This window comes from Saccopteryx bilineata, unplaced genomic scaffold, assembly GCF_036850765.1.
Source record: "Saccopteryx bilineata isolate mSacBil1 unplaced genomic scaffold, mSacBil1_pri_phased_curated manual_scaffold_97, whole genome shotgun sequence".
Taxonomy (NCBI): domain Eukaryota; kingdom Metazoa; phylum Chordata; class Mammalia; order Chiroptera; family Emballonuridae; genus Saccopteryx; species Saccopteryx bilineata.
In genome coordinates this window covers 5761-71164 of record NW_027095515.1, presented here as the reverse complement: position 1 = coordinate 71164, position 65404 = coordinate 5761, and the positions used below count along the sequence as shown (strand labels likewise).

The following is a 65404-nucleotide window of genomic DNA, read 5'->3' as shown; positions in this document are numbered from 1 at the left end:
TTGGAGAAACACAAGAAAATATGAGGAAACTTTCTGAGATATTAGAAAAAAGTGCTCTACATTTTGATTGTGATGGTGGTTATATGGGTACATATATCTATTAAATTTTACCAGGATGCAAACTTAAGAGCTATAGTTTTCAATTATATTAATTGAACCACAATAAGAAAGGACATTTTAGCCCTAAATGTATATTATAAAGGATAGTCTTAAAAACTTTGTTTTATGTATTGATCTAAAGAGGTCAAAGAAAAGCAAATTAAATTCAAATAACGTAAAATGAATAATGATAAAACAGCTAGAAACAGAAGTGACATAGAAAACAACCAATCATTGAGAATATGAACAAAATCAATAGTTTTATATTAACAACCTCCTACCAAAATTGATCAAAAATAATGAGAGAAAGCAAGTCATCTGTATCAGGTATAAACAGAAATATTAGTATAGATTCTTCAGACATTAAAAAATAATCACAAGACTTATTAAAAAACATTTTAAGTCTAAATATATAAATCCATTCCTATGAATGAATATTAATGGGTTATTAATATTAACCTGGTTAAAAGTAACACGGGAAGAAAAAAACTTTAATAATTTATATATAACATAAAATGATAGATTAGAACTTCAAACTTAAAACCTTTCAACAAAGAAATATTCAGATCTAGATAGTTTTATTGGTGAATGTTTTTCAAATATGTAAGAAAAATATAATATCTAATGTGCACAAACTATACTAATTAATGAGAAATGATAATCCATTTAACAACTTTTTCTGTGAGAATTGTGTAACCTTGATATAAAAACATGAAGAGAATATTATAAATAAGAAAAATAATAGTCCAGTCTCTCTTATGTAGAAATAACTTAAAATCCTAGAAATAAAAGCAAATAATTATTTGGTGAAGCATTCAAGCAATTGTGTAAAGCCAAGTATGTTTCATGTGGCCAACTTTGCAGTTTTCCAGGAATGCGGAGTTGGTTCAATATATCAAAAATCAATTAATGTATTTACAATATTAAATAAACTTCTACAAATCAATAAGAAAAAACCAAACAAATTAAAATAGTCAAAGAAATAAACTCAATCAGATACTTCACAAAGAGAATATTTAAGTAACATATAAGTAACATATATGTATGAGAAGTGACTCTACTTTCTGTATTAACAGAAAAATGCAAATTAAAATGAGGGAAAAAGTTTCAGTATACATGATGAGAACTATTAAAATTTACAAAAAGATAGCCAATTGCAAATCTTTGTAAAGACGTAAAAAATTGGCAATTTGCCCATATCAACAGTGGGCAGGCAAATTGTACAGCTGCTTTGGAAAACTAATTGACCGTATCTACTAAAGCTAAATTCACTCCTAAGTGTTCAACCAATACACCTATGTAAACATATGCAGTAAGACACATTTACACAAATGTTCATTACAACACTGCATACATTAGTCCCAAATATTCATCAATAATGGAAAAAAGAAAAAAAAGTGGTTTATTTATGCAATAAAATATTATTTCTTTTTTAATTTTTTTTATTGTATTTATTTTTAATGGGGTGACATCAGTAAATCAAGATACATATATTCAAAGATAACATGTCCAGGTTATCTTATCCTTCAATTATGTTGCACACCCATCACCCAAAGTCAGATTGTCCTGTCACCCTCTATCTAGTTCTCTTTGTACCCCTCCCCCTCCCCCTCTCCTCTCCCTCACCCCCCTCCTCCCGTAACTACCACACTCTTATCAATGTCTCTTGGTCTCACTTTTATGTCCCATCTACATATGGAATAATGCAGTTCCTGGTTTTTTCTGATTTACTTATTTCACTCCGTATAATGTTGTCAAGGTCCCACCATTTTGCTATAAATGATCCGATGTCATCATTTCTTATGGCTGAGTAGTATTCCATAGTGTATATGTGCCACATTTTCTTTATCCAGTCATCTATTGATGGGCTTTTTGGTTGTTTCCATGTCCTGGCCACTGTGAACAATGCTGCAATGAACATGGGGCTGCATGTGTCTTTACGAGTCAATGTTTCTGAGTTTTGGGGGTATATACCCAGTAGAGGGAATGCTGGGTCATAAGGTAGTTCTATTTTTAGTTTTTTGAGGAACCACCATACTTTCTTCATAATGGTTGTACTACTTTACATTCCCACCAACAGTGGATGAGGGTTCCTTTTTCTCCGCAACCTCTCCAACATTTGCTATTACCTGTCTTGTTAATAATAGCTAGTCTAACAGGTGTGAGGTGGTATCTCATTGCAGTTTTGATTTGCATTTCTCTATTAACTAAAGAAGATGAGCATCTTTTCATATATCTGTTGGCCATTTGTATTTTTTCCTGGGAGAAGTGTCTGTTCATGTCCTCTTCCCATTTTTTTATTGGATTGTTTGTTTGTTTGTTGTTGAGTTTTATGAGTTCTTTGTATATTTTGGATATTAGGCCCTTATCTGAGCAGGTGTTTAAAAATATCATTTCCCAATTAGTTGGCTGTCTGTTTATCTTGTTATCAGTTTCTCTTGCTGAGCAAAAACTTCTTAGTCTGATGTAGTCCCATTCATTAATTTTTGCCTTCACTTCTCTTGCCTTTGGAGTCAAATTCATAAAATGCTCTTTAAAGCCCAGGTCCATGAGTTTGGTACCTATGTCTTCTTCTATGTACTTTATTGTTTCAGGTCTTATGTTTAGATCTTTGATCCATTTTGAGTTAATTTTAGTTCAGGGGGACAAACTGTAGTCCAGCTTCATTCTTTTGCATGTGGCTTTCCAGTTTTCCCAGCACCATTTGTTGAAGAGGCTTTCTTTTCTCCATTGTGTGTTGTTGGCCCCTTTATCAAAAATTATTTGACTATATATATATGGTTTTATTTCTGGGCTTTCTATTCTGTTCCATTGGTCTGAGTGTCTATTTTTCTGCCAATACCATGTTGTTTTGATTGTCATGGCCCTATAATAGAGTTTGAAGTCCGGTATTGTAATGCCCCCAGCTTCATTCCTTTTCTTCAGGATTGCTATGGCTATTCAGGGCTTTTTATAGTTCCATATAAATCTGACTATTTTTTGCTCCATTTCTTTAAAAAATGTCATTGGACAGCTCCTAACAGACTGAACTGTGGTTGGGTTGCATTTTTCAGGGATTTGGCATGGTGAGGGGGCCAACTTGGACTTGGGGAACATGTTAAGGACACTACTCATTTATGGATTCTTGCTGTATTGGCCAAGAGTTTGCTTAAAGGCTTTTAATCACTGTAAAAAAAATAGAGGACTAGATGAAGAAGATGGGGCACATATACACCATGGTATATTATTCAGCTAGGAGAAATGGTGACATTGGATCACTTATAGCGGAATGGTGGAGTCTTGGTAGCATTGTGCGGAGTGAAATAAGCGAATCAGAAAAAAACAGGAACTGCAGGATTCCATACAATAGTGGGACATAAAAGCGAGACTGAGAGGCATGAACAGGAGTGTGGTGGCTAAGGGGGGTGGGGGGAGGGAAGGAGGGAGAGGGGGAGGGGAGGGGGAGGGGTACAGAGAGAACTGGATGGAGGGTGGCAGAGGACAATCTCTCTTTGGGTGATGGGTATGCAACATAACTAAATGACAAGATAACCTGGAAATGTTTTCTTTGAATGTATGTACCCTGATTTATTGATGTCACCACATTAAAATAAAAATTTATTTATATATATAAAAAAAAATGTCATTGGAATTTTGATGGGAATTGCATTAAATTTGTATATAGCTTTGGGTAATATGGCCATCTTGATTATATTTATTCTACCTAACCAAGAACAAGGAATATTCTTCCATTTTATTCTTTTTCGATTTCCCTTAACAATGGTTTATAGTTTTCATTGTATAAGTCCTTTACATTCTTTGTTATGTTTACTCCTAGGTATTTTATTTTTTTTTGTTGCAATCGTGAAGGGGATTATTCTTTTAGTTCATTCTCAAATGTTTCATTGTTGGCATATAGAAAAGTTATTGACTTCTGTATGTTAATTTTGTATCCTGTGACCTTACTGTATTGGCTTATTTTTTCTAGAAGTTTTTTTGTGGATTCTTTGGGGTTTTCAATGCATAGGATCATATCATCTGCAAAAAGAGATACCTTTACTTCTTCTTTTCCGATATGGATGCCTTTTATTTCTTTGTCTTGTCTGATTGTTGTGGCAAGAACCTCTAGTACCACATTAAATAAGAGTGGAGACAGTGGACAACCCTGTCTTGTTCCTGATTTAAGGGGGAAAGCCTTCAGTTTAGTGCCATTTAGTATGATGTTAGCTGATGGTTTATCATATATGGCCTTTATCATGTTGAGATATTTTCTTCTATACCCATTTTGTTGAGAGTCTTAAACATAAAATTGTGTTGTATTTTATCGAAAGCCTTTTCTGCGTCTATTGATAAGATCATGTGGTTTTTGTTCTTTGTTTTGTTGATATGGTGTATTACGATAACCGTTTTACGTATGTTGAACCATCCTTGAGATTCTGGGATGAATCCCACTTGATCATGATGTATTATTTTTTTTATATGTTGTTGTATTCGATTTGCTAGTATTTTGTTTAGTATTTTAGCATCTGTATTCATTAGAGATATTGGTCTGTAGTTTTCTTTTTTTGTGCCATCCTTGCCTGGTTTTGGTATAAGGGTTATGTTTGCCTCATAAAATGTGTTTGGAAGTATTGCTTCTTCTTCAATTTTTTGGAAGACTTTCTGTAGAATAGGAACCAAGTCTTCTTTGAAGGTTTGATAAAATTCACTGGTATAGCCGTCTGGGCTTGGACTTTTATTTTGGGGGAGGTTTTTAATGTTTTTTTCTATTTCTTCTCTACTAATAGGTCTGTTTAGGCTTTCTGCTTCTTCTTGACTCAGTCTAGGAAGGTTGTATTGTTCTAGGAATTTATCCATTTCTTCTAGGTTGTTGAATTTAGTGGCATAAAGTTTTTCATAGTATTCTACAATAATTCTTTGTATATCTACGATGTCCGTGGTGATTTCTCCTCTTTCATTTTGGATTTTGTTTATATGAGTTCTTTCTCTTTTTTCCTTGGTAAGTCTTGCCAAGGGTTTGTCAATTTTGTTGATTTTTTCAAAGAACCAGCTCCTTGTTCTATTAATTTTTTCTATAGTTTTTCTGTTCTCTATTTTATTTATTTCTGCTCTGATTTTTATTATCTCCTTTCTTCGGCTGGTTTTGGGTTCTCTTTGTTCTTCATTTTCTAGTTCCTTAAAGTGTGAAGTTAAGTGGTTCACTGGGGCTCTCTCTTGTTTGTTCATATAGGCCTGAAGCGATATGAACTTCCCTCTTATCACTGCTTTTGCTGCATCCCATAGATTCTGATATGTCGTATTGTCATTTTCATTAGTCTCTATATATCTTTTGATCTCTGCACTTATTTCTTCTTTGACCCATTCATTCTTTAAAAGTATGTTGTTTAGTTTCCATATTTTGTGGGATTTTTTTCCTCTTTTTTGCTGTTGAATTCTAGTTTCAAGGCTTTATGATCAGAAAATATGCTTGAAACAACTTCAATTTTTCTAAATTTGCTGATGTTGTTTTTGTGGCCCAACATATGGTCAATTCTTGAGAATGATCCATGTACACTAGAGAAAAATGTATACTCAGTCAGTTTGGGATGAAATGTCCTGTATATGTCTATCATATCCAGGTGCTCTAGAGTTTTGTTTAAGGCCACTATATCTTTGTTGATTCTCTGTTTGGATGACTAATCTAGAGCCAACAGCGGTGTATTGAGGTCTCCAAGTATGATTGTATTTTTGTCAGTTTTTGTTTTAAGGTCAACAAGTAGCTGTCATATATTTTGGTGCTCCTTGGTTTGGTGCATATATATTAAGGATTGTTATGTCTTCTTGATTCAGTTTGTCTCCTTAGCCATTATGAAATGGCCATTTTTGTCTCTGAGTACTTTTGCTGTCTTGTAGTCAGCATCATCAGATATGAGTATTGCTACGCCTGCTTTTTTGTGGATGTTATTTGCTTGGAGCAATGTTTTCCAGCCTTTCACTTTGAATTTGTTTTTATCCTTGTTACTTAGATGAGTTTCTTGTAGGCAGCATACAGTTGGATTTTTTTTTTGATCCATTCGGCTACTCTGTGTTTTTTTATTGGTGAGTTTAATCCATTTACATTTAGTGTAATTATTGACACTTGTGAGTTCCTCATTGCCATTTTATAGAATGCTTTCTGTTAGTTTTGTGCCTTGTTTGATTCTTCTCTTTCGTTTTTCTATCTTTTGTTTTTATTTGGTTGTGTTCCATACATCTTTCCTCTCTTGCTATCTTTTTTAAATCATGTGCTTCTGTGGTGGTTTTTTCAATGGTGGTTACCATTAAGTAATGAAAAGGGTTCCTACCCTGTTCATTTTAGTCCACTATTTTGTGAGTACTTTTGCACTCCATCATCCTTTGCTACTGTTAATCTCCATCCTCTCCCCCCCTTTCTTATTGTTGTCACAGTTTAAAGTTGGTTTTGTTATGTTCTTCTTGGAGCTTTTACTTGTGGCTTTGTTGTTGTTGTTTTTTTATTCTTTGTATCTTTTGGAGAACCCCCTTTAGTATTTCCTGGAGTGGGGGTTTTCTGGTGATAAATGCTCTCATCTTTTCTGTACCTGTGAATGTTTTTATTTCTCCTTCATATTTGAAGGATAGCTTTGATGGGTATAGTATTTGTGGCTGAAAGTTCCTCTCTTTCAAGACTTTAAATATTGGGGTCCACTCTCTTCTAGCTTGTAGAGTTTCTGTTGAGAAATCTGATGATAATCTAATGGGCCTTTCTTTATATGTTGTATTCTTCTTTTCCCTGGCTACCTTGAGAATTTTTTCTTTGCAGTTGGTTTGTGCCAATTTTATTATGATGTGCCTTGAAGTAGGTTTGTTGGGGTTAAGAAAACTTGGAGTTCTGTTTGCTTCTAGAATTTGAGGTTTTAGTTCTTTCCACAGACTTGGGAAGTTCTCATCTATTATTTGTTTGAGTATGTTCTCCATCCCATTTTCTCTCTCTTCTCCCTCTGATATACCTATTATTCTTATGTTATTCTTTTTGATGGAGTCAGATAATTCCTGTAGGGCTATCTCATTTTTTTTTTTTAATTTTTGAATCTCTTTCTTCTTCTCTTTGTTGAGCCTCAAGTTGCTTGTCTTCTATTTCACTAATCCTCACTTCTATCTGGCCTGTTCTATTAGCTAAGCTTGTTACCTCATTTTTCAGCTCATGAATTGAGTTTTTCATCTCTGTTTGATTTTTTTTTATAGTTTCAATTTCCTTGGAGATATACTCTTTGTGTTCATTGAGTTGTTTTCTGAGCTCCCTAAATTGCCTTTCTGTGTTTTCTTGTATATCTCTAAGTATTTTTAGGATTTCTATTTTAAATTCTCTGTCATTTAACTCCATGGTCTCCAATATCTTAAATTTTTTCTCCATAGATTTTTCCTCATCACTCTGTGTTACCTCTCTTTTTTTTTTTATCCATGATATTCTATTTTATCTTCTTTAATCGCATCTGAGGGTCGGTTTCTTGATAGTATTAATGAGATTTTATAAGGAATAAAAAGATAAAAAAATAAAAATAAAAATAAAAAATTGCATTTTTTTTAAAAAATTAATCATTAAATAAAGAAAAATAAAATAAGATAAAAATTTGAGAAAAAAGGGAATAATTCCTTCCCCTCCTTTTTTCCTCTCCTCTCCTCTCCCCTCTTTCTTGAGAAAATCTTGTGATGAACTGTGAATTATATTGTACTAAGTAGAACAAACAATACCTGTAGTGGAGGGCCTGAAATGAGGAGAAGTAATAAAGGGGTAAAGGAAAAAGAAAAAAAAGAAAAAAAATAAAAGAAAAAAATATTTATATATAAAAAAGGGGGGGAGCAGTATAGACCCACAAAAAGCAAATTAGGAAAAAATTTGGGTCAAGAATAAAATGATTTGCTTTTAGGTGTTGGCTTACTCAGAGTTATGATTAGAGGAATAAGAGAGAAACAGGAAAAAGGGGTGGAAAATTAAAAAATTACTATTGTATTTAGTAGAACAAGAACTAGATAAAATGGAGAGCCAGGGATGGGAGCACTGCTAATGTATTAAAAAGGTGAAGTAAAAACCTTCCAAAATGCCACAAAGTTAAGTTTTAATTCCAGATAAGATAATTTGTTTGTTATTGAGGTTTGAATGAGAGAAGACGTAAAGGAGAGAGGAAGAGATTAATATAGAGGGAGAAAAGAGAGAGAGAGAGAGAAAAGATGGAACCACTTAAAGAAGAAAAAAGAAAAAGGAGAAAGGTCACGAGGGCTGGGGGGCTGGTGACGGTGTTTCCTGTTTAAATCTGATCCTTCCTCGTCTCCATTCTTTTTCCGGAGAGGCTGAGGGTCAGTGCGGACGTGAAGAGCCCCACTCCCGAGCCGCCAGCGATCATTTCAGGAGTTTTAAGGAAGGACCTTACCTGAGCCCTCCCCCTCAGACTTGGAGAGCTGCTCTGTGTGGAGCAGCGTTGTTTTAATAAGCTGCTCCAGGTGATTCCAAGACTTGACTGTTTGGCATATTGTTACCTGAGAGAACAAGCCAGACCAGGACCAGAGCAAAATGTCTGCTTCTCAGGGACCATTGACCTTCAGGGATGTGGCCATAGGTTTCTCTCAGGAGGAGTGGGAATGCCTGGACCCAGGTCAGCGGAAACTGTACATGGACGTGATGTTGGAGAACTACAGGAACCTGGTCTCCCTGGGGCTTTCTGTCCCTAAGCCAGTCCTGGTCATGTACTTGGAGCAAGTGAAGAAGCGCTGGGATGTGACGGGAAGAAAGACACTATCCTTCCACCCAGTTATGTTTTCTGAAGAGACCCAGGGTTTGTTACCAAAGCCATACATAGAGGATTCATTGCACATGAAGTTACCGAGTACATATAATGGCAAGAGAAGTGATCGATTTAATGAATCTTGGAACAACTTTTACCAGTGGTCAAATCTCAAAAGCTATTCAAGAACCAACGTTTCAGAGAACCATCACAAAAGTACGAAAGTTACTGACCAAACCTCAGATCTCAATACAGATAATAATAGTGATATTACAGAAAACACAAACCAATATAGTGAATGTAACAAATCTTTGAGCCAATATTTTAATACTAATCAATCTGAGAATATTGATACTGGAGAAGAGGCTTACAAATGCTATCAGTGCGGGGAATTCTTTAGTCAATTATCCAGTTTAAAGAAACATAAGAAAACCCATATTGCAGACAAGTATTACAAATGCAAAGAATGTGGCATCAGTTTTAATTTCCATTCACAGCTTATTGATCATTTGAGAAGTCATACCAGAGAGAAGCCTCACAAATGTGAAATATGTGGTCAAGCTTTTCGTTCTTCTTCAGTTCTTTCTGAACACATGAGAATTCATACTGGAGAGAAGCCTCACAAATGTGAAGTATGTGGCAAAGCCTTTAGTAGGTAGTCAGTATTTACTGAACATATGACTATTCATACTGGAGAGAAACCTCACAAATGTGAAATATGTGGCAAAACCTTTGGTAAACTGTCACACCTCTCTAATTCACAGTAGAGAGAAGCCTCACAAATGTAAGGTATGTGACAAAGCTTTTCATTATCCTTCAGGCCTTGCTAAACATGAACAAATTCATACCGGAGAGAAGCCACACAAATGTGAAATATGTGGCAAAGCCTTTACTAAGTTGTCAACACTTAATCAACATAAGAGAATTCATACCGAAGACAAGCCTTACAAGTGTAAAATATGTGGAAAAGCCTTCAAAGATTGATCAGAAGTTACTAAACGAAGTAATTCATATCGGAGAAAAACCCTAAAATTTGAAATCTGACAAAGCATTGAACCAGCAGGTAAAATGTACTAAACATGATAAAAGGCATATGTTAAAGAATCCATACATGAATGTGAATTATGTGACAAAGCTTTAAGTTACCTTTCAGACCTTACTCAACATTTGAGAATTCATAGCAGAGAGAAACCTGACAAATGTGAAATATATGGCAAAAACTTTTTAGGCGGTTAGTAATTACTTGACATGAAAATTCATACTGGAGAGAAGCTTTGCAAATGTGAAATCTGTGCCAATGCATTTAATCAGCATTCCTATGTTACTGAACATGAGAGAATTTATACCAGAGGTAAGCCTTAGAAACGTATACAGTCTTGCAAAATTTTTACTCTGCATTCATAACTTAATACATGAGAATTCATACCAAAGAGAAATGTTGAATGAAGAATATAGGAAAGGTATTAGCTTGAACTGCAACCTCCATATCAGAGAATGTAACTGGTTAAAATGTTCATGTTTGTAGTATATGGTGGAAGAACTTATTTCAAAATATACATGTCAGAAGCCAACACAATTCCTGCTGCACAAGAGAGCATAAAGATGTAAATAATATATATACATGTGAAAAACTATTGAATTGAAGTCCTAGCATATACCCTGGCTGGGGGTTCAGTAGTTGGAGCATCAGCCAGGAGTGCAAACATCCCAGGTATGATTCCTTCTCAGGGCACATGTGAGAAGTGGCCATCTGCTTCTCTTCCCCTCTCTTTTCTATGTCTCTACCCCACTCAAAGCAAGAGTCGTTCCATTGGATCCAGCGTTGGACTCGGGTACTGAGAATTGCTTAGTTAGTCCAAGTGTCATCTCCAGGATCTGCGGATAGTTCATTTTGTCTGAGTGTCAGCCCCCAAGCACTAAAGATAGTTTGGTGGATTTGAGCATCAGGCCTATACAGGTTACCAGGTGGATGCTGGGAACTATACATACAGAAGTCTGTCTAGACTCAGATTTAAAAAAATAAAAAAACATCGGAAATGTACTCAAAAGTTTTCACATAATACTTTAAATTAAAATATAGGTAGTTAAGCCATGATTACAACCTCAGTTAACTTTGCTTTGTGCTTTCGTAAATCATAAGTTGCTTGGTTGAGTTATGTATAATTATTTAGAATCTTCTGTTGGCAGTATTTGCGATATGACAAATATATTAAAGTGATTTGCTATCAAAAAAAAAAAAAAAGAAAAAGGAGGAGAGAGAAAGAGAGAGTTAGGGGTTTTGGATTGCAACCCTCATAGAGAGAAAGGAGGAGGAAAGAAAAGATAATGGGAGATGTAACACTTATGGGTAGTGTAGTTCAAAGAGAGGCGAGAGTTAGACTGAGAGAGAATTAAATGACCAAATTGGAGTAGAAAAAAAAATCAAGAATGAAGAAAAGAGACACAGAGGAACAAATATAATAAAATGGGATAGGTTATAAAGTCTGCAGATTATTCTTGATTTTGAGAGGTTGTCGTCTTGCTTTTTCTTTTCTGTCTTTCTGGTCGGTGACTTTGTACCCTGGGTTCTGCCCCTGTGGCACGCTCTGGAAGAGGTTTGCAGTTGATCATTCTCTATGGCGATGTCATGTATTGGGCTTCAGTCTCGTTGGCAGTCGAGGCTCATTAGTGTTTATAGGCTCCAACAGTGAGAGGATCTCTCACTGTGAGAATGTTCCTGGAGCCTCTCTCCTAGTCTTTCCTTCCACAATTAGAAGCCTGATAGTCCAGCTATGGGGTTGCTGTTGCCTCTGCCTGGATAGTAAGAGTCTCAAAGAGCTGGCAACTCCCCACTCTATTCCCACTCAGCACAGGGCTCTGAGTAAGGCTCAGTCAGTCAGAGCTGCTAGCATAATCAGGCGTGGCTTCCTCCCATTCAAAGACCTCTGGCTCTGCCCCTCTGTGGGATAACTTGGGTGCCCACTCCTGAGGCGTTCAGAGGAATATCTTGCCCACTCTCCGTGCGCACCCACCAGGATGTCAGACCAGCCAGGTCACACTTCGAGTGAAATCCCTACCCACACGGAAAAGATCGAGCTTTGGAATTGGCTTTTGCTCTATCCCCGTGCGGCTTTCCCAGGGGGCTAGGGCTGCCTGAGATTCCACTCCTGGCCTGCTCACAGACCTCTGACTCTGCTCCTCTGTGGGAAAACATGGGCGCCCACCCCTGAGGAGTTCGGAGGAACTCCTGCCCACTCTCTGTGCTTGCGCACTGACCAGATTATGAGGCTCAGGCGGGACGCCTCTCACTCCGAGAAAGCCCTCTGCCCACATGGAAAAGTTACTGGGTTGGAATTGGCTTTCGCTCTGTCCCTGTGTGGCTTTCCCAGGGCGCTGGGGCTTCCGCTCCTGGCCCGCTCACAGGCCTCTGACTCTGCTCCTCTGTGGGAAAACACGGGCGCCCACCCCTGAGGAGTTCGGAGGAATCTCCTGCCCACTCTCCGTGCATGCGCGCTGACCAGATTATGAGGCTCAGGCGGGACGCCTCTCGCTCCGAGAAAGCCCTCCTCCTGCACAGAAAAGTTCCGCCGTTGGAGTTGGCTCCAGCTCCCTCCCCGTGCCCGGTCCCCTCAGGGCGCTGGGGCTCCTAGGAGATGCCGCTTTTTGCCCACACAGAGGCCTCTGACTCTGCTTCTCTGTGGGTTAGCACAGGCTGCGCCCACCCCTGAAGTGTTCATAGGAATCTCTTGCCCACTAATCACGTGTGCGCCAACCAGGAGATGGGGAAAATGGCTGCCCCACTTGTCCTTCTTTGTCTGGGTTTGGCGCGCGTGTTAGCTTGAATTGCCCAGGTTTTTCCGCGGCTTGGATCTCCGTGCCACAGTCTGGTTTGGCTGTTTATACCGTGGCCTGGATCTATTCATTCCCTATGCCCGCCTTAGTTTCTATATTCTCAGTTCTCAGTGAAAGCCATTCTGTTTGGATTAGAGAGGAAGGCGGAGCATTTCTTACTCCTTATTTCCCCCGGGGTTTGACCATATATCTAGCCAATCTTTTGCTCGATCCTACCTTCGGGTGTGTTGTGAAGCATCTGAAGACTCCAAGGATAGGTTTTTCTGTTTCTGGTTGAAGAACTTGTTGAGTTTATGGGGAGATTTTCGGTGTCGCTTCCTACCGCGCCATCACGCTGACGTCATCCCCTCCGAAAACTAGGATATTATTTCTTAATAGAAAAAACTACTTCTATGTGGAATAATGTGATAATTCTTATGAATTTATATTTAGGAAGAGAAGCCAGACACAAAATCGTATATTCTGTATGCTTCCGTTTTATTAAGTATATAGACAGATGAAATAAATCTATCATGACTGAAAATCAAATGAGTGGTTAAGTTTGGGAAGATTAGTAGTAAGGAGGAGGTGCAAGGAGAACTTTAGAGTCCCTGGTATATTTTAATCTTGGTTGAGCTTACGTAGGTGTGAACATTTGTAAAAATTAATCTAAATAATTATAATTGTGTGCCTTTTTCTATATGTATGGTATATTTCAATAAAAAATTATTATACAAATAAAAGCAGCAGTACAAAAGTAACCATGAGTTATAAGTTCCCAGTCATATTTGGTATATTCTAGCAAGAATGTATTTTATAGACCCCGATGCTATCCTAGAGAAAGAGTGTATTTGCTCTAGTACATAATTGTTAGATTTTCAAGATATGTGGACATAACACACAGTCATTTCAGCAATTACAGGCTTCCTTTATATATCTTCAACATGGATGCTTTTAAATTTAGAATAGAAAATAAGCAAAGCATCTTCCATTTTCCTCTAGCCCATCAGGAAAGATAGATCTTTCAGTGTAAGGAAACAATATTTAATTTTCTTCTTCAAATTCTTTGTTTTTATTGGATTGCTGTTTATATGCCCAATTTACCAAGTAAATTTACTATGACAGTTTTTTTGTTTGTTTTTTTGCATGCGGCCCCCTGAGGCCATTTATCCGGTCCCCCCACCACCACACTTCCGGAAGGGGCACCTCTTTCATTGGTGGTCAGTGAGAGGAGCACTGTATGTGGTGGCCCTCCAACGGTCTGAGGGACAGTGAACTGGCCCCCTGTGTAAAAAGTTTGGAGACCGCTGCTTAGGGTGAATGAAATCTGATTAGGTAAAGAAGTGGAATAGGGAATCCCAGAAGCCTATAAAGAATGGGGTATCAGTTTTACAAGTTCTTTATAAATTTTGGTTATTAACCTCTTATTAGACATATTGTCAAATATGTTCTCCCATTATATGGTTTGTCTTTTTATTTTGTTCATATTGTCTTTAGCTGTGCAAAAGCTTTTTAGTTTGAAATAGTCCTATTTGTTTATCTTGTTCTTTATTTCCCTTGCGTGTGGAGATAAATCAGCAAAAATATTTCTGCAAGAGATGTCGGGGAGCTTATGTTTTCTTCTAAGATGCTTATGGTTTCACTACTTACATTTAAGCCTTTTTTCCATTTTGAGTTTATTTTTGTGAATGGCATAAGTTGGTGGTCTAGTTTCATTTTTTTTGCAGGGAGCTGTCCAATTTTCCCAACACCATTTGTTGAAGAGACTGTCTTTACTCCATTGTATGCTCTTACCTCCTTTGTCAAATATCAATTGTCCATAAAGGTGTGGGTTTATTTCTGGGTTCTCTGTTCTTTTCTATTGATCTGTATGCCTGTTCTTATGCCAGTACCAAGCTATTTTGAGTACAATGGCCCTGTAGTATAACTTGATATCAGAAAATGTGATATCACCCATTTTATTCTTCTTTTTCAAGATTGCTGAGGCTATACATGTTCTTTTTTGGTTCCATATGAGTTTTTGGAATATTTGTTCTATATCTTTGAAGTATGCCATTGATATTTTAATAGGAATTGCATTGAATTTATTGATTGCTTTGGCTAATATAGACATTTTAATGATGTTTATCCTTCCTATCCATGAACACGGTATATGCCTCCACTTGTTTGTATCTTTCTTGATTTCTTTTATCAATGTTTTATAATTTTGCGAGTACAAGTCTTTAACCTCTTTGGTTAAATTTACTCCTAGAACTTGTAAAACTCAACACTAGGACGATAAACAATCTAATTTTAAAAATGGGCAAAATAAATGAATAGACACTTCTCCAAAGAGGACATACAGATGGCCAATAGGCAGATGAAAAAATGTTCAACATCACTAATCATTAGAGAAATGCAAATTAAAACCACAATGAGATATTACCTCACACCAGTCAGAATGGCGCTCATCAACAAAACAACACAGAATAAGTGCTGGCGAGGATGTGGAGAAAAGGGAACCCTCCTGCACTGCTGGTGGGAATGCTGACTGGTGCAGCCACTGTGGAAAACAGTATGGAGATTCCTCAAAAAATTAAAAATGGAACTTCCCTTGACCCTGCCATCCCACTTTTAGGAATATATCCCAAGTACCTCACATCAATGATTCAAAAGAAGAAATGTACCCCCATGTTTATGGCAGCATTGTTTACAATAGCAAAAATTTGGAAACAGCTCAAGTGTCCGTCAGTGGACAAGTAGATTAAAAAGCTGTGGCACATATACATGATGGAATACTATAGGGCCATGAAAAAGAAGGAAATCTTACCTTTGGAACAACATGGATGAACCTGGAAACTATTATGTTAAGTAAAATAAGCCAGGCAGAGAAAGAAAAATATCATATGACCTCACTCATTTGAGGAATCCAATGAACAATATGAACTGAGGAATGGAATAGAGACAGAGGCGGGATCAAAGGATACACAGGAAAAGTGGACAGAGGGAAAGGGGATAATAGGATGGGATCAGAGAAGCGAAAGAGATTGGTGAAATTATATTCACATAACACAACATTATAGAGAGCAGAAAAGAATAACCTGGAGAGAAGGGGGCAGGTCATTGCAGGGAGGGGGACAAGAGGGATGTTGAGGGGAACAAGGGGGGATACATTTGGGGAGACACTAGAATCTATGTAAACACAATAAATTTAAAAAAAGAATGGGGTGTCAGGAATTTCAATGTTGCTCAGGCACAGCTGGGGCAAAAAATGCAGTCGGGTGGGGCAGGACTTGGGAGAAGTGACAGGGCAAGAAAGGTCAATGGGGGTCAGTTTGAGGTCACAAATATCAGGTTAAATTACTTAGACTTAATATTGTTTTGGCCAGTGGGATGGGGTATAGTAATAGAATATATTTGAGGACCAACCAGACATGAGAAGATACCTGAGTTTTAATTAATTCTTCATTATTTCTTGTTAAAGCATCTCACAAAGTGCTTGTCTATCTCCCAAGAAGTGGCCAATCCAGTGTTTTGGAATTTTAAATCATGGTGACCAACCACATCCACATGACTGAAAATTCACTTCTAAAGATATTGAACATTAAGAAATTTGGGAAGACTACAAATTAATATTTTAAGAGAGATTTCAGTAGTTGATGATAAAATCTTTCCGTGACCTAAAACTTTTGGTGAAATATTGCTCCCCCGAATTATTTCTACAAGGAAATTTTTTTTATAAATAAATTTTTATTTTAATGGGGTGACATCAATAAATCAGGGTACATATATTCAAAGAAAACATTTCCAGATTATCTTGTCATTTAGTTCTGTTGCATACCCATCACCCAAAGAGAGATCGTCCTCCGTCACCCTCTATCCAGTTTTCTTTGTACCCCCCTCCCCCTCTCCCTCTCCCTCCTTCCCTCCCCCCACCCCCGTAACCACCACACTCCTGTCCATGCCTCTTAGTCTCGCTTTTATGTCCCACCAATGTGTGGAATCCTGCAGTTCTTGTTTTTTTCTGATTCACTTATTTCACTCCGCATAAGGTTATCAAGATTCCACCATTCTGCTGTAAGTGATCCGATGTCATCATTTCTTCTAGCTGAATAGTATACCATGGTGTATATGTGTACCATCTTCTTTATCCAGTCTTCTATTTTTTTTTTTACAGTGATTAAAAGCCTTTAAGCAAACTCTTGGCCAATACAGCAAGAATCCATAAAAGAGTAGTGTCCTTAACATGTTCACCAAGTCCAAGTTGGCCCTATCACCATGCCAAATCCTTGAAAAATGCAACCCAACCACAGTTCAGTCTGTTAGGAGCTATCACAGGGAGCAGGAGTCCAGGAAAAGTCTACATCCAGGAAAAGTCCACATGGCACTGGAATTGTTGTCACCATTCTATACTTTGCAGCTCATGTCCAAGTCTTAATGATCGCTGCTTCTAGCTGGTAATGGTTCAGGTAGACTGGAAAAGCCATTTGCAGCATGCGTGGATATGGAGCTTCTGTTCTCCTCTGCCTGAAGAGATGAGACCAGGTTGCTTTTCCCTGGAGCTCTGCGACTGTGACATGGTAAAGAGAACCTTGGGATACACTAAGCTGGGTGGCAAAGGTAGATTCATAACAGAAGTTAGCAAAAGGGGGAAAGAGAGCTCTAAATTAGGAGTAGGTCCCAGCCTGAAATATGAGTGGGGCATTGAGATAGGAGGGATAAGGGAAACACTATATATTAAGCAAAGCAGCAGAAAATAGGACTATCAACACCCACAACAGAGATCTTTGAGGGAAGAATAAAAAACCTGACTATTCAGGCAAAACATAGTTAAGTGGCCCTTGTGCAAATGAGATCAGTTTACCTGCTTCTTGGAAGAAATACCCTAGGCTCATCCACAGTGTCGTAGATGGGGCCGATGGCCCTGGGCACCTTCAGCCTTCAGTGGCAAACCCCAGCTTTCTGGGCAAGGTTAGGTCATAGGTGGCTGGAGTAGGGCTGGAAGAGACTGAACCCTCTCTTAGAGGAGCAAGGGGGAAGCCTACCTTCCAGTGTCCCTGTTTCCTCACAGCAGAGGCATGTAAGCCTGGCAGGCTTTAGCTCAATGACCTTCCTTTCCACTATTGAAGCAGGACCCAGATGGCATCCTATGAGACCCCTTTGGGGTGTTGGAGCTTTTAAGGGTGTATCCTAAAAGCTGGTAGTTCCCCTGATCTCTATTGGGCTTTTTCTGCCTCTAGGTATCTTAAAAGCCATGCTCAGAAGATCTCTCTGAGGGGTTTGAGGATTCCCATCCGCCTATATAAATCTTTTCTACAAGGAAATTTTTATAGAATAATATTTACATGTATAATCTGATTTTATTTTATGAACTTGGGTTATAATTTTAGAACCAATGAATACCAATTGTTCAAGGGGAATTTCTAAAATTTTAAGAAGTAAATCTACTGTCTCCTTTTGTTTCAACACTTTCGTTCCCTACAGTTTACAGTTATGTTGAAGAGAGGAGTTGCCCAACATTATTGTTCTTTTATTTTCAGCAACCTATTTGTAAGTACTTAGCTACATACTACAGATATGTTTGTTGCTAGAAATACAATAAAGAGTAAGTCATGACTCCTGATCTGGTGAGCCTGCAGTCAAGTCTGATGGGACTGAATTCAAGCCAGCAACCTCAGGGTTCCCAAACCTGGGACCTCAGCACCCCAGGTTGATACATTACCCACGGAGCCAGCACTGGTCAGACACCATTGTGTATTCTTAAAGTGCTTGCTTGTTAAAAATTAGTTGACCATGGGTGCCTCGTTAATTTCTGGGCTCTTTCTTCTATTCATTGGTAAAGATATCTGTTTTTATGCCAGTACCATGCTGTTTTGATCACTGTTACTTTGTAATACCATTTAAAATCAGAAAGTGTGTTACCTCCAAATTTTCTTTTTCTCAATATTATTTCAGTTTTTCAAGATCTTTTATGGTTCCACGTGAATTTTAGAAATTTCTATTTCTGCAAAAAGTGCCAGCAGCCTTTTGATAAGGATTGCATTGATTCTACAAGTTGCTTTGAGTAGTATGAACATTTTAACATATTAATTCTTCCAATTCATTACCATGGGTCAATATTCTATTTATTCGTGTCTTCTACAATTTCTTTCATAAATGTCATAGTTTTCAATTTACAAATCTGTCTCCTCTATGGTTAAATTTATTCCTAAGTCTATTATTCTGTTTGATGTCATTGTAAATGGAATTGTTTTCTTCATTTTCTTGCAATAAAGTTGCAGGATATAATATTTACATACAAAGGTGAGTAGTGTTTCTTTATACCAAAAACAATCTATCTGAAAAGGTATCTTTCTCTTATTCATTCTTAGATTTCTTAAAAGAGAGAGATATGTTTTTTCTCAGTTTATCTTATACTTGTACTTCTTTATCAAACTTCCACTTTGAGAACATCAGGGACCTCCATACCTCAATTCCAAAAGACATATTTAAGCTCTCACTTTATTTAATAATCCATGAAATTCCAAAAATTGAATATAATTGATTTTTCAAAACCTGTTTCTTTTGACTTGAATAACTAGTCACAACCTTGTTTTTTCTTGTATTATTCTTGACTTTCTCCAGATACTTTAACTAAATACCCTTTATATAAATTTTGACTATTAGAATTCTTCAGGCTCAAACTTTAGGCTCAGTCTCTTGTCAGTCTGCTTCCTTTCACTTGGATTCCAAGTGTCAAATGGTATGCTATTACTCCTCAGTTTTATCACTAGCCAAGATTTTATTTTCTTTTTTGGTATTTTTTCTGAAGTGAGAAGTGGGGAGGCAGAGAGACAAGACTCCCGCATGTGCTGGACTGGGATCCACCCAGCATGCCCACCAGGGGGTGATGCTTGGCTCCTCTGGAGCATTGCTGCGATGCAGCTGGAGCCATTCTAGTGCCTGAGGTAGAGGCCATGGAGCCATCCTCAGTGTCTGGGCCAACTTTGCTGCAATGTAGCCTTGGCTGCGTGAGGGGAAAAGAGAGATAAAGAGGAAGGAGAGGGGGAAGGGTGGAGAAGCAGATGGGCACTTCTCCTGTGTGCCCTGACCAGGAATCATACCTGGGACTTCCACATGTTGGGCCAACCTCTACCGCTGAGCCAACCAGTGAGGGCCACTAGCCAAGACTTTTTATCTAAGTCAAAAATTTATATATCCAGTACTTTTTTGACATTTACACTTAGAGATCTAACAAGAATCTCAAACTCATGAAGTCATCTTGAGCCTTAGCTTTGGTCAATCTCCTGCATCTCTTTCTTAGTGAGTGTAATCTCTGAATCTACCTTCCTTTCACTAACAATATCCATAATTTGAAACTTTTTCCTCCTCATATTTTTCATAATCACTAAATAAATGACTTTAGTGTTATTCACGAGTAGCCTAAAAAAGTTTGTAAGATACTGGGAGCTGGAACAGGAAATAAAATATAGTCAAATCTGGCTTTGAAATAAGAAAAAAATGATTTATATGTCTGATTTTTTTTTTTGCCAGTGCCATGCTGTTTTGATTCCTATGGCCTTGTAGTATATATAGTTTGATATCAGGTAGCATGATTCCTTCAATTTTGCTCTTTTTTCTTAAGATTGCTGTTGTTATTTGAGGTCTTTAATGGTTCCATATAAACATTTGGAATATTTCTTCTAGTTCTGTAAAATATGCCGTTGGTACTTGATTGAAATTGTATTGAATTTATAGATTACTTGGGGTTATGAATTTTTTTAACTTCAGTTTTTAAATAAGCCTTGGAGGTGCTTATATTTCTTCAGATTTTTCTTGTTTGTTTTGGTAAGGAAGTGGTTCATTCACTAGATTGTGTATTCTACAGTGCTTGTCTCTGAGGATCAACTCTGGGGAAGTGTTCTTTGGTTCACTTACTGGCATTTTAGATTCCCTCATCTATACAAAAAAGCGATATTTGACTCTCATGTGGAATTATAGATCAGAAACATGATGAATTCAAAGGTAGGTACAAGGGAAATGGTTTCCAGGCAACCACAGCTTATCCTTATTTTAAGAAGTGATTGTTCAATGACAATTTGAATCCTCTGACAGTTTAGTAGCTTATTGATGGAGTTCTAAGCTTTGTGCTTCTAAAAGCTCTCTCCAAAGAACTATGTTCTTTGATCTAAATGGTTATATAGGTGAATCCTATTTAATGACGTTCCCAGGGACATGACATTGCTGTTATATGCAAATCTTAAAATGGAAACCAATTGTAAGTTTACTGAATATGTGCACCATGGGAATGGGAATAAGTAACATTTCAAAGATGTGGTGTTTACACACTATTTTATATATTTATTTTCAGCAAGAAGAAATTGAATTACATTTAAAGCTATATAACCTTACTTCCCACAACTTCCACTTCTGAACCTCCCTTTGCAGTAAAATTTCTCAAAAGCTATTTCTGTTAATTATTATAATAGAAATAATAATAGCTAACATTTACTGAAAACCTACTATATACAAAGTATTTTGCTAATGGGTTCACATATATTACTTTATTTAATTTTAATGGAACATGAATAAAGTAGAACATCAATTAACAACTATACTATCGATAGCTATATGTTCCAGGTGAGAAAATTTAGGCTTAGTAAGGTTAAATAATGTGCCCAAAGTTCCAAAGTTAATACATCAGTGATAGAACCATGACTTGGAGTCAGGTGCAGTCACTTCACAGTTTACAATTCTTACCAAACATATTTTACCTAAAATATTTATCCATTCAAGGGGACACTTTCTCCTCTTTTTTTTCCTTTTTTCAGTCTTGTCTGGTTTATATTCACGCAACTCCACTAGATCTGTTTTCTTTTTGTTATCCATAAACCCCATGTTGCCAAATCTGATGTCTTCCTTCTCAAATTCTGGAATTTGTCAAGAATTTAAAATATAAAATTTTCTTTTACAATCAGTATTTTTGCTGGGTCTGTGATCAGCATACTATTTTGTTGTTCTTCTATCTCCTACCCATTGTTCCTCCTTTACTCAAATTTTAGATATTGGAGTGTCCCAGGAAATACTTGTCTTTAATTGACATCTCTCTTTTGGTTACTTTATTCACAGAGCTTATATAACATCTGTATTCTGATCAATTCTAGATCTATACATTTAGCCTTTACTTATTTATTTTCTGAAATCCAGATGTGTATATCCAAGTGCTTACCTGAACTTTTCATCTAATAATATCTCAAATTCAATCTGATTAAGCAAAATTTTTGAATCCTGCCCTTCCTTCCCAAATGTGCAGATTTCTCCACCAATTATTGGTAACTCTTTCCTTCACTGAGCTCAGGCCAAAACCTAGAAATCTTCATTGATTGCAATCTTTCATTTATATTCATATCCAAAGTGTCAGGAAGTCTTGCTGGATTTACATTTAGAATTTATTTAGCATCTGACAACATATTACCACCTACACTGCTATCATACTGACCCAAATTAACAGTCTGTAGCCTGAATTTCTGCAGTAGTGTTCAAATTGGCTTTGTGTTTCCAAAATCTTACCACCATCACTCAAATGATCAATTTTAAACATAGCAGCCAAGCCCTGGATGATTGGCTCAGTGGTGGAATGTTGGCTCAGTGTGTGGATGTCCGGGGTTCAATTCCCAGCCAGGGCTCATAGAAAAAGTAACCATCTGCTTCTCCACCCCTCCCCTTCTCCTTTCTCTCTCTCTCTTCCCCTCCCACAACCAAGGCTCCATTGGAGCAAAGTTGGCCCGGGCACTGAGGATGGCTCCATGGCCTCCTCCTCAGGTGCTAGAATAGGTCCGGTTGCAACATAGCAATGCCCCAGATGGACAGAGCATCGCCCCCTGGTGGGCTTGCCAGGTGGATCCCTGTTTGGTGCATGCGAGAGTCTGTCTTTCTGCCATGCTGCGTCTCACTTCAGGAAAAAAAATATATATACAAACATAGTAACCAAAGTTGTAAATCTCAGACCAAATAAAGTTGTCTCCCCATTTAAATTCTTGCAATGCTTTCTTGTCTTGCTCAGTGTATAAGACCAAGTCCTACACTAACTCTGCATGATTTGTAGCCCTTATACTTCTTTTACCTTATCTTTTATTCTTTTCCACTTTGATCTCCTCCAGCCACATGAATCTACTTCCTTGCTATGTCTTGATTATGTCAAGCATGCTTATGCCTCAGCACTGGCTTTGTACTGGCTGTTCCCTCTTCCTGAAACTCTCCTCTTCAGATGTTTACATGGTTCGATTTCTCAATTCCTTCTGTATCCACTGAAATTGTGTCTTCTCCAAAGAGACTTACCTTGCCCATCTTAATTAAAAGTGAAACTTGTACACTAACTACATCTCTCCAAGTTGCCCCGTGCTGCCCTACTTTTCATAACATTTTTTAACTTCTAACATAACAAAGGATTTATTATTTGTATTGTTTATTCTCTAATGTCCTCTTTAGGAAAGCCAGTTCCACAATGACAGGGATTTATTTTTTTTTCACTGATCTATCCCAAAATATCTAAAACTGTGTCTAACATATGGTGGTGTCATATATCAATATATGTATATATAAATGACTGAATGAACTCACAAACTGGAATAAAAAAAAGTCAAGACCAAGAAAAAAATATCAACTCTACAGGCATAAAGAGCATATTTAACAGTTCTAAAGCAATGGCACCAAAGGTTTTAAATACTTGAATGGCTACACTTATCTTTTCTCTGGGTACTATTGAGATGTAGCTGAGAAAACCTGAGAGGCTTGATTTGAATGAGCATCTACTAAACAATGCTGGTGTAGAGTTTGGCCTAGCAGTAGGTGCATCCAGTGTGTGACTGTGTGATGGGTGTTCATAAGTGAAATACTTAAGGGGAAACATACACACACATGCATGTGCCCCCACACTCAATGCACATGTCTCTATCCACACTCACAGTTCAAATAAAGTCTCAAATAAGAAGCCGTAAGTGAATAATGAGTTGTTTCCAGGAAAAAGCACGACTGGAGCCAGACTCAAGTTGGCCAGGTACAAACTTGTTCACTTATTAGAAAAGAATTTGGGCAGAATTTTTATTTTCCTGAGCCTCAGTTTTCTACACTTTATTATAAAACTGATTTTCCAGTATGAAAGTATGAAAATAACAGTGATACCACGATAACTTATTGTGAAGAATTTGCTGTAGTTTTAGGATATTAGGCCAGTTAAAAGTTGGGAAAATATCTCATGCTCCTCATTTGTATCCCCCATTGTCTAAGGCAGGGGTCCCGAAACTACGGCCCGCAGGCTGCATGCCATTTATCCGGCACTGATGTTGGCAAAGGAAACCAGAATTCGGGGATCAAGTATTGCATATGAGAAAAGCTAGAGAGAAATAACCTCAAGAAACTATTTTATCATTTTGTTTGCTTTAACTGATTGCTGGGTTGTGTTATAAGGGTCATATAGTCTGACTTGAAGAAATAGGGACAATTTAGACAGAAAAGACATTGCTAATCTGTTATGAGGCCAAGGATTATGCCCAGTCATTCATTCATCCTTTCATTTATTCAATTAATAAAGCAAAACAGAAGAATCTAAGCTCCAAGATATCAAGGACTCTTGTTTTCTGCTATTTCCCTGGCTTCTGAAGTAGTGCTGTCACAGAGTGGACACAAAATAATTTCCCCAGAGAATTGATATTTGGAGATGTTTTCTAAGTGAAAGTGAGATTTCTCGACAAAGTCACACTCCACTCAGCAACTGCCACCTCTTAGATGAGGGTCTTGCCTGGGAGGACAGGCACATCATCTTCATCAAGGAGTGCCTAGTGCTCTGGTTTCATACTGCTAAGTGAAACTCGGGATAAGAAAAGGCCAGAACTTTTTGGCCACTGCTTAGCTGGAAGAAAAGGGCCTGCAGACCCTTGGTGTGCTGTTGATAGTGTTGTTGGACATTACAACTTAGAACAAAGGCTTCCAAAGAATAGTACAGAAATTTACAGGATCGGCCTTGAAATGAGACAGGCTTTCCACCAATTGATCATGGCACTCTGTGGCTTGCTCTGAGACACAGGGGACCGTAAGTACAGGGGAGGAGAGTGAGTCTGTGGTTTGAGCACTTTCATTCAGAGCTAGTAAATATGTGGCCCTCCCAGGACCATTGTCTCCTGTTGGTTTCTCTCACTGTCATTTGTCATCTCTGGCAGCTGTGGAAATGGAGGGCATGCGGGCGCAGTGCTGGTGAGTAGAGGGACACTGCACCAAGAAGGCTTGCTCATGAATTTCAGTTTTATAAAACCTAGGAAGAAAGATCTTCAAGACCAGATTGCCTTGCCCTTGATTTAATTCAGGTAAAATGAAAACATCTAGAATATTCGGAGTTTTTCTACTCACATGACTTAAAACTGTCCATTTTTTTTATCCCACTGGGCTTTTACTGTGCTGTGTGGCACATTCACTCTGATATCCAATCACAGTTTCTCTTGCTTTATTTAACAGAATAATTTTTGCAGGAAGTCAGATAAATTTCTTACCATCTTCCTGGGGATGGTGGTGGAAAACACACACTTATAGTTAGCAGTAAAGAAAAAATAAATAAAGTTAGCAGTAAAGTTGTCTCTTACCTCTTTGGCCTTCACTGCTCTTTATTTTATTCAATAAGCATAAAAATTAACACTACCACTTTCCAAGTGTTTTTTGAATACAAAGTTCCAAGATAAATCCATTTTAATAGTTTAGTGAGTCTAGCCTTTCAGGGGAAAAATACACAAAATCCAATAATACAACAACATAATGGAGCCATTAACTGGGGTCTATGGAAGGTCAGAGGAGCTACTGACACAGAGCACCAAGCAGCGAGAAGGCGAAGAAATAGCACACTTTGATACAACTAAATGAACGAGAGTGTTTTGACTTTAGGATGATTTGATGTGGCCAGTTTAATCTCAAAGAGAAATTAGCAAAATAAAACTGTCTATGAAAAAGTTTATTCTTATTAAATATTAATAAAAAACCAATACATTATTTTCAATTCAAACTATCTTATTTTAAAACTTTTTATTTCAGAAGATATTTACTTTTTATTTTAAAATATATAAATGCCTATTATAGAAAATTTGAAAAATATAGAGCATATAAAATAAAAATCAATAGTAAACTCACAACCATTTCTAAAATTTTAGAATCTATGTATATTAATTTTTACTTTTTTAGCTGCTTATATGGTTGAAAATTTAAATTTAGTTGGTTTATAAAATAGCATTAAGGTATAAAAATTCTTTTAGTTGCCTTTTCACATTAAGACTGTATTATAAATATTTTTCTAATTCCCAACGTATTCTTCAGGAAAAAGATGTTCAAGGCAACATAGGATTTCACCATAAGAATAAGCTAAGTGAATTACCAAATTTCTTCCATTGGTCATTTTGTGACATTTTTCAATTCTAATATAATCTATAAACCTTTTGATGTCAGAAATGGCCTTTTGTCATGAATGATTGATCAGTAAAGTGATTTACAAATGGATTAATTTAACCTACTATAAAAAAGAAAACTATGTGTAAAAAGGAAGAAAGGACTTTGTATATTTTTCTGGACTTCAGCAGAAAAAGACTCTCTCACCACCTATAAAGACAGTGGAGGCGATTGCCAAGAGAGGAGATGACAGCTTTGATTACAGTGAAGATTTAAACAGCAATCCTTCATCAGAAACTTTAAAGCAAGAAAAGTCAGGCTGAATATTCACCCCAAACTGAAAAAATGTTGATATACTTAACTGTATACAGAACAAATACTGTATTACAAGTAGTAATAGAGACCTCTAATATAATAATAAAATTGTCAAAGAATATGAATAGTTATTTCTCAAAGTCAAATACCTAATAAAAATGTTAAAAAATTGTTTACTTATGATCAAAGACAGCATATTAAACAAAAATCATATATCATTATTTTACATGTCTAATTAGCAAACAGTTAAAACCCAGCAATTTTTTTTTTGTTTTTGTTTTGTTTTGTTTTAAGTAAGAGGAAGGGAGAGAGACTCCTTTATGTGCCCTGACTGTGATCCACCCAGCAACTCCTGTCTGGGACTGATGCTCAGTGTTTGAATCATCCAAGCTATCCTCAGTGCCCAGGGCCATGCTGCAACCAACTGAGCCACTGGCTGCAGGAGAGGAAGAGGGAGAGAAGTGGAAGAGGGAGCAGAAGAGAAGCGAATGGTTGTTTCTCTTGCGTGCCCTGACTGGGAATTGAACCTAGAGCATCCATGCTCCTGGCTGACACGCACTGCTTTCTCAGTGAGATTGCAGACTGGTTGAGACTTTCTTGAAAGCAGTTTGCCAATATGTACTACATGCCTTTAAAATGTTTATGTTAATTAACACAATCTAAGGACATTCCCAAAAACTGAGACAAAGATTTATAATAAAAAATATTCATATCAGGCATTCTTTTACCATATCACATATTTTTATTATCATAGAATAATGACTATAAAGAGTGTTAAATATATCATGGAGTCTATATATAAGAAAATATTAGTCTTCTATTGAAAGCGATACTTTAAAGAACATTTTCTGACATAGGCTATCAAGAATATTGTATTGATTCTCCTCTTTTTAAGGCTTGGTAGGTCCTGAATTGTCCTGCATCTTCAGTATCAGGATGCATTCCTGTTCTGAGTTGATCCCTGACCAACAGCATGTCTTGTCTAGTTCATGGTGGCCTGTCACTGAACATTGTAACTTGTCCTCATAGCCTCTGTTGGCAGAATCCTGACTAATGGATCAAACCTTTGAGACTGGAGCGGTCTCTCCCACATGGTCTGCTATCTTTATTTTCTGCACCAGACCTGGCCTTGATAATTATATGTGGTTTCTCAACAACCTTCCTGAGTTTTTTAAGATTCTGGGATTTTTTTTTTTTTTTGCTTTGTGTTGCTTCAGCATATGTAACATGTCAGCACACCTGCTTTCCAGAGGGTTTTTGTTTTTGTTTTTTGGTAGTTACCACTGCCTTGAAAGAGAGCAAAGAGCAGCAGAGAAGCTGGTGATGGAAATAGGTGTGTAGAGAACAACAAGGTTGTAGACCTAAAGGAGAAATACAATAGTAAAAGCTCAAGGGAGAAGCAACAAAATCATTGCAATGCAGAAATTTCTGCCCAGACCCTCCAAGCCCAAGAGGGCCTTTGCTCTTGAATATCTGGGAAATTACGCAGACCATAAGCAGATTCTAAGATCTTTTTAAAAAGTTTTTCTTCTTTCTAGACAGATGAAGCCAAAGCCACTAATGGCTTCAGCTAGAAGTTTAGGTCCCTGGAATCCCTGAAGAAAAATGTTGGTTTTCCTGCCATGCACACTAGTAAAAATTATGTTGTTGATATTGATTTTTTCTGATCAAAGTAATAATTTAAAAAATATTTACTAAGTTTCTACTGTATACAGAGAACAATCTTAGGTTCAAGGGTATTAGAATATAAAATAAAGAACTTGCACGTTTGAGAACCTGTTGTTTTACTGGAAAGATAGCACAAGTACATTGTAAGCACTTGGGTGCTTTAGATCAGGTATTTGCATCCCTTGTACCTGGGAGAGAACAGGCTGCTCAGTGACTGTTGATGCTGGCAACACAGGAACATGAACCAGTTAAATTCTGAAGCCAGAAAAAAAATCCAATTAAGCCACGAAACTACTAATAATTTGTGTGACTGGGAAGTATGTGTCACATATCTGAATTTTAATTTTCACACATCTAATTGAAATATTTTGGCAGGCATTTGAGGGTACTGGAAGACTCCCTTAACTGTGAAGAAGAAAGAGAAATGTAAAGTCCTATGTGTCAAACCACACTAAAAATTTTAGACATGGGTTGGCATTTGGGGTGATAACCCTGGTAATAGTTATATGTATGTATATGTGTGTGTGTGTGTGTGTGTGTGTGTGTGTGTATCCATATAGATAGAACAAGGCACTTTTCATGTGTGATATATTCAATTTTCTTTGTAGTCCTGGAGGTAGATATTAGTTTTCCAAATTGAGTTTGAGTCCCTTAATGGCTAAACCCATTTCATAATTATCTGTACCTTTATCACCTGGCTAATGATTAGTGTTCAGTAAGTGTATGTTGAAAGTCAAGGGAAAACAAGCCACAGGCTGGAATTATAACCGTAATCTGTATGACTTCAAAGCCAGAATACCTAGACTCTTTTGTTTGGCTTTGGGGAAGTAATTTCTTAAAGACACAAGCTTCTCACATGGGGGCAAAGACCATTGGCTTCCTAACTGGGTGTGAATTGAAACTCTAGAGCCCCACTACCAGGCAGAGGAGCAAGTGGGGGTGAGGGACAAGTGCAGGAAGGATATCAACCATCTGAACTTTTATTTATTTTATTTAAAAATTTTTAAATTTTTTATTGTAGTAAAGATATATAATATTTTATTTACTTATTTTTAAAATTTATTTTAAATTATAGTTGACATACAATATTAAATTAGTTTTAGGTGTACAACATAAAGATTTGTCATCATCTGCCACCAAAATATTTATATAATATTATTGATTCTATTCTCTATGTTGTGTATGACATCATTATGACTTATTTTATAACTAGAAATTCCTACTTCTTAATCCCTTCCCATTTTTGTTCAGACTCACGAAAAATGTTTTCCAAGTGCTTCATCACTAAATAAATGCTGGCATTTCCAGCTGCTGTAATAGTTTACTCATCATCTGCTGCCTAGTCACCAAACCATAGTCACATATTTTAGGGGTTCATTATAACAGTATTCCACTTCCTTTTTCCCCCTCAGTCATTTTAATTTTTCATTTTTAATTGAATGTATTGGGGTGACATTGGTTTGTAAAATCATACAGATTTCAAGTGTACAACTCAACAAAACATCATCTGCACACTGCATCATGCGCCCTCTGCCCAGGGCACAGTCTCTCTCTGTTCCCATTTTCCCCTTTAACCCGCTCTACCTACCATCCTCCCTTCTTCACCTGTGGCCATCACCACACTATGGTCTGTGTCTAGGTGTTAGGTATATGTGTGGTTTTTGGCTTAATCTCTTTACCTTCTTTCATCCAGTTTCCCAATCCCCCACTCCTCTGACAGCTATCAGTCTGTTCTATGTGTCCAGGCCTCTCTTTCTAGTTTGTTCTTCCATTTATATTATTCATTAGATTCCACAGAAGTGAGATCATATGTTGCTGGTCTTGTTCTGACTAGCTGATTTCACTTAGCATAATAATTTCCAGATCTAACCATGCTGTTGCAAAAGGTAAGATTTCTTTCCTTTTTATGGCTGCATAGTATTCCAGTGTGTAAATGTTCCACAGCTTTTTTTCCCAGAATACTAATTTGAAAAAATGTATGCACATATAAGTTTATTACAGCATTATTTACAACAGCAAAGATCTGGAAACAGCCCAAGTACCTACCAGGAATGAGTAAATAAAAGTCTGAATTTTTCAATCTCCCTTGATGATGTAGCTGATGGACCACTGCAGGCAAACTTTACCATGCTCTCAGCTGCAATTGTTCTGATTTGATGATCAAAGGAAGACCTTCTGTTATGATTGACACATAACCAGGATGGGAAATAGTATGTATATTCAGGGTTATATAGAAACACATTTAACCTCCAGACTTGTGTTGTCCAATACATACAGAATGTGTGCTATACAAATGATTATAAAACTTCCAGTAACCATTTTAAAAAGTAAAACAAAAGCAAGTGAAATTAACTTATTAATTTTAATAATATATTTTATTTAAATCAGTATATCCAAAATACTATAATTTTAATGTGTAGTCAATATAAATATATTAATGAGATTTTTTTCATATTAAGTCTTTGACATCTAATGTGTATTTTACACTTAAGCACATTTCACTTTGAACTATTCTTATTTCAAGTGCTCACTTATGGTAAGTAGCTATTGTATTGAACCACACAGATCTAGACTCCATTCTTTGCTCTTAAAATGTAAAATCTGAACTTCACACTTGCTTGGAAACTTAATATGGTTTGGGCAATGTAATGGATCTCTGTGGGAGAGCTATGTTTTTGTGCTTCTTTGTATATACTATACACTGAACATTGAAGTTCAAAAGCTCTTTTATACAGACACTGTCTCATTTAATCAATGCAATGCTAATATGTAGGTTTTTATAGAATTCAACATATGGATGAGAAAGCCAAGGCACATTAGTGTCCTGGCGCTGCTGTAACAAAGTGGCATGGACTGGGCATCTTTTTTCTTTTCTTGTGTGTGTGAGCGAGAGGGGGACAAATAGGAACAGGAAGACAGGAAGGGAAAGAGATGAAAAGCATCAGTTTTTCATTGTGGCACCTTAGTTGTTCATTGACTGCTTTCTCATATGTGCCTTGACCGGGGGAGAGGGGATCTACAGAAGAGTGAGTGACCCCTTGCTCAAGCCAGCAACCATGGGCTTCAAGCCAATGACCATAGGGTCATGTCTATGGTCCTACACTCAAGCTGGTGACTGCATTCAATCTGGTGGGCCCACACTCTAGCCAAATGAGCAAACACTCAAGCTGGTGACCTTGGGGTTTTGAAACTGGGTCTTCTGCATGCCAGGCAAATGCTTTATCCACTGCACCACTACCTGGTCAGGCAGACTGGGTGTCTTAAATAGAAATTTATGGTCTTAAAATTCTAGGGTTTGGAAGTCTGAGATTGAGGTACTTGCTGGCCATGCTCCCTGGCTTGTCACAGTATTAACATGAGTCTTCACATGGTACTCTTGCTGTCTGGGTGTCTGTGTCCAAATCTTCCCTTTTAATAAGGAGGGTAGTCGTGTTGCATTAGGGGACCGTCCTATTCCAGTATGATCTAATCTTAACAAATTATACTTGTAATGACCTTATTTATAGGGGTTAGAAGTTCAACATATGAATTTTGGGGTGCCACATTTAACCAACTGATAGTATGGGCTTGAAGAAGTAATCATCAGATACACTGCTTTAGACTAACAGGTTTTGAACTACTAACTGCACATGGTGTATGTATGGGGTCTGTGTGTGTGTCTGAATCTGTGTATATATACATATATCCTCAGCTTCATGGGGTCCCACTCATCACCCCAGCCTGCAAGCACTCCTTAGCACATAGTAGGTTTTTAATAGATGTTTATTGAAAGATCAAATTTAAAATTTCTGGCAAACTAGATACTGTGTTTGTGATGTTATTTTTGTCATATTACAAAGGTGTGTACCTTTTATAGCTTGTCCTTGTTTTGGCTAGTATCTCTAGTTTTCATGGTTTATAACATTATAAATTCTATCTGGATGGAAACTTGGCTAAGTTTCTTGGTCTTGGTTTTTAGTGATGCTATGTATATTGAATGAGAAAAATTATGAGTCCTAGCCTTTACAATGCTCTTTTATGCCTATATAATTTACAAATAGTTGGTTGCCACAAAAAGCTTCTTTTCACTCAATTATCAGTTTTTCCAGAACCAAATATAGATGTCTTTTTTTTTCTCCTGAAGTTGGAAATGGGGAGGCAGTCAGACAGACTCCCGCATGCGCCCGACCGGGATCCACCCAGCATGCCCACCAGGGGGCGATGCTCTGCCCATCTGGGGCATTGCTCTGTTGCAACCAAAGCCATTCTAGCACCTGAGGCAGAGGCCATGGAGCTGTCCTCAGCGCCCAGGCCAACCTTGCTCCAATGGAACCTTGGCTGTGGGAGGGGAAGAGAGAGACAGAGAGGAAGGAGAGGGGGAGGAGTGGAGAAACAGATGGGCGCTTCTCCTGTATGCCCTGGCTGGGAATCAAACCTGGGACTCCTGCATGCCAGGAGTCCACTCTACCACTGAGCCAACCAGCCAGGGCCAAAAATATAGATGTCTTAAGGGTATACCGACCAAGTAAGCAGCAGGGGCTCTGAAATGTCTTGAGCAGCCAATTGTCTTACAATGAAACGTGTTGTTTCAGGTACTCGTAAGAAGAGTCCTCATTCTGCCACAGGCTGAGCTAAAGGTGATCCATATTTAGATCCAATACTGCTTTCTCATAAAGGAGTGCCCGGCCTCTTGCTTGGCACCACCTGTTCACAAACACATCCCAAATCTCATCCAGGTGGTGGGATTTTATTTCAGACTCTATGGTGTGGAACATGGATTATTGGCCTTCGAGATGTTAATGTGTGTTTTGTGAGTTAGACATACAATATTCCTGAAATTATCAACTTATTGAACTACTATTTATTCAGTACGTACTGTATGCTCAGTGCTGGGAGCACACATAAATGAGACTATGAGTTCTCCCTTGATGACCTCAAAATCTATATACAAACAATTCATACTATAATCAGTAAAGGTCAATAGAGTTAGGGCAGGGTGCATTGAGGGCAGAGAGAAGGAAGCCTTTACTGTGAACATTGAAATGAGGCAGATGGGACAGTTAATCTAGCCCTACATGAATTTCTTTCAGAGTGAGCTAACTGATTTGTGGGAAATACTAGCAAATTTGTAAAGATGAAATAGAGAATGCTACAGAAAAATAATAAGGCTTCTTCGATCTGATGGTATACATTGAGAGAGGGCTCTTTAAAACACATCTGATGGCTTCATAGTAACTGAGCCAGGTCCTTTCAAGGACAAAGGACTCCCGCTTTGACAAATCTGGAAGTCCTTCCTCCTCTCCCTTTCCTTCACACAAAAATGACCAAAAGTGCATATTTTACACTGAACTTTAAAGTCCTTCTATATAATTTTCTCATATAATTTTTATTTCAACACTTTGATGTAAGTTTTATCATACCCATCCTACAGACTAGAAAACTGAGGCTTGGGGAGATGATATGACTTTCCCATGACCACATGGGTATTACATTGGCCAGCACTCTGGCTTTTGAAAATGATAGAAATCAAAACTGGAAATTAACTATTAGAATGGCAATTTATTGGCCAACTACCTGGAAGGTGCAGGAGTAGGCATCCTGTCAGGGATGATTAGAAATAGGGGGCTAAAGTCGTGAGGACTTCCTCTGCACTGAAATGCGTCCCTTTCTGCAGGCTGGCTTCCTCTTCTCAAGCAGCTTTCTCCATGTGGCAGTGTACCTTTCTCCTGGCACTTCTGAGGACACAGTCCAGTGGCTTTGATGGGCACCGGGGTCTTTCCAATCATTTTCAGATTCTATGTCCTACAGGTCGGCTCTGATTGGGTAATTTTGGATCAGGTAACCTCTTACTACAGCAGAAGTGGGATCGCTGCCAACACAATCACATGTTTTGAAGCATTTCTTAGAAGAGAGGCAGTGTTTTTTAATTTAATTTTATTTATTAAGTGAGAGGCAGAGAGGCAGGGAGGCAGGGAGGCAGAGACAGACTCCTGCATGCGCCTGGACCAGGATCCACCCAGCATGCACCTTAGGGGGAGATGCTCTGCCCATCTGGGGCTGCTGCTCTGTTGCTCACAATTGAGACATTTCAGTGCCTGAGGAGAGGCCATGGAGCCATCCTCAGCACCCATGGTCAAATTTCTCGAACCATTGGAGCCGGCTGTGGCAGGGGAGGGGAGGAGAGGTGGAGAAGAGGGGTGGAGAACCAGATGGTCACTTCTCCTACATGCCCTGACAGGGAATTGAACCCAGGACTTCCACATGCTGGGCTAACACTCTATTGCTGAGCCAACCGGCCAGGGCTGAGATGGTATTATTTTATACAGTTAGAATAATTAAAGTCTACCACAGTGGTAGAGCTGGAACTCAAATTCATACTTTATGATCCCAAATCCAACATTGGTTGCTTCATTCTTATTGGACATTGAGAACACCATAGTAGTTTTTAAGTTGTATAGCTAAGTACTTTTTGTCATTTGTACTTGGATGTTTCCCAGATACCTCAAAAACTCAAACTGATGTCAGAACAGACTTGTACAGTACAGTCACAGCCCTCCAGCTCCCACTTGGGCTTCCTCCAGTTTTCCATCTCAATGACAAGTGGCCCAGGGTCACATGATAGCTTTTATGAGCCGTAGGTATTTTTGCTTCCATAAAAATGTTAAATACTACATTTTCCTGCATTGGTCTAGAGATGGATTTGCTAATATGTTTAAGTACTTTGAACTAAAGACTCATTTTGATTTTATGGTTAAAAGAAGAATTAGAACACTTTTGTGGTCCCTAGACACTATGTCCACCTGAGCCTACAAGATAAATTGGGAGTGAATTGGCTTGAGTCTTTCTAATGGTGCAAGCCGGACATTTGGGATTTATCCTTAACGTTTTCTCCCTATATCAGCGCATCTCAATTACTGCATTCCATCAGAATTACTACTTAATTCTCTCCCTAAATTGCACATCATCTGCATTTCCTTTCTGCTACCTCACTTTCACCTCTAGGTTTTAAATAGTCTCACCATCTTGACTGGTCTCCTTGCAGCCATTGTTATATTTCTCTAATCTATGATCATTAGAGCAACCACAATGATATTTTTTAAAAAATATCTGTTTTACAAACTTTCCAGAATTTCCTCTTCTTCTCAGGATAATGAAAAACACTCTCACCATGACCTGTCGGTGCCTGGAAGGACTGGCCCCTGTCCGCCTCTCCAGGTGTCTCCACCTCACCAGGTGTGTCATGCAGGACTCTGCTTACTCTTTCCATCATGACCAAACTGGGCTTCTCTCGGTTCCTTGAATGCAGCTTTATCCTTTGTCACTCAAAGTCTTAAAACATAATCTATCTTCTGGAATGTCCTTCACTCTCTCTGACCAGTCATATCAATTATTTGTCATTCCTCATCCCTACCTAGTGTCAGGAAATCTTTCCCTGAGTCTGACTCTCGCAGCTAGGATCAAGTAATATGATTTCTTGGTAAATGATATTTCTTCTTTGTAGAGAAATATCTGCAGTTGTCATTAAATAGCTAATTATGTGAATGATAATTTAGTGTTTATTTTGCCCACCTGAAGGTAAGCTCCATGTCTAAGTTATTATATTTATCATTGTTTCTTCACTGTGCCTATATTATAAAGACTCAACATCTGCAGTTGAGTGAATGAAAAAAATGTATGTTGATATGACCTGAAACATTATAAAATTTTAAAAAATATTTGAATAAATTATCTTTTAAATTCACAATATTTTTTGAGTTCCAATGCCAGGCACTCTAGTAAGCTCTGAAGACTGAAGATATCACCACCCTCTTAAACTGTTTTGCCTAACTGGTGAGAAACTTAGAGTTAGGTCAGTAACAAACTAAGTACTCCCCAGTTGTGGTTAGTGTTCTAAAAGAGTGAGAGGGAGGCTGATAATAGGCCATCCCCAGGTTAAAAATGAAATAGGTTCTGTAGGATTGAAAATGTTTAAGTATTTATATGCACAGAAAGGTAAAAATAAATACTATATTAAGACAAACACCTAAGCTGCATTTAATGGGTAAATGTACCTGTTCCAACTTACATACCAAGTCAACTTAAGAACAAGCCTACAGAACTGATCTCATTCATTCATAACCTGGGGACTGCCTGTACCTTTAACAGCTTCCTCATCTATAACAGAGAAGTAGTTCAGATGCTGGAACAACATAGTTCCTAAGTTTGTGACAATGTTTTTATCTCTGCTTTGAATTTGCTGTGAGATGTGCAGAGTTTAAAGGAGTTGAAGATTCTAATGGCTCATTCCATGGCCCCCTTTATGCCCTTTGACCTGGACATTTAGTTGCACTGAACAAAAGTCCAGCTAGGAGCATGAAGGTTTTGTGCATTTGTACTTGATTTTTTCCTTGTAGACAAATTAGACATTACCCAGATGCTGATTCAGAACTGATCAGAATAGTAGATATTTAAGTAGAATGAGACTCTGGGAAATATAAATTGATTCCCTAACAATAAACACAAATATTGATGGGCACATTATATGACCATACCAGTATAGAAAGGTGACAACTGCCATGCTCTTAATCACTGATCTTGTAGATCAGAAAGGGTGCATGCATGTTTTTTGAAACTTGCATTCAGTTTCAGGAGCATGGAACAGTCTGAAAATTTTTACAGCTAAATAAATTACTGCACAGGAAAATTTTTTAAAATTGGCTTCTTATTTAATAGAAACCTCACTGTCATTTTCATATACCAATTTCTGGAATAAGAAGTTGAAATAATAGTTTCATTTTACAGTTGATGCAATGAAGGGAGATTCAGTGAAATGATATAATTTACTAAAGTTACAAAATTTCTAATGACGCTACTCAGTCTAGAAATTGACTAGAGATTTGGTGATCATCTTGTTTTATTGTGCTACTTGGCTCGTCCATTATCAGTTATTTCAGAATCAACTCCTATTCATTTGCACCTGTACTAAGCACATTGTGGTTTGTTTGGAGCAAATCATTTGTCATAGGTTATATGGCCCACCTACCAGCAGCATACCACCTTCTTCTTACTATCAATTCCTCTATGTCCAGAAGTCTAACGAATAATTAGAGCCTGAGAAAGACAGAAACAGAGAAATTAATTAACGAAAAGTAGCCTCTCCCAAACACAGAGGCAGTCTTACTGTGCACCATCAGATGCAGAGCTACAGGTCATCAGTGAATCAGTGAGCACCCGTAAGGCTGCTACAACTAGGTAAGGTGTTCCAGTAAAAAGAGTGTTCTTTGAGAACAAAATTAGAAATGCAACTACTACTTAGTTTGTCAATGACCCTGGGCAAATTAATCTACTACAACGGAGTACCGGGTATGTCCCATATTAATTTGAGATCATAAAACCCACTAGCAGAGCTGCTGTGTGAGTGTCCCTTTGTCTCTACCTAAAAGCTGATCGAAAGGGAGATGGGAACTGCAGCATTTCCTCTTCACTCATCTCCCTCCTGATTACTCCTTTTGCAAGAGGGTAGCCCTTTCTAAAATGATGTTTCACTTGTGAGATGTTTATTGGGCCAGGGAGGAATCAATGTACATTAAACTCTCCTGGTGCATGCTTCAGCATATTCTCCATGGCACAGAGTGTCAGAATCATGCTGCCTGTAGCAGAGTGGCACCATCCCAGGATGTAGATGCAGAATTCAGAGAGACTGGTGTCTGCTTAGATTGGAACCTAAGCCACAGGCTCCCACCCTGATTCAGTAAAGCATCCTGCATTGCAGCGTGGGTTGCTAGCCCAGGTTTAATAACATGTCACTTGTCTATCCTTTATCCATCTGCAAAATAAAAATCATAGTAGTACCTATCTTGAAGATTGACAGGAGATAAATTGAGTTATACCAGGAAAGGGTCTAAGAAGGAAGCCTGACATAGGGTTGGGGCAATAATCATATGTGGATTGAATGAGCTACATTATAAAATAGGATTATGATTATCCCGACTGTGGAGATTAGAACACTAGGAATCAGAGAGGTTAAGGGACAAGTAAAAGATACTAGAACCATGTCCAAAAGATATGGGATTCAAGTCCAATGAACTATTAATTACATTAGCAAATAGTATGCATTTCTTAATGGAAATTATATAGAAAAAAAGTTCCTTAAACTCTTTCTTCCCCAATGAGGATTTATTGCACAATTGAGAAGAGAGGGGGAAAGAAAGGGGCAGCCTAACACTGAGTAAACACAGCACAGCATCTGCAGGTTCCTTTCTAAACTAGAAAAGATTACATGAAGATTGCATCAGTTGTCAAACAATATAAAGAATGGGTGGGGCTTAGGGTGAGAACTGGGCCTGAGAGACTGGTAACAGTAAGCTCTGACCTAGATTGTTACTGGTGATTTTCCCCAAATTTCAGTCATATGAGTAAAACAGGTGCGCTCTATATGAAAGTGAGGAAGAGGAAGTGAGTTTGGGAGTTTAAGAACTACGAAAGATGCCACTAAAGTCATTGTGGGGAGAAATTAATTATTGTTTGGAGTGCTGCAGAAAAGCCATGCCATGATTCATGGTGCAGGTGCCAGCGAAAGTACAGGATATAAAAAGGGCGAGGGAGGGAGACCCAGACAGACAGAAAGGGGTTGTGCATAATAAGTAATAAACTTCACACGAAATTATGTTTTTATTTCACCAAAATGCACTAAGTAAAAGGCACTTACCAAAGAGGATCTAGACCCCACATTTTGGTTTTGTATTCTGAGATATATTGTAACTTCAACAATTTGTTGTGAACTCAGAAATTCACTAGACACTGCAAACCTCAATTCTGCATTTGCCCCCGACTCCCTTACTGAGAGATGCACCCACTTTCCCCACTTCTTGGCTGGTACTGTGATCAGTGAGCCCAGCCAAAGCAGAATGGTTCTTGATACTTTTCTAAAGCCAATTCCTGCACAACTTGGCTAATCCTGCTCTGCAGCTTAAAAGTAGAATGTCAGCCAAACCAGGGAAGAATTTTGAATTTCTGCAGCCTTACTTGAGTTACATAGATTATATGCTTCTTGGCATCACCAATGAGCCAGCACTTTTCAACTTGCAGATAAGCCTATCTCCTTCATGCTTGAAGTGCAGGGATAGTGGAAAAGAGATGCATATGTGACCTGTGCCATGGCATTGTCATCAGGACTCATAGGAGCCAAGCTTGTATAGGCTTTCCTTTAAATGATCTGTAAGGAAACTGATGCACATTGTGTTAAACAGGCTCCCTCATCGCGCCAGATGGAAAGGTAATTCAAAGCGAGTTTCAAGTTCTACCCTGTGGATTTTACAGCAGTCTCCTGGTGTAAGTCATTACCCTTCTACTGCCTTTGCCTTTGCATGGTATATGCTGCAGGCTTTAAGAAGCACACAATAATGCTTCTGAGATAAACAGTTTAAATACATTTTAAAAACAAGTGTTTTTTGAAGGGGTGCTCTTCCTATGCACACTGTCAGAGGATATGACTGGGGCTATGAATAAGAACTTAATCTGAGAGACTGAGAATGGTGATCTTTGATATAAGTCTCTTAAAACAAATGGGCATTGCTGAAGTTAGCAATATTCAAAGCAGTAGTAGTGGAGAGACCAGGGCTGAGGATACTTACAAGAGGATAGCTTCAGGAACACAAGGGGAAAGATAATTAGATTGTCCTTGGTAAATCTGGGGAAGGTTTAGGATAGTATAATAAAACCTTAACATCCCATAAAATTGCGAGTATTTTTATCCTTTAACACATGGTTTTTATTGCATCTTTAAAATATCACAAATAAGTCACCTGGCATTTTGCTGTTTCTGTAGCTAAACCTGAACAACTTCGAACTTATTGAACAGTTCATGCTGATCTGTTCCTTTTTTAGAAACACAGATACCATCCAAAATTTTTCTAATAGCCTTGTTTTTTAACCATTGTGGCTTGCTGAATCAAAGTAGCTGAATTTGATACAAGTTCAATGTTGTTTCCTTCAAGAACTGACTCATCTTTCTGGGATTCAGATACTGAAGAAGCAACACCTGACCTTATCTGAACACTATGGATGTATTTTTCACCCAAGAAATTTTGTATTTCAACAAGACAGCCATTCTTCTGAATAAGGACATTGATGGAAAAGTGAGCGTACACAGACCTCATTTTGTGTTGGAAGCCCAGTAAGACATCCTTGATCATGTTCTGTACGTGACTGCAGACAGTGTGAATCATGGCCAATTCCTTTCGATTTCCTCACTATTTGTCAACCTGGAGCCTCTTCTTTTTCTTTCTAAAGAGATTAAGGTCTACATTGCTGTGATTAAAGTCCCTCCTCAGGGTCCCTCAGGGGACCTTTACAATATCTATGTGTTCCTTCAGAATGATGTTGACATTTTCTGAAATTTTGACTGTCTTCATTCTCACAGTAGATGCAACAAAGACAAATTGTAATCATTTTTAAGATCACCTAAAATCATGAGATAGGACTATTTCATCTTTGACTTCCATAACAGCTAAGATGAGCTCTGAGAATTCTGTGCATTAAACATTTATTATAAAACAATAGTTTAAAAGTTTAAAAGAACAATTGTTATTACAGTAGTAGACAAGCAATTCTCTGATTTCTCATTTCCTTTTACTTTTGCTGTAGGATAACACCTCACCTAGGACTGTATGATATTTTAACTTATTGATGACACTACCTGTGTAATGACGTTGGTCAATCCATTTGTCACTTCTGTTCACCTTTTCTCCTATTGAATAATGGATGACTCAAGAATTAATCTTCAACAGTCTATAAAATTGATGGTTCTCTTTATTTCTATAACCAGACAGATATGTTGGTTTAGTGGGTCAGGGTAAAACTTCAATCAATAAGAAGGTTTAGGAAGGGCATAAATTGGTTAGTGAAATTTTCCAGATAAATTAAAGTTAACAATAAAAGCATTTTTTCTATGTTTTCTTGTTAAAAACCCTTTTTAGAAAGGGAGTAAAGTCCTCAATTCCCAGGTATTTAGCTATGCAGACAAAGAAATCTAACCTTCTTCTATGAAATACACCCTTTGCATTGCCAAAGATTGATATTTTTCAAATATCTGGTGACTTGCAATAGGTAATTTACTTAGGTTTATTATTATTATCTTTTAACATTTTTATGTAACTAGATAGGTCAAGGGGGAGAAGGCTTTTCTATGAATTCAAAGTCCATGTTGTAAAAAAAAATATGACAGATTACCGAAAATTTTCCAGCCTGGATTATGGTTGTGATGGGGATTAAAGAAGGATTCTACAGAAAGAAGCTTGAAGACGAGTCTTATTAAGCCTCTAGCAACTTGAGCTTGTTTATACACGGAGGGCATAGTGAACAGAAAGGGTGCTAAGAGAGGAGACATGCTATCTTGTTCTGTATAATGTACGGGTTGCTATGAGAGGGATGTAGTAAAGCTCCCAAGGAGGATGTGAAACAAGGGGAGGGGCTCTCCTTACACAAAAGAAGAGACAGCTCATTTTATGTGGTTTCTGGATTAAAGAATGGCTACAAGTACAAACAAGCATGCATTAGAGGAATAGGAAGTTGAGGATGTTCAGCCTAATGGACTCACTGTGCCCATATTGTCCAAAGCTGCTCATTTTTAAAAGGGCCAGAAAATAACTGTTTTAGAAAATATGTGTTATAGAATGTATTCTTATATAGGCTTATGATGTTTCAGAGAGTATTTGAAACAGTTTACAATAGTATCTCATTTAATTGTTACACTCACTCTAAGAAGTAGGGCCTATGCTTGACCGCACTGCACAGATGAATGATGAATAAACTGAGACAGACAGGAGTGAAGTGACCAGCTCAAAGTCACACAGTAGAACCAGGATTCAAACCCCAATAAAAGTATTTCTTCAGGAAGTATTCTTACTTACTATGTTGAGTCTCAGTGAAGTAAAAATGGTGCTCCAATGTATTAACTGTGGTTTTACCAGGACAAGGTTCAATGTTCAGGCCTTTATGTGAGTTGTATCCTAAAACTCCTTCCTACAAAGCTATCCACACAGCAGCTCCTTTTAGTTTGAGGCACAAGGAAAAGAAAGGAAACACAATAGCTACCTGAAATTCCCAGTTATGTGTGAGAACACTTATTGTCTGTGCATGCTGGATGATCCCTTAATCTGTTACCATGTGCTAGGAATAAATTCATCTCTATTTCTCCAAAGCCACAAAGCTGCATATTAGGTTAATTTGTGTGGTTTGCATCCCTACCTCCTTCCATTTCTTTCTCCCAACCCTATGATCTTAAAGGGCATTCTGTTTGAGGGGTGCATCAATGGGTCCTGGAGATGGAAACCGGCCAAGGTCGATTTCCTTTGTTGAAAGGAACAGAATAACTTGCCAGCTCTCTCCCTTCCTGAGGTGAAATCCCAGGAACTGTAGAAGCCGCTGGTCATGATGGTTTCTTGGACAGGTTTTAGAGGGCTTTTGCACCTTTTATCTGTCTGGTTGGTGGCCAGGCTGAGTCTAAACTCTCAGCCACAGCTGGCCAGCGTGCGGAGGAGCACACTGCCAGCAGCAGGATCAGCTGCAATCTGTCTGGGAGCCCATTTAAGGGAAAACAGGACTGACTGGCATTTAGGGAAATAATTTCCTCCAATCTGATCATGCCTGTTAATTAAAACTGCTCAAACTGTCACTGTGGGCAGTTGCAGAAAGGTCCCGGTCTCCTGGGGAGAGGAAAATGCTGCAGTGGATTGACTGATGTGTTGAGGCTTGTTTGACAGGGACAATCCTCAGAAAAGGGGCTACGCTTTAAAAGGGGGAAAAGAAAAAGATTTTGGTTTTCTGTTTTGTAATGAGCAAAAGCCAGATTATTTTTAATACTTTGCCTCTCTCCTGCCAAAGCAGCCCATATAAATATTTTGAGTTGAACAACTTATAAGTAATGACATGCGTATTTCAGTATTGCATTATGCTTCTGTTGTAACTATTCAGTTGCTGTCACCTGCTAACATAAAATATGAAATGGTCTTGTTGTAATATAGAGAACAGAATCTTTCTCCACAGTATTCACAGCTGATCCCAGAACCTAAAATGAACACTGCCATGTAGTAGGTGCTCAATAAATATTGGTTGAATGAAAAAAAATATGAAATGGGATTCACATACTCATGAGTTCAAATTCTGGTTCAAATACTCCCTAAATATATGATTTAGAACAACTTAAACTTTTTGAAATGTACTCAAATTGCTAAAAATTTGGGGCATGGTATTGCATATCTTGGGATTTCTAGGAATAAATGAAATAATATATATCAAATCTTGTTATATTAGGAGGTATTTGATAACTGTTACTCTCTTTTATCCTTCTCTAGCATTTAGAGGTTTATGTTTTGGAGAAAGCAAAAAAGATTTGAAGTTAAAACTTACAAATTAAGAAATATTTCTTTTATTTTAAAAACAAATAACAGCCACATAAGAGTAGTTTGTATAGTCTGATACATCCATATAATAAAATATTTTGCAACCATTTTTTCAAATCACATTTTAGTGAATAACTGACACAAACATGCTTATGTGAAAATGTTGTGAGGAATTTAGAATACTAGGTTGTATATAAAATTTGATCATGGTTTTTACTTTTAAAAGAATATCAGAAAAGCCTATAATACTTTTAATAAACATGTTAATACTTCTTAATTCCTGCTGGTGGATTTGTGGAAAAATTTTATTTTATAATATCTTCTATGTTTTAATACAAAATGTACAGTTTTAGAAAGATATAAAATACAAAAATGACTCAAAAATTAGAAATGCAGCTAAATGCTAATGACATTGTTTTCCTAGATGGCTTGGAAAATGTCTCTGAAAACTGGTTTGAGAAAGAGTTAGCCTAACGTATTTAAGTAATGACAGTGTTATTTAACCATGTACTTTGGAAGAGTCAAAGTCATTTACACACAAGAGTTTTTAGAGTTTTGAGATAAAAATTCATCTTGTTATTTTATTTTATTTTTATATTTATTGATTTCCAAAGAGAGAGGGCAAGAGAGAAAGAGAGAGAGAGAGAGAGAGAGAGAGAAACATCAATTTGTTGTTCCACTTATTCATGCTGTCATTGGTTGGTTGTTGTATGAGCCCTGACTGGGGATCTAACCCCAAAATTTGTCATGTTGGGATTACAATCTAACCAGTTGAGCTACCTGGCTAGAGCCACATCCTGTTATCTTATAGTGATATTTTACAAAGAGGAGGAGTGTGAGTTCTGAGGGAAAGAGCACATACATTTACTGCAAACTTCTTGGAGCTCTACACTGAGCTAGGTGATTGGCTTACTTTTCTGTTTTATCCTTCCAACCCTTGAGAAGAACCTATTGTTATTTCAGTTTTTGAAAAAGAGGAATTTGGGTTTAGCAATGTTTTGTAATTTACCTGAGGTTGGCAGCCAGGATGGGAAACAGCAAGAATGGAAATGTCTAACTTTAACAGTGCCCAGACCATTACCACATCATTTACAGTAGGTGCTTCAGTTGTGGTGGCCTGTACTCTAGCCATTGACCATATGTGCTTATTTAAATTGAAATCAATTAAAAATAAAATTAAAAACTAGTTTCTAGAGAGCAGTAGCTGAATTTCAAGTGTTCTATAGCTATATTTGACTACAGTATTAGACTGTGCAGATATTGAAAATTTGCCCCACCTCTGAAAACTCCTTTGGCCAACACTACCCAAATCAAGAGAGTCACAGAGGGAAGAGAGAACTGATGGTTGACCAGAGTAGTTCTGAAAACTCCACGATGGAGGAAGTAAGAATCAGCCAGGATAAATGGGAGTAAACTTAATTTTTAGTATCTTTGCTTCTCCTTTTTTATTCTTTCTCTAATCCTTGTTCCTCACCAAGTACCCCATGGCTTGATAGCTACTTTCTGCTTTCCATGATCACAGTCTTAAGTTCTACATGAGGAACCCATACTCTGGTTCACTAATATTAGTTTCCCTTCCTAGGGAATACAATTTATTACTCAGGTCTTGTCACAGAGTTCTACTGATAAAATGAAGTAAAGATCATCTTCAGATTTAATAAAAACAAGGTAATGGATATAATTGCCCCAGTTAAACATTTTCATTCATAATTGTTCTTCAAAGACCTTTCTTTTCACAAGATAAAGGCTAAATTCTTTCTGTTTCTTCCCAGCTCCTCTATTGCAGGTGACTGCATCTCCCAAGCTTCCTTACTATGGGGCTTCCCACTAGGGTTGACCAATGACAGACACCATTAAGACTGAAAAGTAAAAAAAGGGGAGATCCAGGGTACCTTTCTCCCTCACCTTCTGTCTCCTGGGACACTTCTGGTAGCATCTGTGTGATCTTAACTCTTGCCACAGAGTCCTGCTATGGCTCTTGGTTTTCGCAGCTGATCCCAGTGTTTGGGTCATCCATTCACTCCTTCAGCTCAGAAGACACAGAGGCTTCCTGATGTTGCTAAGCTCTAATTCCTCCTCCGTCCTTTGTTTGGCTTCCAGTTCTTCTTCACTGTGTTACATTCTGTCTGATTTGAAATAGTTAGAGTGTTTTCTGTTGTGTCAATTGAATATGACCAAAATACTTCATGGTCTGTCCCTTGATAGCCTCTCTGGCTTCATATGCCATTTCCTCCCAACAATTTCTGAACCTCAGTCATATGACTGTTTTCCCCTGAAGGTTCCCTTCTTTTCCTCATTTAAATAATTTCTACTTATCCTCAAGAGCATAATTTTTTCTCCAGACAACCATCCTGGTGCTTCTAGACTACCCTAAGTACCTTCTATTTCTCCCACAGAAGCTTATCCTGCAACTTCCCACATTTTAACTTAATACTTGAGTTGTCTATCTCTCCATTAAGAAAAGTTCTGTGAGAGTGTGGGCTGTGACTTCCCTTTTTACCACTCTTCCCATAGTTTCCAGTCCAGTACCTGATACATGAATGGTGGTCAAACATTTTTGAGTAAAAAAATAAATGGTTTATATCAAGTGAATAGTAATGGAAGATAATACATGTTAATGGGTGATTTTGTGTTGCAAATACAGAAGTCAAATTTTAAGCTCTTAAAATGATTCTTTATTTGCATGGTGGAATTCTGACCATTTCTACAAAAAGTACTTTGATCTCTAGGTGCTCTGGCACTCACAGATGCCTCAGGACCACTGCTGTCAGACTTTTTTTTTCTTCTTATCCTTTGTTTTGGGCCTTGTTTAACTAAACCTTGCTTTAGTGATCCATTTCTAATGGGTCTCACATTACTGTACTCTTGGTTAAATGATGGCATATAGTCAAAAGAACAAAGAATTTTTGGAGACCACTCCTGATTCATAAGTCAATGAGAAAATAGTAGGATTTTCAGATATCGATATAATAGAACTGTTGAAGTTATATTTTGGGATTAAAAAAAGCCTCCTAATCTCCCTTATTATATTGGTTCTTAACTGTCCAAATGTGACTGGCCGTGTGTGTGTGTGTGTGTGTGTGTGTGTGTGTGTGACAAACAGACATTTTGAAATAGGGACAGAAAGGAATAAGAGAGAGAAAAACAGAAGAAGAGATTGATAGAGACAAAGGTATTTTGACTTATTATACTCTTTATTTTTCTTCAGCCTTTTCCCTAGAAGAGGCAGAGGTAGCATATTATATTGTTAAGAATCTGAATTTTACATTTAGACAAAGCATATTTGATTCTTTGTTTTGTTTTGTTTTGTTTTTTTCATTTTTCTGAAGCTGGAAACAGGGAGAGACAGTCAGACAGACTCCCGCATGCGCCCGACCGGGATCCACCCGGCACGCCCACCAGGGGCGATGCTCTGCCCACCAGGGGGCGATGCTCTGCCCATCCTGGGCGTCGCCATGTTGCGACCAGAGCCACTCTAGCACCTGGGGCAGAGGCCACAGAGCCATCCCCAGTGCCCGGGCCATCTTTGCTCCAATGGAGCCTTGGCTGCGGGAGGGGAAGAGAGAGACAGAGAGGAAAGCGCGGCGGAGGGGTGGAGAAGCAAATGGGCGCTTCTCCTGTGTGCCCTGGCCGGGAATCGAACCCGGGTCCTCCGCACGCTAGGCCGACGCTCTACCGCTGAGCCAACCGGCCAGGGCTTGATTCTTAATAATTAAATGAGCTGGGGAAAGTTAGCAAATTATGACCCATTCTTTGTTGTGAAGATTAAATTATATTAAGATTGCAATAGTTATGTCAAAACTTAAAGTATTTTGCAAATGTGTTATGAGTGAAAAAGGCTCATTTAAAAAAGTCTCATTTAAAGGTTCAGCGAGAGGAGCACAGAGGTGACACTGAATAGCCATGTCCTGATCGACTGTCTGAGGCGTGGGTAATATGGGAGAAAACTCCCAGTGAACTACAGTACTAGAATATATCTCATGTGACAAATGTCCAAATAACTTTATAGGGTCTTCCAAATACAAAAGGTGGACTGGTCTTGCTCTGTGTGGCTTTAAAGAGGCAGTGCTGAGTCACCTCTGGGAAGTTCAGTGCAGATATGTTTTAGCTAATATGCTAGCCACCCACTGACCTTGGATGGGTGTAAACTCTGGAATTCAGGGAGATGTATATAAAGCTGGCAGGCATAGATGAGAATGCTGTCCATATGCTTTGAGCTTGCCTGGAGTTTGGACTCTGAGAGTTGATTCTCTAGGTTTATGTTGATTTATGTCTTGTTCCAGTATCATGTTCTTTGCTCTGACATAAGGATAGTATAGGGTCCATTCTGTGTGTTGTCTTAGGTAATCAATAGTGGCTTGTTTATGACAGAAGGAATAAAGACATTTAGGATAATGTTTCTTAATACCAGAGCTTGCACTAAATATTTTACTTTGTCAATGAAATCTTTTTCTTGTTTTATAGTGCAGCTTTGGGTCATGATTAAAGTCAACATTTGCCTGACTAGGCAGTAACACATTGGATAGAGCGTCGGACTGGGATGCGGAGGACCCAGGTTCGAGACCCTGAGGTTGCCAGCTTGAGCGTGGGCTCATCTGGTTTGAGCAAAGCTCACCAGCTTGGACCCAAGGTCGCTGGCTCTAGCAAGGGGTTACTCAGTCTGCTGTAGTCCCACGGTCAGGGCACATGAGAAAGCAATCAATGAATAACTAAGGTGTTGCAACGAAAAACTGATGATTGATGCTTCTCATCTCTCTCCGTTCCTGTCTGTCTGTCCCTGTCTGACTCTCTCTCTGTCTCTGTAAAAAAATAAAGTAAATAAAGTCAAAATTTTGTCCTGTGAAAATTTGCAAGTGTATTAGCCATTTCATGTCACATGTATATTGTCATTTTTTAAAAGTGATAAAATGTTGGAAATAAGAAATATCTTTTTATGAAAAGACATTTTATCCCCTTTTCTTCAGCTTTCAAATAGTCCTGAGTTTGAAGTCAGATTTGCTGCCTAGGATTCACTGCCCTAAGCTTCTTTTTTTTTTTTTTTTTTCTGAAGCTGGAAACGGGGAGAGACAGTCAGACAGACTCCCGCATGCGCCCGACCGGGATCCACCTGGCACGCCCACCAGGGGGTGATGCTCTGCCCACCAGGGGGCGATGTTATGCCCCTCCAGGGCGTTGCTCTGTTGTGACCAGAGCCACTCTAGCGCCTGGGGCAGAGGCCAAGGAGCCATCCCCAGTGCCCGGGCCATCTTTGCTCCAATAGAGCCTTGGCTGCGGGAGGGGAAGAGAGAGCCAGAGAGGAAGGAGAGGGGGAGGGGTGGAGAAGCAGATGGGCGCTTCTCCTGTGTGCCCTGGCCGGGAATCGAACCCGGGACTTCTGCACACCAGGCCGACGCTCTACCACTGAGCCAACCGGCCAGGGCGTGCCCTAAGCTTCTTTAGGTTTGGAATGTGCAGTCTCAATTCACTCTCTTAAAAAATTAGTGGGTTTATTTCTTCTGAGAATTACTTCTTTATTCTAAGCAGAGCTGTTCTGCTCATAAAGTATCCCAGAGAAAACCATGGTCATCCTCATGGAAATAGAACCCGAGAAAGACCATGGAGAGGAGGAGAGCTGCACACATGTCCCCTATCCCTTCATGTGTTAGCAAAGCTCAACATCTCTATCTAACTGATTTACAAGGTATGACAGTTAAATAAGATCAAATGAGGAGTTCCATCAAAACTGCTTTTAAGAGTGGTCACCCTTCTCCTGCTAGATGGCATCTGGATCTCACAGTCTAGGCCTGTCATTTAGAGCTGGAAGATGGTCTCAGCCTTCCTAAAGAAGACCTGTCTGTTAAATCTGGCCACACAGGTGGATGGGAGCAGAAACGGTCCTAATGGTGCAGGAAGTCTCCAATTACTTGAGGCTATTGATCAGAACTCAGCTGTACAACTTGAATAGTGCAGATTTCATATTTCACACTTTCAGGGTTGAAGTGTCATTTGGAATTCAAATTTTCTTACACCAAATGCAAAAACCAAAACAGATTCACATATGGTAGTTTACCAGCTAAGTTTTCCATTGCAGGTTTCCAATTTGCTCTCCTCTCAACTCACTCTGCTCAACAAGACCCCTGAAAATGAAAGCCATGGTGATATCATCAACATGATCACCATCATTAATCATTTCATTGTAATCTTTGTTATTGTTCTTTAGCTCTAAAATTAGCAGTACAAAAAGGTCATTGTAAATGATAACCTGTCCAGGAGGTGAGTGAAAATGTTAGGAATCAGAAAAGAGCAAATTTGAGGCATCTTTTTTATAAGCTGCATCTTAACAGTTGACGGTTTAACCGTAAAGATACACCTAGGAACTTAAGAGATCTGAAGGCAAAGCACATTTGGCAGCGGGCATATGGAGGCCTGCATGCTCATTCCCATTCAGTAATGTCATCTGTACCGATTTCCTCCTTTTGTGCAGTTTCAGGTTAGATCAACGGTTTATTATACAATACATTACATTTTAAAATAAAATATGTATTTCCGATGGCTTTAGGCGACCCCTGTGTTTTGGTCGTTCGACCTCCGCCGGGGTCGCGACCCACAGGTTGAGAACCACTGGGTTAGATGAAGGTCTTGAAAGTCATACTGAAGTTAGTTTCTTTCTTGCTCCACTCTTGACTCACGCTGTCTAATACTCAACTTTTTTCATCTCTCAAGTGTGGTCAATGGTAGCATGTTGGGAGACAAATGAAGCAAAACAGACCAAAAGTATTTATCACCCACTTGACATGTTTCATAGAGAGTGCTTTAAAAATGTTGGCTCTTGGCCCTGGCCGGTTGGCTCAGTGGTGGAGCACCGGCCTGGCGTGCAGGAGTCCCAGGTTCGATTCCCGGCCAGGGCACACAGGAGAAGCGCCCATCTGCTTCTCCAACCCTCCCCCTCTCCTTCCTCTCTGTCTCTCTCTTCCCCTCCCGCAGCCGAGGCTCCATTGGAGCAAAGATGGCCCCGGGCGCTGGGGATTGCTTCATGGCCTCTGCCTCAGGCGCTAGAGTGGCTCTGGTCGCAACAGAGCGATGCCCCGATGGGCAGAGCATCGCCCCCTGGTGGGCATGCCGGGTGGATTCCGGTCGAGCGCATGCGGGAGTCTGTCTGACTGCCTCCTCGTTTCCAGCTTCGGGATGTTGGCTCTTGGTTTTAGTAAACTGATAGAGAGTAGATACGTGATCCTGAACATTCTATGATGATCTGCTTTATAGTCTCTTTGAAAAGACTTGGTATGTTTGTATTTTTTTTTTTTTTTGTATTTTTCTGAAGCTGGAAACGGGGAAGCAGTCAGATAGACTCCCGCATGCCCACCAGGGGGCGATGCTCTGCCCATGTATCTTATAGGTAAGAATTAACTGACAATCAGATAAATGAAGACTTTATATTCTCTTGATATTTAGAACAGAAGTTCCTTAAAATATTTCATCAGTAAATATAGTGAAGGCAAACAGGAAGCATAACAGATTCCTGGTCATTATTATTATTATGTTTTTAAGATTTCTAGTTTAAAAAAGCTTCAGTGGGTGGCTTTTGACAACTGTAGTAGCTGATATATTGGAGAGGGGTTTTGGTTCAGAGCTTTTGAACTGGGTTATTCCATTTATATCTATTGTGTTGTGTTCCATTTCCAAAACCATTACTTGACCCTTGTCAAGTAAGATGGCCTCTTTGAGCCCCTGTTTCCTTGTTGAGAATAATACCTGTGTTCATAGGAATTGTGGTAACAAATATATTATGTAACTAAATACTGAGCCCCTGATGCAATGCTAGGCTTCCTGTAGATGTATAAAAATATTCTTAGACTAATTTAAAATGATTAGGAAGTAAGAAGTGAGAAATAACATATAAAAAGCATCATTATGTCAAGCAGGTTGAAGAATCAGAGTATGGGAAGGTTCTAAGACAAGCTCCAGAAAATGAAGCTGTACTGTCCTTGCATGCTTTTCTAGTTAGTTTTTGATTCCACTAAGTTATGTTTTTTTTTCAACAACAACAAGACAACTGTACCTTTGGTTTTTAAAATAGATTTTTTTGTTAATTTTTTTTTCAAATAAGGCAGGTATTCTCCTAAATTCATACTTTAAAAGCTTATCCCCAGTGTGGTAGTAGGAGATGGGGCTTTGGGAGGGATTAGATCATGAAGATGGCACCCTCAGGATGGGATTAACACTCTCGTAAAAGAGACACCAGAGAGCTGCCTTGTTCCTCTGGCCCTGTGATGATACAGCAAGAAGGTGGATGTCTGTGAGGCAGAAAGTGAGTTCTCATCAGATACCAAATTTGCTGGTGCCTTGTTCTTGGGCTTCTCAGCTTCTAGAACTGTAAGAAATAAATTGCTGTTATTTATAAACCATCAGGTCTAAGGTATCCTGTTACAGCAACCTGAACAGACTGAAACAAGAGGCCATTGGGTTTTTATTTTAAATAATTCCTCTGGCCCATTTTCATTTTCAAACAAGCAAATTTGAAACTCCTTTGGCCCAAATATTATTCTGTGTAATTTCTTGGGATCAGAGTATGGAAAAGTTGTAGAGAGACAAGGGTTCTGACTACATCTAAATTGAATCCTAATAAAAATACCTGGTGCCTAACAAGGACCTCATCACTGCCCTGGGGATCTCACCATGAAGTCCTGGAGTGCAGAAATTATAATTCTCCATTTTCCACATCATTTACAATGTGTCTTATGAGCCATGAACACAACTATAACCGTGACACAAGCGCAGACACAGTCCCATACATTTCTCTGCTTGCCAATATGCCTGAAAATTAAGGTGCCTAATTCTGATCACCCAGAGAAGTTGCAGACCTGTTGCTAGGGTTACTTGGGGGAGGGATAGGGGAAAACAGCTCTCCAGCCTGCTCCTGAGCAAGACTCTACAAAGTGCTCATATTCCAGAGGGTGCTGTAATTTTTGATCATAGAAGCTCATGGGTGGGGTATCAGACCTGACTCTGCCATTAAATGGCTGTGTGACCTTGAAGAATTGATTTATTTTTTCTCAACCCCATTCCCAGCATCCAGAAAACTGCAATGCATACTATTTACACACAGCATTGCTATTAAGTGAACTTAAGTGAATTAGATGCTATAACAGGACTTGCAGATGCTAGTTATTATTAAACAGCACAATTAGTAGAGTGGGTTTTATAAAAGAGGGAGTAACGGTGAGTGTTGTTTTGTTGGTTATTGTAAATTGTGGGAGTATCGGTGTGGGGAACTAGATGAGAAGTCAGAGCTCTGGCAGTTGGGTCTATATGTGACAGAAAAGCTGGTTGCCCAGGGGACACTAGAGTGTGGGCCATGAGTTGAGAGAAGGCTCACGAATCAGGCCCATGATGGAAGCTAATTTGACATGTCACCTGTGGCCCTATCATGTGCTTGTATTATTGTAGATACCATGGGGAATAGATGGTAGAAAACAGATGTCATCCCTGTTCTTACCTTGTGGACATACTTTAGGATATGAGGAACAAGACTAAAAAAGACAAAACCAAGCTGGAATTAAACAAGTATACATAGATGGGGGAAAGTAAATAACATGATGAAAAGGTGTTAAAGACATTTCTGAGATTATTAGTTCAAACTTTTTATGTTACAAGTCAAGTGAGAACTTAGACTGACGAGGAATGTGTTCCTTATGAATTCTTTATCTGTAAAATGGCAGCATCTTCCTTATCACAGAAAGATATATAAAGTTGTATTAAAACATATACACTTTACATCAGTAAGTCTTCAAAATGCTGCTTTACCTGTCCTTGACTTTGAAAAGCAGGGTCAGGGATACTGGTGCTGCTAGGAACAGTGCTCCCCCAGCTAAGCTGCACCAAGTCCTGGCATGTCATCCAAACTCCCCGGGGACACTTGGGAACTAGGGACTGGAGAAGAAGGAAGACAAACTGAACTGCAGCTGCTGCTCCTGAAGGTGAAGTGCGGGTGAGAACACTATAAAACAGCCTCAGTAGTTAGCAGACAGGCTGTTCGGGACCATAAAGCACCAAGGGCCCATTAGGACTCCTTTGGGTAAAACTTATTTCTGTTCCACAGTTGAAATAAGATGTGAAGCAGGCCTATATTTTACTTAAATTGCATGTTTTGGGATTTCGTTGGATGGGGCTACTAATAAATAAATACAATCAGGTGGTTAAACTGCCTTCATCCCAGGCTACCCATAAGAACCACAACTGTTCACATCCTGGAGATATAACTGTGAGCACCGAAGAACTAAGATTTGAAGTCTGTTTTGCTGCAACCTCGAGAGGAGATGTCAGAATAAAGGTTCAAACTCCAATTACAGTGCTTCGTGACTTAGGTAGTCTTCAGCTCAGTTTCCCAATATATAAAATAGAGAGGATAATTTGTTTTCTTATTTGAAAACTCGTAACATATTTATACATATGTTACATAAGTAAGGGACATTGTAATTGGCCAGAGTATTGAGACAGACTTTCAGTTGGAGGTGAAGATTGTTTAGAACTTGGCTGTGAAGAAGGTATGAAGGGGGAAGCTGGTTTGGGTGAACTGCAAGACCACAGTGAACAAGGAAACAGTGACACTGCATTTAATCCCTGTATCCTGTGAGTGGAGCATACCGATTAATTAATTTAAGACTAGTTTTGTATTTTCCAGATTAGAGAAATAGTCTCTTTTGTTTCAGCAGTATAATATAATAGATACCTTGGCAGACCCTTCTAATAAAAACAGTTAAAAATCCTGGATTTTTTTTCTTCTTTTTCAAGTGAGAGGAGGGGAGATAGAAAGACATTCTCCCACATGGGCCCCAACCAGGATCCACTCAGCAACCCCCTCCCCCCCAACCCCCCCCCCCCCCCCCGTCTGGAGCCAACGCTCTGCCCATCTGGGGCCATGCTCAAAGCTGAGCTATTTTTAGCACCAGAGGCAGAGGCACCATGGAGTCATCCTCCGTGTCCCAGGGCTGGTGTGCTCAAACCAATTGAGCCATGGCTGTAGGAGGAAGAGAGAGAAGAAGAAAGAGGGGGAAAGGGAGAGGTGGAGAAGCTGATTATTGCTTCTCCTGTGTGTCTTGACCCGAAGTCAAACCCAGAACATCCACACGCTGGGCTGATGCTCTACCACTGAGCCAGCCAGGGCCAAAATTGCTGGATTTTTTTTAAAAGAATGGTATTGCACAGGCAAAAAACTATAAGAAATCCTAGAGGTATATGTCAAAGTGGGAACCAACAGCAATAAACAACTTTTACAAATAAGTAATTTGCTGAATATTAGTGGCCTTGGGCTTGGTTTTTGTGACCTTATAGTCCAGGGTGTAGGGCTTAAAAGCATACAAAAAAACAGAAACAAAAACTTAGTCTCAAATCTCAAATGAGGGTCTAGTAGGAAGGCCCATATAATGTTGTCAAGGTGTACTAGAAATGAGTCAGCTGCCCCGCACCTTGAGACTTCAGGAATAAGTACACTTAACCCCAAATATTCTAACTATGTTTAAATAAGTTAAAGAATGAATTTATACCTAGGTTTTTGATGCTGGATACAGTGGGAAACATTCTTCTTGGGAATAGGTAAACCATCAGGAAGGACTCCTGTGAGTTTGCAGTGCACATTCACGCTGCCTGGATGGTAATTAAAACTGCAAGCTGGTGACGTCATGGAAATGGTGCCGTAAGCAGTGCGTCCGACAGATCTCCCCAAAATCTCAACGAATTTATCAACTAGAAACAGAAAAATTTATCCTCAGAGCATCCCGGAGTTCCACACACACACTGAAAGTGAAAGGACTGTTGCCGAGGAGGGAATACGCCTGTGGTGAGTCAACCCACACGTGCAGCTGCCCACGCCGTAGTCCGGAGGGTCCTGGCCACCGGAGTGCACTAAGAAGCCGCGCGCGCGACCCGTGCCATGGTTGTTGTGCCGCAGTTCCAGGGAGTCCCGGCCACCACCGGCGTGCACTGAGAAGCCACGCACGCACACCCCGTGGCGCGGTTCGGGGGAGTCCCGGCCACCACCGGCGTGCACTGAGAAGCCACGCTGGCGCCCCGTGCCACAGTCCGGGAGGGGCGCCAAACCTGTCTTTCCTAGTCGGGAGATTCTCTCCGTGGGCGGGGCGCCTCACTCAGCCATTCAAGCTAACAATCAAGCGTTGGGGGAGGGGCACGCAGGCAGCCTGAAATACTCTCTGGAGCACAGCTGCAGATCCAATCACTGAAATTAGCTTAACCCACGAAATCTGCGCACCCACGGGGCTCTAATTGATAAGATCTCTCCCAGTTCAGCGAACCAAGACAAGAGGCATAATATTTTTCAGTGCCTTTCACTAAAGGGGCGGGGGCAACTTCTGATTGACAGAGCCTCCATATTCAGGGATATACCTAACAAGAGGGACTTGGCAGATATTAAGATCTATACAGAAAGCAGCGAATAGTGCATCTTCTTTCCAGCCAAAACAGGCTACAAAGTGTGGAAAGCCTGGGTTGAGTGGTCCAACTGAATGCTAGGCGCTGAACAGTCAGTCACCTTGACAACAATTAACTCCCAGCCCCGCCTGATTACGCTGGAGGCTCTGACTGCCAGAGCCTTACCCAGAGCCTTGCGCTGAGTGAGGATAGAGTGGGGATTTCCCAGCTCTTTGAGCCTCTTACTCCCCAGACAGAAGCAGTGGCAGCCTCATAGCTGGATCACCAGGCTGCTAATTCAGGAAGGGGAGACTAGGGGAGAGACTCCAGGAAAGCAAACTCTCTCACTGTTGGACTCTGCAAACGCCAACAAGCCTTGACTGCCAGTGAGACTAAAGCCAATTATATGACATTGCCATAGAATCCCATCAACTGCAAATCCCTACCTAAGCGTGACACAGAGGCAGAACCTGGGGTACAGAGTCACCGACCAGGAAGATGGAGAGAAAAGAAAAAAGGAAGAAGTTAACCTCTCAAAATAAAAAAAAAATCCACAGACTTTATAACTTGTTCCACTAATTCTTTGTTGTTGTTTCTTTCTTCTTTCTTATTGCCTTTATTATTATTTGTATTTCCTCCACCTCGGTCATTTTATTCTCTGCCCATCTTATGCTACCCTTTTCTTGAACTACACTACCCATGAGTGTTACATTTTATTTCTTTTCTTCATTCTTACTCTCCCTTAAGGTTACACTCCAAAACCCTTAACTCTCACTCTCTCCCATTTTGTTTTCTTTTGTTTTTTTTCCCTTTTCTTTTTTTCTTCCTTCGTTTCACTCTTTTTCTTATTTTTTTCCTTTCTATTCGTTTCCTCTTTTCTACTTTTACTTTTCCTCCCATTTAATCCTCAATCACGAACAAATTATTTAATTTGGGACTCAAGTTTTTTTTGGTAGTTTGTTTTTTTTTTTCTTTTCTGCTTATGTTCTTGGTTTTCTTTATTTGTTCAATTTTGTGGCATTTTGGGTAATTTTTACATTGCTTTTTAACTCACTAGCATTCCTCCCAACCCAAAGTCTCCATTGTATTTAGTCTTCGCTCCACTTAATACAACAGATTTTTACTTATTATTTTTATTTTTTTCTTTAAATATTATTATCTTTTCTCTCCTTTTTTCTGTTTCCCTCTTATCCCTCTCATTATATCTCTTAGTTGACCATCACTTACAAGCAAATCATTTTATGCTTGTCTAAGATATTCTCCTTTTTTTTCTCTTTCTTTTTTGCATTTAGTAGGTCCCTACTCCCTTTTTTGCCCCTTGAACTCTTCACCCCAAATCAGGCCCTCCGTTATAGGCAGTTTTTCCATTTAGCATAATATAATTCACAGGTCATCATGATATTTACCTAAAGAGGTGAGAGGAGGGGAGGAGAAGAAAGAAAAAAGGCGGAAATAATAAATTATTACTTTTTTGTGTGTGTGGAGTGTTTTCCTTTTTTTTTCTTTTATTTATTTATTTTTTCCCTTTTTATTCTTTATTAATTCTAATTAACACTATCAACAAGACCACCTTCAGATGCCAATAAGAAAAAAGAAATTAAATATTATGGATACAAAAGATAGAGAGGTAACACAAATAGATGTGGACAAATCTATGGAGAAAAGATTTAACATATTGGAAGCCTTGGAGCCAAATGACAGAGAATTTAAAATAGAAATCTTAAAAATACTCAAAGATATACAAGAAAACACAGAAAGGCAATTTAGGGAAATCAAAAAACAACTCAACGATCACAAAGAATATATTACCAAGGAAATTAAAACTATAAAAACAAATCAAACAGAAATGAAAAACTCAATTCACGAACTGAAAAACAAGATAACAAGCTTAGCTAACAGAACAGCCCAGATAGAAGATAGGATTAGTGAAATAGAAGACAAGCAACTTGAGGCACAACAGAGAGAAGAAGAAAGAGACTCAAAAATAATAAAAAATGAGAAAGCCCTACAGGAATTGTCTGACTCCATCAGAAAGAATAACATAAGAATAATAGGTATATCAGAGGGAGAAGAGAAAGAAAATGGAATGGAGAATATACTCAAACAAATAATAGATGAGAACTTCCCAAGCCTGTGGAAAGAACTAAAGCCTCAAATTCAAGAAGCAAACAGAACACCGAGTTCTCTTAGCCTCAACAAACCCACTCCAAGGCACATCATAATGAAGATGACACAAACCAATGACAAAGAAAAAATTCTAAAGGCAGCCAGGGAAAAGAAGAATACAACATATAAAGGAAGACCTATTAGATTATCATCAGATTTCTCAGAAGAAATTCTACAAGCTAGAAGAGAGTGGACCCCAATATTCAAAGCCCTGAAAGAGAGGAACTTTCAGCCAAGAATACTATACCCATCAAAGCTATTCTTCAAGTACGAAGAAGATATAAAAACATTCACAAATACAGAAAAGATGAGAGAATTTATCATCAGAAAGCACCCACTCCAGGAAATACTAAAGGGGGTTTTCCAACCAGATTCAAAGAACAAAAGAAAACAAAACCACAAGTAACAGCTCCACCAAGAAAACAATAAAACCAAACTTAAACTGTGACAACAAAAGAAAAAAAAGGGGAGAAAAGATGAAGATTAACAGTAGCAAAGGACGATGAAGTGCAGAAATACTCATAAGAAAGGGTACTACAATGAATATGGTAGGTACCCTTTTCATTACTTAATGGTAACCACCCTTGAAAAAACCACCACAAAAACACTTGACTTAAAAAAGGTAGCAACAGAGGAAAGAAGTATGGAATACAAACAAACAAAAACAAATGATAGAAAAACAAAAGAGAAGAATCAAACAAGATACAAAACTAACAGAAAGCAATTTATAAAATGGCAATAGGGAACCCACAAGTGTCAATAATTACACTAAATGTAAATGGATTAAACTTACCAATAAAAAGACACAGAGTAGCAGAATGGATTAAAAAAGAAAATCCAACTGTATGCTGCCTACAAGAAACTCATCTAAGCAACAAGGATAAAAACAAATTCAAAGTGAAAGGCTGGAAAACAATACTCTAAGCAAACAACACCCAAAAAAAAGCAGGTGTAGCAATATTCATATCTGATAATGCTGACTACAAGACAGAAAAAGTACTCAGAGACAAAAATGGTCATTTCATAATGGCTAAGGGGACACTGAATCAAGAAGACATAACAATCCTTAATATATATGCACCAAACCAAGGAGCACCAAAATATATAAGACAGCTACTTATTGACCTTAAAACAAAAACTAACAAAAATACAATCATACTTGGAGACCTCAATACACCGCTGACGGCTCTAGATTGGTCATCCAAACAGAGAATCAATAAAGATATAGTGGCCTTAAATGAAATACTACAACACCTGGATATGATAGACATCTACAGGACACTTCATCCCAAAGCAACAGAGTATACATTTTTCTCTAGTGTACATGGAACATTCTCAAGAATTGACCATATGTTGGGCCACAAAAACAATATCAGCAAATTTAGAAAAATTGAAATTGTACCAAGCATATTCTCTGATCATAAAGCCTTGAAACTAGAATTCAACTGTAAAAAAGAGGGGGAAAAACCCTCAAAATTGTGGAAAGTAAACAACATACTTCTAAAAAATGAATGGGTCAAAGAAGAAATAAGCGCAGAGATCAAAAGAATTTTTACAGACAAATGAAAATGAAAATACGACATATCAGAATCTCTGGGATGCAGCATAATAAGAGGAAAGTTCATATCACTTCAGGCCTATATGAACAAACAAGAGAGAGCTGAAGTAAACCACTTAACTTCACACCTTAAGGAACTAGAAAAAGAAGAACAAAGACAACCCAAAACCAGCCAAAGAAAGGAGATAATAAAAATCAGAGCAGAAATAAATGAAATAGAGAACAGAAAAACTATAGAAAAAATCAATAAAACAAGGAGCTGGTTCTTTGAAAAGATCAACAAAATCGACAAACCCTTGGCAAGACTCACCAAGGAAAAAAGACACGGGACTCAAATAAATAAAATCCAAAATGAAAGAGGAGAAATCACCACAGACATCATAGATATACAAAGAATTATTGTAGAATACTATGAAAAACTATATGCCACCAAATACAACAATCTAGAAGAAATGGATAAATTCCTAGAACAATACAACCTTCCTAAACTGAGTCATGAAGAAGCAGAAAACCTAAACAGACCAATCAGCAGGGAGGAAATAGAAAAAACTATTAAAAACCTCCCCCAAAATAAAAGTCCAGGCCCAGGCGGTTATACTAGTGAATTCTATCAAACATTCAAAGAAGACTTGGTTCCTATTCTACTCAAAGTCTTCCAAAAAATTGAAGAAGAAGCAATACTTCCAAACACATTTTATGAGGCCAACATAACCCTCATACCAAAACCAGGCAAGGATGGCACAAAAAAAGAAAACTACAGACCAATATCTCTAATGAATACAGATGCTAAAATACTAAACAAAATACTGGCAAATCAAATACAACAACATATTAAAAAAATAATACATCATGATCAAGTGGGATTCATCCCAGAATCTCAAGGATGGTTCAACATACGTAAAACGGTTAACGTAATACACCATATCAACAAAACAAAGAACAAAAACCACATGATCTTATCAATAGACGCAGAAAAGGCTTTCGATAAAATACAACACAATTTTATGTTTAAGACTCTCAACAAAATGGGTATAGAAGGAAAATATCTCAACATGATAAAGGCCATATATGATAAACCATCAGCCAACATCATATTAAATGGTGTAAAAGTGAGGATTTTCCACCTTAAATCAGGAACAAGACAGGGTTGTCCACTCTCTCCACTCTTATTTAACGTGGTGCTAGAAGTTCTGGCCAGAGCAATCAGACAAAACAAAGAAATAAAAGGCATCTATATCGGAAAAGAAGAAGTAAAGGTATCACTTTTTGCTGATGATATAATCCTATACATCGAAAACCCGAAGGACTCCACAAAAAGATTACTAGAAACAATAAACCAATACAGTAAGATCACAGGATATAAAATTAACATACAAAAGTCCATAGCCTTTCTATATGCCCACAATGAAATATTAGAAAACGAAGTCAAAAAAATAATCCCCTTCATGATTGCAACAAAAAAAATAAAATACCTAGGAATAAACATAACAAAGAATGTAAAGGACCTATATAACGAAAACTACAAGGCATTGCTAAGAGAAATAGAAAAAGACACAATGAGATGAAAAAATATTCCTTGTTCTTGGATAGGAAGAATAAATATAATTAAAATGGCCATATTACTCACAGTAATATATAAATTTAATGCAATTCCCATCAAAATTCCTATGACATTTTTTAAAGAAATGGAACAAAAAATCATAAGATTTATATGGAACTATAAAAAACCCCGAATAGCCAAAGAAATCCTAAGGAAAAAGAATGAAGCTGGGGGCATTACAATGATGACTTTAAACTATATTATAGGGCCACAATAATCAAAACAGCATGGTATTGGCAGAAAAATAGACACTCAGACCAATGGAACAGAATAGAAAGCCCAGAAATAAAACCACATATATATGGTCAAATTATCTTTGACAAGGGGGCCAACAACACAAAATGGAGAAAAGAAAGCTTCTTCAACAAATGGTGTTGGGAAAACTGGAAAGCCACATGCAAAAGAATGAAACTCGACTACAGCCTGTCCCCGTGTACTAAAATTAATTCAAAATGGATCAAAGACCTAAATATAAGACCTGAAACAATAAAGTACATAGAAGAAGACATAGGTACTAAACTCATGGACCTGGGTTTTAAAGAACATTTTATGAACTTGACTCCAATGGCAAGAGAAGTGAAGGCAAAGGTAAATGAATGGGACTACATCAGACTAAGAAGTTTTTGCTCAGCAAGAGAAACTGATATCAAAATAAACAGACAGCCAACTAAATGGGAACTGATATTTTCAAACAATAGCTCAGATAAGGGCCTAATATCCAAAATTTACAAAGAACTCATAAAACTCAACAACAAACAAACAAACAATCCAATAAAAAAATAGGAAGAGGACATGAACAGACACTTCTCCCAGGAAGAAATACAAATGGCCAACAGATATATGAAAAGATGCTCAGCTTCATTAGTTATTAGAGAAATGCAAATCAAAACTACAATGAGATACCACCTCACCCCTGTTAGATTAGCTATTATCAACAAGACGGGTAATAGCAAATGTTGGAGAGGCTGTGGAGAAAAAGGAACCCTCATCCACTGTTGGTGGGAATGTAAAGTAGTACAACCGTTATGGAGGAAAGTATGGTGGTTCCTCAAAAAACTGCAAATAGAACTACCTTATGACCATGCAATCCCTCTACTGAGTATATACCCCAAAACCTCAGAAACATTGATACGTGAAGACACATGTAGCCCCATGTTCATTGCAGCACTGTTCACAGTGGCCAAGACATGGAAACTACCAAAAAGCCCTTCAATAGAAGACTGGATAAAGAAGATGTGGCACATATACACTATGGAATACTACTCAGCCATAAGAAATGATGACATCAGATCATCTACAGCAAAATGGTGGGATCTTGATAACATTATACGGAGTGAAATAAGTAAATCAGAAAAAAACAAGAACTACATGATTCCATACATTGGTGGAACATAAAAACGAGACTAAGAGACATGGACAAGAGAGTGGTGGTTACTAGGGGTGGGGGGAGGGAGGATGCAGGAGGGAGGGAGGGAGAGAGTTAGGGGGAGGGGGAGGGGCACAGAGAAAACTAGACAGAGGGTGACGGAGGACAATCTGACTCTGGGTGAGGGGTATGCAACATAATTTAATGACAAGATAACCTAGACATGTTTTCTTTGAATATATGGACCCTGAATTATTAATGTGATCCCATTAACATTAATAAAAATTTATAAAAAAAACAAAAAAACAAAAAAACTGCAAGCTGAGAATTTAGGTAAAATTGTTCTGAATTGCAATTTTATTTATCCCTGAGCCTGGAAGAGGCAAATGTACATGCTCTTGGGAGTAATCCACCTTCATCCAATATTCACTCAAAGAATTCACACAAGCAAAGTTTTTGGGATATATGAGCTCATAATTAGAAGCTAAATTAGGAAAGAAAAAACAAACCCTACATAAGGCAGGGCAAGTGAAAGTAAGAAAAAGCAATAAAGTCATACCCTCAAAGTTTTTAGGAAAGTTATACTTCGACAGTGTTCTTACTATGTTTATATACCTTGGAGGATAAGAAGCAAAAAACTTTAAAAATGAAAAAATTAGATTTTAAAAATAAACACAACTGCTGAAAATAACATTTAAATATTGGAAAGAATGATATAAAATAACAGATTAGGCAAAAATGCAAATGGAATTATAAAATTGGAAATACTAATAAAATAATTATTTAGAAGACAACACAGAGAGAGAGTGTGTGTTGATTGGAACATTATACTGAAATTTCTAACAGCGTTAAACAAATGCCAAATTATAAAATATTAAATTACATATATATTAAAAACATAAAATCACTAGAATTACTTATTCCCCCAAATAATTCACTCATTCAGCTCCCAGTCACTGTACTAGGTTTTGGTAGTATAAAAATGGACAAAAAACCCCAAGATACGTAATGTTGTGAAAAAAACTGACTATATAATAACAAGACTTGTTGGCTGATAGCACACTTAAAGTTGACAGAAAACGTATTTTTTAAAAAATGAAATCTATGACAGTGTTTGGTAGGTTATATTGGAACAAAAAGTGTGGCCTTAGTAAACCAGATATTGTGAGAATTCCCTGAAGGACAGTGCAGATGAGATTGTATTGATGCAAAAAAAATAGCTCATAGTAAACTCAGGAAAAAATTAGATTTGAAAAACATGGCAGGGTAGGCAAAGTTTTCCAAGCTAAGAAATGGGGGTGGGGGGAGTCCTTGGGACCAGGAGGAGTTACGGAATCACTCAGGGAAAGGTGGTTGCAATGCCACACATGGTTGTCCAGACTATTCCATCCCTTGCCTCTAGTGCCCTTTGTGCAAAATACTGGGTCTCAGGAGTATGTGTACCGATGACAGACAGTGGGGTGTGAGACCTGAAAGTGAGAGTAGCCTCCTAGGAGGCTGGGAATTGCAGGTGGTGTTATCCTCATGACTCATCAAAAATCAAGTATTTCTGTACACTGTTGAAAGTTACTTTCTACCATTTTGTTATAGTCCCTACAGGAAGATGGGAATACCGCATCATAGCATTCACACACATGTTTATAGGAGATCTAAAAAACAAAAGTGAGAACCCACACATTAGACCAGCAAAACTGATACTAATAAAAGAGGCAAGCAGATTTAGTATAATAATGAAAAGGAGGCTGTCTCGGTCCAGCCACGACAAGTCTATTCCGGGGTTTTGAACAGGAAAAGGTATAAAATTGAATAAATGATAGAGACTTAAAGACATATACATACAGATGAGTTCGGGAGGACACCACAGCGAACAGTCTCTACTGTTCCTGAGCCCTAAGGTAACATCTCCCAAAAGTGCATCTGCCTTTATTCATGGAAAAAAACGTGGTCATTAGCAATTCAATTAAGTTTCCAAGGCAACTCAAAGACATCCCCCTCCATACCATCCAAATCTACTTTACACTAATAAGAAACTAACTACCAGCCTCCTCCAGAGAACATGGGTAAGACAAATGAGAATCAGGTGTAGCTCTTTGTTAACTAGGCAGGTGAGGTGGGGGTTGGGCCCAGCACCTCTGTCCAGATTGCAAAAATACCTATTTATTTATTTGGTCCCCAACAGGAGGCTTTCAAAAAGCATAGAATTTTAAGAAAAAATATTGTATCTTAAAATATACCTTATCTTGTCAAACATGTATTAAAACAGTGAGTTTGTAAAGAAAAACTGTAATTATAAACATTACAAAATCAATAATAATAAATAGCAAAGGCATCACTAAACAGCAAAGCATTTAAACAGAAATAACAATTAAGAAATTCTTTGAGATTAAAGAATAAAAAAGAAAGATCTGGAAACTTTAAGTAAAAAGTTGAGAACCATGTTGCCATAGCCATATGTTAAGAGTTCCAGAAGGAAAGTCTAGAGAACATACGGGAAGGAAATACTTAAAGAAGTAGTAGAGTGTTTCATAGAATGTAAAAAATACAAGCTCTTACATTGACCAGACTCTCTGAGTGACTAGCAGAATGAAGAAAGATATAATTTCACAAAAATGCATGCAGACACAAACACACAGATACACAGATACACATATATATATTTGAATATATTGATAAACACAGGCATACAAAAACACGTACACATATTATCATATGGACACATGGCATGTACACATATACAAATGATTATATGCATGCACACACAACTATATGCACAAAGCATATATATACAAACATGTACATACATAGACACATCATATACACACTTCTGTATGTGCATATAGACATAGCTGTTCACATCCACATCCACACACTCATACACACATACACTGATACGTATAAAGACATACATATACTCATTTATATGTAATTCTAAACTTATGAAAATAA

General features: G+C 38.2%; 2 pseudogenes; one reads left to right on the top strand and one right to left on the bottom strand.

Moving 5' to 3' along the window:
* Positions 1–8395: 8395 nt before the first annotated feature.
* Positions 8396–10463, top strand: LOC136318378 (zinc finger protein 479 pseudogene; annotated as a pseudogene).
* Positions 10464–39792: 29329 nt separating this feature from the next.
* LOC136318377 (large ribosomal subunit protein uL6 pseudogene) lies at positions 39793–40378 on the bottom strand (annotated as a pseudogene).
* Between the last annotated feature and the right edge of the window lie 25026 nt (positions 40379–65404).